This window comes from Panicum virgatum, chromosome 5N (assembly GCF_016808335.1).
Source record: "Panicum virgatum strain AP13 chromosome 5N, P.virgatum_v5, whole genome shotgun sequence".
NCBI classification, from domain to species: Eukaryota; Viridiplantae; Streptophyta; class Magnoliopsida; order Poales; family Poaceae; genus Panicum; species Panicum virgatum.
Window position 1 is genome coordinate 12,747,735 of NC_053149.1, and position 72,089 is coordinate 12,819,823.

At 46.7% G+C, this 72,089-nt stretch overlaps 3 protein-coding genes across 3 annotated transcripts; 2 read left to right on the forward strand and 1 right to left on the reverse strand.

The window, feature by feature from the left end:
• The first annotated feature begins 6,248 nt into the window (after positions 1-6,248).
• On the forward strand, positions 6,249-7,650 carry LOC120676520. Its single transcript, XM_039957846.1, has 3 exons — positions 6,249-6,755; positions 6,861-6,936; positions 7,027-7,650. The coding sequence occupies exons 1-3, from the start codon at positions 6,504-6,506 to the stop codon at positions 7,470-7,472; spliced, it is 774 nt and encodes a 257-aa protein (XP_039813780.1). The 5' UTR covers positions 6,249-6,503; the 3' UTR covers positions 7,473-7,650.
• A 13,863-nt stretch (positions 7,651-21,513) lies between these two features.
• LOC120676544 (heavy metal-associated isoprenylated plant protein 2-like) lies at positions 21,514-22,521 on the forward strand. Its single transcript, XM_039957873.1, has 3 exons — positions 21,514-21,596; positions 21,691-21,766; positions 21,862-22,521. The coding sequence occupies exons 1-3, from the start codon at positions 21,588-21,590 to the stop codon at positions 22,275-22,277; spliced, it is 501 nt and encodes a 166-aa protein (XP_039813807.1). The 5' UTR covers positions 21,514-21,587; the 3' UTR covers positions 22,278-22,521.
• Positions 22,522-22,826: 305 nt separating this feature from the next.
• On the reverse strand, positions 22,827-24,396 carry LOC120676499 (probable transcription factor At3g04930). The gene has a single exon (XM_039957818.1). It carries the CDS (start codon positions 24,295-24,297, stop codon positions 23,071-23,073), a length of 1,227 nt encoding a protein of 408 aa, XP_039813752.1. The 5' UTR covers positions 24,298-24,396; the 3' UTR covers positions 22,827-23,070.
• Positions 24,397-72,089: the final 47,693 nt, after the last annotated feature.

Here is a 72,089-nt window from a genome sequence, read left to right on the forward strand (position 1 = left end):
TATGGTCCATAAATTTGGCTCAATCCAATTAAGCCAGCTTAGTATATATATTGTGAACCCTTGTGAAACCCTAACCCTATACCCCTCGCTCTCTCCACTCAGTTCCTAGCCGCCGCCGCACCTGCGACCGCGAGCCGCGACTGTGACGCCCCCTCGGCCTGCGCCCCTCGCCTCGCGTCACAGGTCGCCGCCTCCGCCTGCGGCCTGTCGCCCCTCTCCTCTCCCAACTCTGGCGACCCCTCGGCCCCTCCCCTCCCAAACTCCGGCGCCACAAAGCCCCAGGCGCAGGCGCGCGGCGCAGGTCGCAGGCTCGCGGCCTCGCACCTCGCCTGCAGCTGCAGCTCCAACTCCAGCTCACCTGCTTGTCGGGTATGCTTTCGGGTGCGGGTTACCCGTCGGGTATGAAATACCCGCCGGGTACGGGTATGGAAGTATTTTCTTACCTGTGTGCGGGTACGGGTAACCCGACGGGTAAAATTTAGTCCTGGCGGGTACAGGTATGGGTAGCTACTACCCATCGGATACATACCCGTTGCCATCTTAAGATCGGCCTGTTGTTGCTGAAGGAGAATGCAACCATCCAGTTCAGTAGCTAGGGCTATGAGCCTATGACTATTCGGTTAGAGCGTAAGCAGTGATGCTTTCGACTACTGAACGATGCGAAACTCAACCCCTTTGCCTCACTTGATTGTGGATTGTGTAAGGATCACCGGGGTGTCCGACCCTAGAGGGGGAGGGGGTGAATAGGGTCGCTAATCGTTTTTTAACCTAGGGCTCAATCTAATTGCATAAGATAAACCTAACACGCCCTACACATGCTAGTTATGACTAAAGTTTATCTATGTTACCCTCTACTTACCCCAAAAGACTTGCAACCTATAGCCAATCCTAATCAAACTAACTAGGAAAGTAAAGGTAAGCAAGAAAGAGTAAATGCGGAAATGTAATGCGGTAAGTAAAGCGGTAAGGGAGAGGATATGCAAACTCCCGTGAAGACACCAAGACACACGATTTAATGTGGTTCGGTTAGGACACCAAAGTCCCTCCCTACGTCCACGGGCACTTGTCCAACACGAACAAGTGTGATGCCGAGTCTCTTCACTCGATCACCGTCTTGCCACGCCTCCAAGGCTCCCGACAAGTAAAGGCTAAGTGACGCCAAGTCACAAAGACGAGGTCACCGCCACCGTCTATCTCGAAGCGTCACCACGGCACCATCTTCACTATCGGAGCTTCTCACCAAGAGGGGTCTGCTTCCCCGCACAAAGTGTCGTTGCCTCTCCACACCAAGTAGGAGGGTCACACGACGAGTACAAGTGTTTGCTTGCCACAGCAAGACTTCTCTCAAGGGAGCTCTCGCAAGAACTAATCCCTAATCAAGCACTAAGCACTCTAACAAGTGTGCTTAAGCCTATATGATGTACAATGAAGCTCTATGGTGGTTGGAGATGATCTTTGGCTCTTGTATACTTCCTTGGTCTCCAGCAACCTCAAATGACCCGGCCTTGGGGGTATATATAGGCAGCCCAAGCAAATATAGCCATTGGAGAAAAGCTGCCAGAAAAAACACTTAACGCCGGTTAATCCGACATACCTCCAAAGCCATCGTCGGTTTAACCGGTGATACTAAAACTGCCTGCCTCAAAAACTAGCCGTTACATGTACAGGCAATCAAGCGATGCTACGTCGGTTTAACCGGTGAATGTAGTTGCCATTTGAACTCTAAAAACCAACTCTCTGGACAACTGCACCGACGTTCACCAAGACCCAATCGTCGGTTCATCCGGCGTATAGAATTTCCTCTGTCTTCATCTGTCAATGCACCGACGTATACAAATTTCCTAACGTCGGTTCAACCGGTGAAACCAAACTTCCAGACGTGCTCCAAGTCAATGCACCGACGAGTGTAAAATACCCAACGCCGGTTAATCCGGTGCCAAACCCTAGCTCGCAGGCCTTCTCTGTGATTGCACCGGTGAGTTCATTTTGCCCTACGTCGGTTTAACCGATGATAGCAAAATGCCTCAATCCTTATTCCTTGGACCGAAGAGCTTTCAGGGCACTGCCCTGAGACCTGCGAGGGGCGGCTCCCCCTCGACCCCCGTCCGCTAACCGGGTAGCGGAACCCCCGTAGGGGTGGCCCTTCGGGTCTAGCTACGCCTATCTTCTCTTTGTCATCACTTGAACCTAATAGCCTGAGAATAGTTTTCTTAACAATCATATTAGTCCAAGTGTTGTGTTGTCTATATCAATGAACAAAACATTATATTGAAATATGACATGAGAGGCCATTTTCGCTACAGATTGAACAAACGTTTCATTTGCTATTACACTTGATTTGTTTATCACATAATAAAAGCAATAAAAGCGAACGCACACCAGGAGTGCTTTTCTGGTATGGACAAGTACAGTCTACATCCTCGAATTATCACAGTAGTCCAATATTCAACATTCAAATACAAAACCGGATAACGGAGGTTGTCCAACTATCGAAACCGAGAAAATTTTGCTCTAAAGGTGGTTTCAAAGGTGGTTTTTTATTTTTAAATCAAATTTATTAAAAAATTATAAGTAATTCATTTTAAATTAAAAAAATATGAAACTAGTAGAAATCGTTTTTTAATATAACCTATCTATTGGCACTCTACTTTTCAGTTATTTGAATCCAATTTTTTATTCCTACTATTTATTTGCTTGTAATTATGCCTATTATTTTAAATTAAGTACGATTAAAAAAGATCAATAATATATAGGTTACATTTTAGAAAAATTTCAGTACCCTTTTCATTTTTTTATTTAAAATAAAATAGTTTTAGTTTTTAGATCTAATTAGACTATTTTAAAATACAAACCACCTTTGAAACCATCATAAGAGCCAAACTTAACTGGTTTCAATAGTTGGATGGTCCTTGTTATCCGGCTTTATAGTTGAAAGTTGAAAATTGAACTTTTGTGACATGTATGCATGCAGGAGAGTAGGAAAAATAAAATCTTTTCCGGAACAGTTGACCAAGAGGTTGCTATATGTCTCACTTTTGCCACATCCAACGTCCCACATGTGCAAATCGTTAGTGACATGACAAACTATTACCTAGGGCAGTTATTGGTAGAAGCTCCAGCTGCATGCCAGCCTGCCCAGAATGAAACAAAATCACATGTTATTGTTACTGATATTTTCTAACATATATACAAGCTTTTGGTATCTTTCATACCCAGTTTTATCATGCATTTGGTTTTGGGACTGTGAGATGCATTGGAACCATCCCTATTTTGTGGTATTTTTCATTGACTCACACACGCCACCCCACCCCAACCCAGACCCAAACGCACGCAGAGACCAACACCCAAAAAAAATTATACACCATTTCAAGAACAACAACATCTCCAGAATCAAGTGGCCAAGCGAAGTAATTCCTAAGTGTTCTACTAGGGAAGGTTTTGCAGAGGATCATGATTCTGGCTACTGAAATATTTTGTGGAGTGTTGGGCAAGTTCAAACTTACAAAAATTTGCCAGTAGTTATGGTGCCTATAATTCGTTGACATTTTTAACAAAACGGTTCAATTTCCTCATGGCATACTACTTTACATGTATTGGGGTTTTTTAGAAATTTTCAAAACTTTCAGTTTTTTTTTGCGTGTGGTCCACCGAGGAGAGGGTTTTCATGGAATATTTTCCTTTCAAGAAACAGTAGGATACTCCATAAATAAATCGTTTAAGAAACCATTAAAAACTTGTGAGCAAAGGACTCTTCGCCAGGCTGGATGCTTGTGTTAGAAAACAAAATGATTGGTTTAACGGTTTACCCAGTCTATCATTGCATTGCGTTGACATTTCCTACTTGCAGAAATTACTAGTGCAATCAACTACAGAAAAGCAGTATAATTAGGACTGCATCTTTTCAAGTCTCCATTCTACGTTATTGTAATACTCCTGAAAATAATGAAGAGTGGGCTAATCAAGTGACCTCGATCTAAATCATCTTGCTAGTCAATCATATGACTAATTCCTACCCAATGTTACATTTGGCGCTCAAGTTGACTTCTTGGTTGCCGCTGTTTCCCAAAGCTTCCAACAAGGTCTCCTACATTCTTCCTCTGTTTCAGACTTGCTCAACACAGAATGTCTAAGGCAGTAACGTTGTTTATGCCTCTGCCAAAGAAAATTAAAGGCATAATTCTTAGTTAAGTAACTTGATTAATCATGCCCATGACCAATTACTGCTAGCTTATTGTTTGCTTCTCTTGAAGGTATGCAGAATAAAGTGACCAGAGCTGATCTCAGAGGCAGGAAATGCTGGACTACTGCTATATTTTGAACTGTCATCGTGCTAGAACGAAAGAGAGAATTTTAAACACCCAGCGCCACTCCCTTGATCCATTGCGTGTTCTGATAATTTATTTCACTTCGCCTGAATATTGATTTTATTCATGCAAACACCGCAGCTGTTGCCATCAGCACAGAATCGTCCGTTTTCAAGATTCTTTTATAGAGTGAACGACAAGAATGCTATGCGTCACTTTTGCCACATTCCACAAGAAAAATCATTGTGTAGATTTAGATGTTCAAATTAACGCGGTTGCCAGTGAATTTCACCATCTTTCAATCATTGATGCTGGGCAAGGGTTTGCTTAGGTAAATCACATAAAAGGTTTGCCTATGTGATAGGGCAGGGGTGTGCTTGGGTGGATCTTATTTCTTATGTTCCACTTGATGCAACCTTTAGGTTGTGTAGAGTTACCAAAAACTTATGTCAACCTCCCTTCAAAAAAAACTTATGCCAAACTCTTTTTGGGATTTCACTGAGTTATCCTGCAAGAGAAATCCTAACGAAAAAAATGTCAGTTTGGTTGTCTGGAAAAAAAATTATAAAAGATGCTTATGATAAAACTCTAGGATCAACACAGTGCATAAATCGAGTAGGATTTCTTTTCTTTTCTTTACATCAAGTGCAAAAGACTCTAGATCTATTGCATAAGCGGTATATGAAGGAACACAGTGAGAGAGTAGAGAGAGAGACCATCACCACCAGCGTTTGAGCTCGATCCGGCGGCCATCTCTGGTTCGTTGATGACGATCTGCTCTAAGGCAGCGACGAGCGGCACAGTGGTGTCGTGAGCGTGACATCGAAGTCGAGGGCGATGGCAACGACGCCGATGGATCAGCGTCGATGGAGGCGGCGGTGAAGCTTCCCGCTGCTCCAGCGCACCCTCTAGATCGGCTAGGGTTTAGAATGTGGGAGAGGGTACTGGCGGCGCGACTATCTTGGGTCTCAGTGCCCCGGCCCCTTCACCCCTCTTTATTTAGTGCTGTGCAGTGCACTTTTGAGTTCGGGTTGCAATCGATTCTCTCTGTTCTTTTCGATTTGCATCGTGTTCTTTATTTTCCTTTGATTTCTTTCGATTCACAGACGAATCCAACTTTCCCGATCTCGATCTACACGTGTGTAGGCGACTGATACCATTGATAAAACTCTAGGATCAACACATTGCATAAATCGAGTAGGATTTCTTTTCTTTTCTTTACATCAAGTGCAAAAGACTCTTGATCTATTGCATAAGCGGTATATGAAGGAACGCAGTGAGAGAGTAGAGAGAGACCATCACCACCAGCATTTGAGCTCGATCCGGCGGCCATCTCTGGTTCGCTGATGACGATCTGCTCTAAGGCAGCGACGAGCGGCGCAGTGGTGTCGTGAGCGTGACGTCGAAGTCGAGGGCGATGGCAACGACGCCGATGAATCAGCGTCGATGGAGGTGGCGGTGAAGCTTCCCGCTGCTCCAGCGCACCCTCTAGATCGGCTAGGGTTTAGAATGTGGGAGAGGGTACTGGCGGCGCGACGAACTTGGGTCTCAGTGCCCCGGCCCCTTCACCCCTCTTTATTTAGCGCTGTGCAGCGGGGGCCCACCAACCATTAAGGTTGGGCGCCCCCGATCAGGGCGCAAATCAAGGTCCTAATAGACCGTTGGGTCTATTAGGAAAGAGATCAATCCATTAGCTTACAGTTACCTCTTCAAAGTAAGAATTTATTTTTTTTCATTTTTTGAAATAAAAAGTATGGAGAGTAAATAAAGAGTATAACAAATCGTGACAAAGTGAACAAATACATAAATCATTTTCTCGTTTTCCAAAGTGCGCTTTCAGGGAAGGTGTTGTGATCAGGATCCCTTAAATTAGTAAGAAACTCGGGGACCCCCAGTTTCTGATTACTGAATGTCCGTTGGGGGTGTTGGGCGAATTCAAACTAAAACAAACCCTTGGCTGACATTTCCACGAACGAACCAACAAACAACCAGTAGGCGGACCCGGTTTGATGAGACAAGCCATATACAGCTAGTGCCCCTCAATTACTCCCTAAATCCCAACTAGCATGTGTACCAGCAAAAGGCCGGCCAATCCTCATGAGCTAAGTCAGTGACATCTCAGAGCTCGGAATTGACTAAGCAGTGCAGCTGACAGTTGCAACCTCCTACACTCAGAAACAGGGTTATGATAATCCCAGCATGGCAGGTTTGTTATCTTTGTTGAGCGCAAGTGTGTGCATATTCCTACGACCAGATCCCAGCCAATGGCGAGTCGGCAGTTGCTGCTGCCTTGCCGAGTTGACTTCCAGAGCTGCCGCCTATATGTACAGCTTAGAATTGGACAGAGATTCTGCAGAACATTCGGTTCCAGCAGCAGTGTCTCCTCCTCCCGACACGCAGAATCTGCTGTCCAATCCAACCCAGGGGTGCCATCAGCTGACAATGTCGAAGGTTGGTGATCATGCCTTTTTCTTGTTCAGGTTATCTCTGAATTCCTTCCCATCCATGAACCATTTGTGCTGAATGCTTGTGTTGTCAATCAATTACTCATTGCAGAAGATAGTGATCAAAGCCGACCTCGTTGGCCAAAAATGCAAGAGTAAGATCCTGGCAGCTGTTTCCAAGCTCCAAGGTACCGATCTTTCTATCCATCAAACAATGCTGCCTGTTCAACAGAGTATGAAGGCTGATACATTGATACCGTGTGTGGCCAACCATCCAGGGATCAAGTCCTTGGACATCGACGCCGAGAAGTGCACGCTGACGGTGGTGGGCACCGTGGACCCGGTGTGCGTCGCGCTGAGGCTCAAGAAGAAGTGCTTCGCGGCGTCCATCGTCAGCGTGGAGGACGACAAGCCCAAGGACAAGGACAAGGACCCCTGCAAGGAGGCGTGCGAGAAGCTCTGCAAGGCCAAGTGCGAGAAGATCACCTGCTGCAAGGAGTGCAAGGAGAAGTGCGAGAAGGAGTGCAAGGACAAGTGCGAGAAGGCCTGCGAGGCGTGGCTCGGCAAGGGTTGCTGCTCCTGCGGCGGCTGCAAGCCGAGGAGCCCCGGCTTCTACTGCAACCCCGTGCCCCGCTACCCCTCCCACTACGGGTGCCCCAGCAGCTACCCCTACTACGCCTGCTACGAGGAGAGGTCACCTGATGGAGCGTGCACCATCCAGTAGGTTCGGCGAGTTCTGCAAACCGTTCACCGGTGGAGACATGATGGTCTCCAGGAGTTGTGTCTTGCTTGCTTTGTCGCGTTGGTGGATCTTTGCTCTGTGGTTTTAGTTTTTGTTCATTGTTTTGCCCATTGTACTATGTGTATGGTTTGAGACTTTGGATGGTTCTTTCTCACTGAAGATGGAGTATATGCATATTGGCATTAGTATGCTGCATTCCTGTTGTGGCCTGGTTGTTTTAGGCAGTATGTACATTGTACAGATAGTCATGGCGTTGAGGTTTCTTCTATCACGGATTCGGTTGTACTGGGTCGTCTAGTTAGATTTTCGGGGCTGTTCAGGATCCTATCTTTTCTTGCTTTTTTTTTCTCCTTGGGTCGTTGTTGGTCTGTATTTCTTACGGTACAAGCATCCGTTGTAGTCACGCCGTTGTAATTCGCCTCCTCTTAAGAAAAAACGTGCTCAAACACGGTCGCGAAGAGAGTGTTTTTCTCTTTTCTCTCTAAATTAAAGATAATACATCACAAGATTTGGCTCATTTTTGGCTCCACAACTGGTGTGGAAATTGTGTTGGCCGCAGAGAATGACTCGAAAATGCTAACAACATTTTCGTTTCTGGTTTTAAAAAATGTAGATTTTATGATCAAGAAAAAAGAGAGGAGCGGAGATAATACACCACACAGTGCAAACCAAACAGAAACCTTGTATCAGGACTACAATTCAATGAGCACATATAAAATAAATCAATTCATAACCAACCAACGTGAGAAGAAGGGCAGTTATAAGAAGAAACTCTCTAGGCCCACAAAAGACAAGGTAAGGTGCTTTGTTAAAACGGGTCAATGCAAAATATACCAAAAGTCACCAAGGATAATTGAATCTAAGCACTAACTATCACCAACTGTAAACAGCATAATTGACGCCGTGGGTGGGACTCTGGATCATGGACCTGTTAATTGTCCTGCTCTAGCTCGAGAGTGAACAACGTGTTCATAAATACTACTGTTTTTTGAACGGCGCCCGGGGGGGGGGGGGTTCGGGGGTCGGTCTACGTGAGAAGGTAAAGAGAATGAGGTAGAGACTAGAGACTAGAGAATACAATTCGCAAGCCATTCACGCCAGGCTTGCACTTCCAGTCGTAGCTTCTTGTAGGGGGAGCACCAAACATCAATATCCTTGAGAACCCTCCGTAGGATGTCCACCGGCGAGGAGTACTGACGTTCAAAAATCAGTCCATTTCGAGCCTTCCAGATATGCCAGAGGATCAAAAGTAATATGTCGACTTTGACCGCTTTTGGGAGGGCGACTGCCAATTCACCTTCCCAGGGACGTCGAAACGTATCGCCAAGGATGGGGACATGTAATCGCCCCAGGTACCTATGGCAGCGCTGCACCCAACAAATATGTGCTCATCAGTTTCAAGCACCCCATGGCAGCGCTCACATTCAGGGCTTTGGTATTTCGATGAAAAAGGTGGGCACGGGTGTTCAGTCGACCATGGAAGAGGAGCCAAGCAAAGAATTTTATTTTGGAAGGGATCTTGATCGCCCAAATTTGTGCCACATCCGCAACAGGAGCAGAACCGTGGAGAGCTAAGTATGCCCCTCGAGAGGATAAGGGCTCTCTCTTGTTGGTTGCGAGGAGACGAACATCCGCTCTTTCATGAGGAGCGACGTGAGCAAGACAGTCGGAGAGCATCAAGAACTCCTCGTTCGCCGCACGCGTAAGCCATGATTGAAGGAGGGGACGCAAACCCGAAGCCAACACCGAACGCACGCTAACGGCGTGCTGAATGCAGTGCCAGTAGAGCGCCAGAAAGGTTTCAGCCAAAGTAGTGTTGAAGATCCAGTGATCATGCCAGAAGGACGTGTGACTTCCTATTGGTGATATGCCCAAGAGCCCATCATCACAATACGGTTTAAAGATCCAAGAGGATATTGATCCAAGAGGGATTAGGGTTACAAATGGGCATATGAGATAAAAGCCCATTAATACGCCCTATATATACGAGGGAGGGGCTAGGGGGCGAGACCCCTGTGAGCCGCGCCACCTCCTAGCCGCCGCCCCTCCCTCTCTCTCTCGGCCGCCGCCCATGCCGTGCGTGCGGTGCTAGCACACCAACGCCCGGCGTTTCATCCCCGTACGTGTGGACTCCGTGGAGGTGCTGCTGCGACTGCTGCGCTGATCGGCTGCTGGGATCAAGTACGAGGAGCTCGGTTCGTGGGACGTGATCGACTACTTCCTCTACATCGACGCGCGACTTATTCCGCTGCGCTGCGCGTCTAGTGGTAACGATCTATGATCTTCTACTCGCAAGCATCTTGGGTATATGTGGTAGTGATGCTAGCGTAGCCTACCTGTTTACCTACAGTGGTACCAGAGCCATCTTGTGTAGTTTTTGGTCTGGATCATTAGCATATATGTGATATGTTGTTGTAGTAGATTGGATCTATTATTTTTGCACGGTTTGATTAGATCAATTGGTCATAAGGGGTTAAAACTGGAGCGAGTTGATTGCGCGGCATGTGACAAAAGATTAGTTCATGTTCTTTCTCTGTTATGCATACGACATGTCCCTACCGGCTGGAATCACCATCACGGACTAACTGTGTGCATAGTCAGCAGATTGAACCAACAGATCGAGATCATGTGTAGATGCAGTCTCTCAAGTGCAAAGTTTGCACGGTCAATGTGATTGACCTAGTGAAAATTGATGCATTATGAATGGCTCGGATTTGAGGTGATGCGATCACTCTGATGAGATATTCATAGGGATTCCATAGATGCTATCTGTGTAATTCCGTGAGGTTTTCAGGGCGCTGCCCTGAGACCCGCGGGGGGCGGCTCCCCCCTCAACCCCCCGCCCGCTGACCGCCGTTGCTTTCTCGCTATAGCGGCTTCCTAAGCGCTACTTTGGTAGAACATGTCGTACGCCTAACTTATTTTTGCAGGATGTGATGTGAATGGTATGGCCTCAATGTCATGTGATGATGTATGTGATGATTTGTGCGGCCTGCGTGTCACAAGTTAACACAACCGGGTTGAGGTTGCACCATTATTGTATAACGACCTGCGTGTCGACTTGTGATGTTTGAATCCTCATGTAATTATTTCACTAGCTATTAGATGTAGTAGCTTAGTATCTTTTCATGGAGGCTTCAATCATGATGGTGATGATGATCACCACAAGACAGGATGGATGGCAATGGAGGTCACCTTGGAGCCATGGCGATGGAGCCCATTGTGATGCAAGAGGCCATACTATTCACAATATAATATGATTATATGCCTGTGATGTTTATTTTCCTATCATACTATTCTTTCATGCTTTTACATATGGTGGATGCTTTAAACATGATAGAATAGCTTCCCTCAGAAAAGGTTGAGTTTTTTTATGCCTTTTACCAATAGCTGCACCTATAAATTTTGATCGTTGTGTGGTAGGTTTACCAAAGTAGAGTACCCTCAGCTATCACTTTTGTATAGGGTGGATGTCGGACATTTACAAGCATAGTATTGGTTTACTCAGCAAAGCTATCAAAACAGTTTTGGGCTTTAAGGCATAGGGTTGGGGCCGGGGCTTTGGATGCCACCCAACAAACAAGAGTCACATAGAGATGTGATTAGCAATTTGTTGCTTACCTGTATCACTATTTTTCTAGCCGTGATGCTAAAGCTCACTAGGATTTTAGTGATTATGGATCTTGAACCACTATATGTCATTAGAGGGAAGATGACTTTGATATAGTAGGTTGTCTTTTGTTAAATCAGTTAATGAAAGTCTTTACATAAACTTAGTGCTGAAATCTTGCTTTACTTTAATGTTGTAGATCATGTCTGCCAGTAACAATTCCGCTTTCAATTTGTGTTCTGTTCTTGAGAAAGAAAAGTTGAATGGAACAAACTTTATTGATTGGTACCGCAACCTGAGAATTGTTCTCAGGCAAGAGAAAAAGGAGTATGTTCTTAAGCAGCCATATCCTGATGATCTCCCTGACAATGCAACTGCTGCTGATCGCAGAGCTTATGAGAAGCACTGCAATGACTCACTTGATGTCAGCTGTCTGATGCTCGCCACCATGTCCCCTGATCTGTAGAAGTAGTATGAGCATGCGGATGCTCACACCATGATCGAGGGGCTGCGTGGGATGTTTCAGAACCAAGCCAGGACTGAGAGGTTCAATATCTCAAAGTCCTTGTTTGCGTGCAAGCTGCCAGAAGGTAGCCCAGTCAGTCCTCATGGGATCAAAATGATTGGTTACATTGAGACTTTGGACAGACTTGATTCTGAACTTCACCAAGACTTGGCTACTGATGTTGTTCTCCAGTCGCTCCCGGCGAGCTATGAGCCTTTTATCATGAACTTTCAGATGAATGGCTTGGGTAAAACATTGAGTGAGTTGCATGGGATGCTAAAGACAGCAGAGAAGAGCATTAAGAAGAATCCCAATCATGTGATGATGATTCAGAAGGGGAACAAAAAGAGGAAGCGTTGGACGCCTCCTAATCCCAAAGGTAAAGGTAAGGAAAAGAGTTCCAGTGGTGAGTCCTCGGGCTCTAAGCTAAAGCCAGCACCTAAGGCCAAATCTGGCCCTACTTCTGAGGATGAATGCTTCCACTGTCATGAAAAGGGACATTGGTCTAGGAACTGCAAGAAGTACTTGGAAGAAAAGAAGAAGAAGAAGGGAAGTGAGACTTCCACTTCAGGTATAAATGTTATAGAAATTAATATTGCATTATCTTCCAGTGAATCATGGGTATTTGATACTGGATCGATGATTCATACTTGCAAATCGTTGCAGGGTCTAAGTGAGACTAGAAGATTTGCAAGAGGCGAGTTGGGAGTTTGTGTCGGCAATGGCGCAAAGGTTGCGGTGTTGGCGGTCGGCACCTACCACTTGTCTCTACCCTTCGGATTAGTTTTGGAATTAAATAATTGTTATTGCATTCCTGCTTTGAGCAAGAACATTATTTCTTCTTCATGTTTGGAAGAAGTTGATGATTTTAAGATTGTAATAGAGAACAAATGTTGTTCTATTTTTTGCAATGGTATTTTTTATGCTCATTGTCCATTGGTGAATGGATTATATGTTCTTGATCTTGAGGATAAATCTGTCTGTAATATTAATACTAAGAGGCTTAGATCAAATGATTTGAATCCCACTTTTATTTGGCATTGTCGCTTAGGTCATATAAATGAGAAGCGCATTGAACAACTCCATGAAGATGGATTGTTAAGCTCATTTGATTTTGAATCATTTGACACATGTGAGTCTTGTTTGCTTGTAAAGATGACCAAAGCGCCTTTCACTGGTCATAGTGAGAGGGCGAGTGACTTGTTGGGACTTGTACACACCGATGTATGTGGACCAATGAGCTCAATAGCCAGAGGTGGTTTTCAGTACTTCATTACTTTCACTAATGACTTTAGTAGATATGGCTATATCTACTTAATGAGGCACAAGTCTGAATCGTTTGAAAAGTTCAAAGAATTTCAGAATGAAGTACAAAATCAATTAGGCAAGACAATTAAATTTATGCGATCTGATCGTGGAGGAGAATATTTGAGCCTTGAATTTGGTGATCATTTGAATCAATGTGGAATTATTCCGCAGCTAACTCTGCCCGGAACGCCTCAATGGAATGGGGTATCCGAACGGAGGAACCGAACCTTGTTGGACATGGTTAGGTCCCTGATGAGCCAAGCTGATCTTTCATTGTCATTTTAGGGTTATGCTCTTGAAACTGCTGCGTTCACACTGAATAGGGTTCCAAGTAAGTCTGTTGAGAAGACACCATATGAGATATGGACTGGGAAACGTCCCGTATTATCTTTTCTCAAAGTTTGGGGATGTGAGGCTTATGCCAAACGTTTGATGTCAGATAATCTCACTCCAAATTCAGACAAATACTTCTTTGTGGGGTATCCTAGGGAAACCAAAGGATATTATTTTTACAATAAGGCGGAAGGCAAAGTGTTTGTCTCTCGCAATGGTGTTTTCTTAGAAAAGGAGTTTCTCTCAAAAGGATTTAGTGGGAGCAAGGTGCAACTTGAAGAAATTCAGGAAACACCCGAAACTGTTTCAGCACCCACTGAAGATCCACGGGATGTGCAAGATGTTGCACAACCCGTAGTTGAGGCACCAGCCCCACGAAGGTCTATAAGGGCACATCGCGCTACTGACAAGCTCAACCTCCTTATTACGGAGGAGCGCCACGTATTATTGATTGAAAATGATGAGCCCTTGACCTACAAAGAAGCAATGATGGGACCCGACCCCGACAAATGGCTTGAAGCCATGGAATCCGAGTTAAAATCCATGCATGATAATCAAGTTTGGAACTTGGTCGATAAAATTGACAGTGTAAGACCTGTCGACTGTAAGTGGATTTTTAAGAAAAATTAGATATGGATGGAAATGTTCACATCTATAAGGCACGATTGGTGGCGAAAGGTTTCCGACAAATTCAAGGTGTTGACTATGAGGAAACATTTTCGCCCGTCGCAATGCTAAAGTCTGTTCGGATTCTCCTAGCAATTGCCGCATATTATGACTATGAGATATGGCAAATGGATGTCAAAACCGCTTTCCTTAATGGACATCTAAGTGAGGATGTGTATATGACACAGCCTGAAGGTTTTGTCGATCCTAAAAATGCTGGGAAAATATGTAAGCTTCAGAGGTCCATCTATGGATTGAAGCAAGCATCTCGGAGTTGGAATATTCGTTTTGATGAAGTAGTCAAAGGGTTTGGCTTCATCAAGAATGAAGATGAGCCTTGTGTTTACAAAAAGTCTAGTGGGAGCGCACTTGTGTTTCTGGTCCTATATGTGGATGATCGGAAATGATATTCCAATGCTTGAAGCCGTTAAAACCTCATTGAAAAAGAGTTTTTCGATGAAGGATTTAGGAGAGGCGGCTTATATTCTGGGTATTAGGATCTATAGAGATAGATCAAAAAGGCTAATTGGATTAAGCCAAGACACGTACATTGACAAGATATTGAATCGGTTCAATATGCAAGATTCCAAGAAAGGTTTCTTGCCAATGTCACATGGCATTACTCTAAGCAAGAGTCAGTGTGCTACGACACCTGATGAGCAAAAGAGGACGAGTACGATTCCTTATGCTTCAGCCATAGGGTCGATCATGTATGCTATGCTTTGCACGCGCCCAGATGTTTCCTTTGCTCTAAGTGTTACGAGCAGTTATCAGTCAGATTTCGGTGAAGCTCACTGGACAATTGTAAAGAGTATCCTTAAGTACTTGAGAAGAACTAAGGATATGTTCCTAATATTTGAAGGCGAAGATGAGCTCCTTGTAAAGTGTTACACCGATGCTAGTTTTCAAATAGACAAAGATGACTCCAAATCGCAATCCGGTTTTGTTTTCTGCCTCAATGGTGGGGCAGTGAGCTGGAAAAGTTCCAAGCAAGATACGGTGGCTGATTCAATGACAGAGGCCGAGTATATTGCAGCTTCCGAAGCTGCAAAAGAAGCTGTTTGGATCAAAAAGTTTGTTTCTGACTTGTGTGTTGTTCCTAGTGCGTCCAGTCCAGTGGACCTCTATTGTGATAATAGTGGTGCCGTTGCACTGGCAAAGGAGCCTAGAACAATTAAGAAGTCCAGACATATACTGCGGAAGTATCACCTCATCTGTAACTTTGTTGAGAGAGGTGATGTGAAGGTTTGCAAGGTGCACACGGATTCAAACGTTGCTGATCCGTTGACGAAGCCTCTCCCACAACCAAAGCATGAGGCGCACATGAGATCTATGGGTATTAGATACTTACATCAGTGATTCTAGTGTGCATCGGAGATTTTTGTGTCATGAGTATGTTTATGTAATGATAAATAATTGTTATTTGTTCCATGGATGATTATTTTTTTACATTGATTATCAAGTATGTGACTTGTTCGTGAAACTCTTTGTTGACAATGATATGATTCTAAATTATCCCTAGTTTATGTCGTTGTGTGGGACAACAACGACGTTGAGACTAGCACATGCATTAATTGATGATCATATTTCACGGATCATGGATATGGAGATATCGGATTAATGATGTGGACACATGTTGGTGAACATGGTGTTGGATTGACCCACTCCAAGACAATGTTGGGATTGTTATTTTGTATGTGCCATCAATTGTTCTTGAGTGTTATACCTACTGGATCCTTAGACCTGAGATCGCCATTGTTTCTCACTGTGTGTAGTGGTGCATCTTGGGGCTGCTAAACGCTACTCCGTGACTGGGTAGTTACAAAAGTAGCTTACAGGTGTGTTATGAAAGATGAAATTTGCCCCTCCTAGATAACGGGAGAGATATCTCTAGCCCCTCGAGATAGTTGGATTTGAAAGTGCATGGCCATGCCAAAGTGATTAAAGAGTTAATCATGATGACTAAAGGTTAGTTATGAATAGAATCCACTATTAGATCGAGAGAATGGTCGAGCTATCACAAAAGTGGCACGCATCTCGCTTTGAGCTTGACTGGTATCGTGTGGCAAACGGATCGGTGTATGAGTATATCTAAGGTTCGGCCGATATGATATTTATGTGTATTTGTGAGTCACTATGCCCTGCTAGGTGCCGCTATTGACTTGTGATTCGGAAATGATTTCCGATCACGACCACCTACACATGAATCTAACGGGTCACACACTTAAGGGGTTTGGAATGTTGGAAAGCTTGCCTGTATGATTGTCTCTAGTGCAAGTGGGAGATTGTTGGTGATATGCCCAAGAGCCCATCATCACAATACGGTTTAAAGGCCCAAGAGGATATTGATCCAAGATGGATTAGAATTACTAATGGGCCTATGAGATAGAAGCACATTAGTACGCCCTATATATACGAGGGAGGGGCTAGGGGGGCGAGACCCCTGTGAGCCACGCCACCTCCTAGCCGCCGCCCCTCCCTCTCTCTCTCGGCCGCCGCCCATGCCGTGCATGCGGTGCTAGCACACCGACGCCCGGCGTTTCATCCCCGTACGTGTGGACTCCGTGGAGGCGCTGCTGCGACTGCTGCGCTGATCGGCTGCTGGGATCAAGTACGAGGAGCTCGGTTCGTGGGACGTGATCGACTACTTCCTCTACATCGACGCGCGACTTCTTCCGCTGCGTTGCGCGTCTAGTGGTAACGATCTATGATCTTCTACTCGCAAGCATCTTAGGTATATGTGGTAGTGATGCTAGCATAGCCTACCCGTTTACCTACACTTCCATCGCCAAGCATGACAGTCGTTAGAGAGCGGTATCTCGGGAGCTCCTCTTTCACAAGCATAGTCAGGTAAGAGCCGGGGATTCCAGTGAAGTGAGGCCTAGCTTGGGACAGAAACCAAGTTTTCCACGGCAGCAGGCCAGGCTCATGAATTTTGTGAACGAATTTCATAAGAAGGCAGTGGTTTATATCCTCCAAGTTCTTAACACCCAGCCCACCATCTTCTCGCTTCTGGCATACTCGCTCCCAAGCAACCAGGCAGTTTGCACCGTGACATTTTTCTTCTTTGGTACAAAGGAAAGCTCGTCGTTTAGCATCGAGCAGTTCTCGCACACCTTTCAGTAACAGGATAGAGGACATGTAGTAGATGGGCAGACTCCCAAGGACAGCATTAACCAGGACAAGGCGCCCCCCTGAGCTCAGCAGGCGCGCCTTCCAACCAGACAGATATTTGTCAAAGGAGGTGATGAGGGGTTGGAAATCAGATGGCTTGAGTTTTTTTTTTGGGGGGGGGGACAGAGGGAGGCCAAGCAGCGGCGGAGGCAGCGGTGGGGCGGGAGGGGCTCAAGCCCCCCTACCGCTGTAATCTCCATGAAGCCCCCCTAAGCCCCTCCTACAAATTTGAGAAGGAAGAAGAAGGAGGGGAGGGGCTAGAGGAGGAAGAAGGGGAAGCAGCCCCTCCTGCCTTGATTCCTGGCTCCGCCACTGAGGCCAAGATAGGTTTGATGGAAAGTAGAGAGTGCACAACCTAGGACATTTGCCATTGCAGAGGCAGTCGCATCATCGACATTCATAGGGACAAAGGTAGATTTGTGGTAGTTAATGGTGAGGCCAGTTGCCAGGGGGAAATCATCAAGAATGTTCTTGAGCACATGCATGGAGGAAACATCGCCTCTAGTGAGAATCAATGTGTCATCTGCATACTGAAGCACAGGGCAAGGAAGTAAGGCATCTACTGGGTGAAAGAGCTCGCCGTTCATGGAGGCATGCCGAATGAGCTTTTGAAGGACGTCAGCGACGATAATGAACAAGTACGGGGAAAGGGGGTCCCCTTGCCGAAGCCCGCGGCGACATGTCATCCATCGGCCAGGCACTCCATTCAACAGAATTCAGATTTTGCCGCTAGTAAGAATATTAGAGACCCAACCCCTCCAGCGTTCATCGAAACCACGAGCATGTAGAATAGCATCAAGACTTGGCCAATCCACCGAGTCAAAAAGCTTTCTTGAAATCTAATTTAAGAACTGCAGTAGGGACTTTCCGTTTGTAACAACAACTCAAAAGGTCAGCTGCATAGACAAAATTCTCAGCAATGCTTCTCCCATGAATAAAACCAGTCTGATCATCGTCCACAATCATCGGGATGAAAGGTTTAATTCTATTCACCATCACCTTTGAGAAGAGCTTCATGGGGCAGTTCTGCAGCGAGATAGGACGGAACTCGTCTGCGGTCCGAACGCCCTCCTTTTTTAGGTATGAGGACTAAGAGGGCGCGGTTCAGACCATCCAAGTCCAGAGTGCCATCATAGAAATCATTAAAGAGTTGTTGAACGTCCAGGCAAATGGAAGGCAAAAACTTTCTGTAAAAAGAGGGACCGGAACCATCCGGTCCTGGACTCGCTCGGGTGTCCATTGCAAACAGAGCTTCAATGATTTCCGAAGAGGAGAAAGTGGCAGAGAGTGCAGGCGAGTTGACATCCATTTGTCGGTAGAGGTCAAGCAGATTGAAACGTCATTCAGTACTGCACGCACGGTCAAGCAAATCTGAATAAAAGTTGTAGAGAATGGTGCTCTTTGCATCATGAGAAGAGGTAACTAAACCATCAATTTCCAGGCACGCGATAGTGTTTTGTTGGCGTCTGCCGGATGCCACAGCATGGAAAAAGCGTGAATTTTCATCCCATTGCAAGGCAACGCGAAGGTTGAAATGTTGGTGCCATTCAAGGTTCTCGGAGTAAATAGACCACAGACCTTGTACAACGAGCAGCCGGAGCGCCGCTTCATTTGCCTGAAGAAGAAGCACCTCTTCAAGCAGGTCCAGGGCATTGATCAGGATTTTAATGTCCTGATGTCGCTGGTTCAGGAGAGTTGGCGACGAGACTAGGATCTACAAACACTGCGGCAGTGTTTTAAGTGTGTAATGAACATGTCCCATTTAGGCTATTTCGAGTGATTTTGGTGATCGAGTGACAATATAATCAATGTGACTAACGAGTTTTGCAAGATCATATTTGTAGGATTCTTTAGATCCCTTAAATAGAGGCCAAATCATATCCGAGACGTCCAATGCACTGTCGAGACGTCCAATGCACCGACGAGACGTCCAATTCACCGACGAGATGTCCAAACCCGTACTGACACTTTAGTCGCAATGAAAAATCAGAGAAGAAATCAGAAAAACTCAGTGAGACCGGATAATCTGACGCTCATAAGAGAGTAGCGTCGGACTAACCGACACCCCCACCGTCGGACTATCCGACGCCTTTGGTCTGCTCAATTCTGAAAGGTTCTGGGTTCTGAGTTCAAGTGCGACCGGATGATCCGACGCAAGCAAGGACCCCGTCGGACTAATGGTCGGATCAACGTCCAGAGAGCTTGTCAAGGGCGCAGCAGAAAAGCCTTCAGCACCGGATAATCCGACGCCACGTTGGACGAAATCGTCGGAGTAATGACATCAGCATTACAGGCGCAGAAGGAGCAAAGTCTTCAGGATCGGATGATCCGACGCCCCGTCAGAGTATTGCATCGGACCATCCGATGCCTTCTACATCAGCAGTTAGAAGACCCAACGGCTACCCAAGGACACAGAGTGGTCGGATGATCCGACGCCCTTGGTCAGAGCACCGTCAGATTATTCGACGCCTTACGCAGAAAAAGGATTAACGGCTCTAAACGGCTAGTTCAACTTGGAGGGCTATATATCTGGTTCCCCCGGTTATTTCAAGTTTGCTGGAGTTTAGAGAAGTCCCACACACATTCAAAAACACCTCCAAGCCAACCCAAGTGATTAGTGATCAAATCTTTAGGTTTAGCATATCCTTGTAAGTGAGAGTGTTAGGATATCTCAAGTTTGAGTGTGATAGCAATGTTGTGTGCCTTGTGTGCTGTGCTTGAGAGCTGCTCAAGCTTGTACTCGGTGTGGTGGCCATTCTTGGAGTCTTGGTGACTCGCCGGCAACGTTTTCGACTCTCCGGCTTGGTGTGGAGCGGCGACGACATTTTTGTGCAGGGGACGTGGAGACCCATCCTTCTTGGTGAAGCTCCTTAGTAGAACCCGGAGCCAAAGTGACCGTGATTGTGTTCACAGAAGAGACTTGATGGTCGAGAAGTAATACTCTTTGTGAATGCTTCAACAACGTGGATGTAAGTGTGCCTTTGTGGCTAACCGAACCACGAGATAAATCCTCACGTCAAAGAGCTCTCATCCCTTCTTTAAGCTTCCGCATTTATTTATTACAATCATTGTATGCCTTTACTTTCATATAATAGTATCTTGATAGGATTGGCTATATGTTGCATAACTCTTTTGGGATAAGATTTTTATACTAGTTTAACCATAGTTGCACATCTATATAGCATGATATAATTTATGTTTTGTGCAAAATAGTTGGAGCTTGAGGTTAAGGTTTTTAATTTGTCTAATTCACTTCCTCCCCCTCTTAGACTACGTGCACCCGATTCCTTTCAAAGTGTCGCACAAAAGATTTGGCCGTGGAGCCAAAGGCGGGCCGCGGGCTGGCCAGGCTGACCAGGATCCACCTTCATAAATACTACTATAGTTTTTAAATACTTTTGATTGTTTGTATGCTCCAAAATTTAGTTTTGAAACCACGGTATCCCAAGATCATATATATACTCGTTTTCTGGCGGTTCTAAAAGAACCCAATCGACGTCGTCTCCATCTCTCCTCGTCCTCGTCCTACGTCAACCGGCCTCCTCCATGGAGAAAATTAAGCTCTAATGCTCCATACACGAACAAAAGCCTTACTAGTACTTTAGTGATACTACGACTGCCTGTGAACCGCGCCGGCCTTTTTTCTGCAAACAAGTCCATCTAGTAAACGTCCATACGGACCATACCAAACAGAGACAAATTGAGCAAGCAAAGATGAAGCTCGAATACCACCTGTTCCCAAGTATTCTGCTGGGGGAGGTGTTGTCATCATCCGGATCACTTACTTTAGTGAGCCGAGACAATCATACGTGCATGCAACTTCCTGGTCGTCACCCACCGAAGACGCTTGCTGATGATCGAATTCAAAACTAAAACAAACTTGTGGTCGGCTGGTGTTTCCACGGCGAGAACAAACCAACAACCCGGTTTGATGTGGCAACCATATACAATCCCAATCCCTAACTAACATGGTGTACCGTACCACCAGCTAGGGATGAAAATGGGTACCTAATGGTGTTTTTTTGGGTCAGCTAATTAATTATGATGGTATACCACTCTAGTTAATTTCTCCTCCCAAATTATTTATGCATAATGTCATTCTAGTTTATTTTATCAACTTTTTGAGCCAACCCGATAACCCAAAAATTATCTAATTTACACCCCTACCACCAGCCGAACCCCACTAAAGTCAGTGACATCTTCAGAGTTCAGAGCCAGGATGGATGGTGCAACCTCCAGCATTCAGAAACAGTGTCACCGGTCGTGATGATTCGTCGAGGAGAGGAAAGGTGTCAGTATATTCCTAGGACCGAGGTCCCAGGTCCCAGCCAATGGGGCATCGGCAAATGCTGCCTTGCCGAGTTGACTTCCAGAGCAGCAGCCACCTTATTTGAAGAGCTTGGGATTGGGGAAGGATTCTCACATCATTCAGTTCCAGCAGCAGAGTCCCCTTCTCCGGACACTCAAAGCCTGCGTCTACCCAGGGCTATCATCAGCTCAAATGTCGAAGGTGCCTGACCATCATTTCTGTTTCTGAATCTCTGATCACGAACCATCTGGTCTGACGGGTGTTGTGATGTCCAATTCTCCATCACTCCTTGCAGAAGATAGTGATCAAAGCTGACCTCGTCGGCAAAGCATGCATGAGCGACATCCTGTCAGTGGTCGCCACGCTCCAAGGTATATCTAATTTCTCCATCCGTCTCTCCAGCAGTAACGCCTCATGCCTTTGTGAGTGACAAAAGAGTCTTGGCCATGTCCGTGCCCTGCTCCAGGGATCAAGTCGATGGAGATCGACGCCGACAAGTGCACGCTGACGGTGGTCGGCGCCGTCGACCCGGTGCGCATCGCGCAGAAGCTCAAGAAGAAGTGCTTCGCGGCGACCATCATCAGCGTGGCGGACGACAAGCCCAAGCCGCCGGAGCCGAAGAAGGACCCCTGCAAGGAGGCCTGCGAGAAGCTCTGCAAGGAGAGGTGCGACAAGATCGCCTGCTGCAAGGAGTGCAAGGAAAAGTGCGAGAAGGCGTGCAAGGAGAGGTGCGAGAGGCGCTGCAAGGCGTGGCTCGAGGGGGGCTCCTGCTCCTGCGGCCGCTGCTGCAGGACGAGCCCGGGCTTCTGCTACACGCCCGGCTACCCCTACTGCGGCTGCGGGCGCGGCTGCGGTGGCTGGCCAGGGCCCTTCGGCTGCTAGGAAGGGAGGTAGTAGCCGGGAGGAGAATGCATCATCATCATCACCATCATCAGTGTGGGTTATTCTGGAGTCCAGTATGCTGCTATGGCTCGTCCATGTTACTATTTCATCATGTACCTTTGTGCATTTTCACTGCATTGGTTCTCTTTTTTACTATGCGCATGTGGTTTGAGACTCTGGATGATTAGGTCAGTATCTTGCAATGTTGTTTGTGGATTTGCTGTGTACCTGTAAAATACTAATGTGTCAGTCTCTATGGGGTAATTCTATTCTTCAGATGTCAATTCTTCAGTGTGGATTAATGATTGATTCAATAGTTAGAGGCTACCGTCTTCCAAAACATAAATGATTCTTGGATTCTTCTCTTGCTTGTGCTCACTGCTCACTAAATAACGTACAAGTGTGACACTAACAGCTTGTCAGGACTACTTAATATAAAATGGTAAAAAGGGAAACAAACTTCCCAGTTCAAAGATAACAAGGTTAGCGACTTATCATGGCAACTTTTCACTGCATTCTATTCTATTCTATCAAATGTGAGAATAAACATGTCTGACAATGATGTGGTGCGTAGCAGGTAAATAATTCATCATCGTTCCATCTACAAATTAATCAATGTTTCCAGCCTCTATTCTTATGACAACTACAAGCACCTAACTTAAAATCAAGTACCATTAGAATATATTTATAATGAGCAACTCTATCTTTGATAAACAAGCTCTCTGTTCCTGAGAAAATAATGCAATCTACGGGGGATAATCCGGCGAGAACAACTATGGAAGAAGATAGCCATTCAACCTTCGGATGACCTGAGCTCTTGTAGAGCAGCTGTCACATGCTCCCGAACAAGCTCAATCCTCTTGAGATAAACCTCAAGCTCCAGAATCTGCTGCTGCTTCCATTTCTCATCACCGGGCATACCAGGGTTGGGGCCGGCAGCCCCGGAACCAGGGCCAAGAATGTCAAAGCCACCAATGCCGCCAAATCCCATGCCAAACCCCAATCCGAGTCCAGCCTGCCCAGCAATAGCGACGGAGCTGATGAACTCCCTCAGCAATGGTGTGAGGACAGTCCGGACAACCTCCTCGGTGCCGCCACCGCCATTAGCTGGCATGGACGAAGGTGTCGCCGCCACCGGTGAGACAATTGGCACTTGCGCCGGATGCGGCGGTGCAAATGCCGGCGCCAAATTCACGACGGAGACAACGAGCGGCTCCTGAACCACGTCGTTCAACATCAGCGCCGACGTGGAAGGCAATGCTGGCGCCTCCAGCTCTTGCGCCGTCCTCCTCCGCACGCGGCGGCCTCCCCTGCCCCTCGGCGTGGGCGCGGACGCGCTCCCGCCGCCGCCGCCGCCATTCTCCATCGCGTTAGGCAATGCGGCGGCGGCGGGGTTGATGTCGTCCTCGTCGGAGACGTCGCCGGCGGCGGCGGCGCCCTCGCCGCGCCTGAACGCGGGGCGCCAGATGTGGCGCGCGACGTCGTAGATGGCGCCCTCGTGCGCGCTCCGGAACGCGAACGCGGCGCCCTGCGCCGCGACGCGGGCGGCGCAGACGCGGTACTTCTTCTTGAGGCGGCGCAGCTTCTCGATGAGCTGGCTCTTGGTGAAGTCGAAGGAGAGGCGGCGGCGGATCTCCTCGTAGAAGGGCCCCGTGTCGTACTGGTGCGACGCGAACGTGGTGCCCCGGCGCGCCGTGAAGTCGAGGAAGCCGCGCAGGATGAGGAGCTCCTCCTCGTCCGTCCACAGCCGCTGGAACAGCCGCCGGGAGTCCTCCGCGGAGCCCGCGCCCGCGCCCTGCGCCTGAGGCGGCGGCGGAACCGCGCCGGTGGGCTCGGGGGCGGTGGCGGTGGCGGTGGCGGCGTCGGGAGGCGGGGCCGAGGTCGCGTCGGTGAGGGGTGGAGGGTCCCGGTGGTTGGCGAGATCGGAGTTGGACGCGTCGGTGTCCGTGCCCTCGTCGTCGTCGCCGGCCGAGGAGGAGGCCGCGGCGGCGAGGGGGTGGTGGTCGGCGGCCTCGGCCATGGCTGGGTCGGGCTCGGTTTGGGGTCGGGATTGGATGGGGGAGAGGGGGGGCTTGGTTGGAATCGGTTGCCGGATAGGACTGGGTCCGGCTGGGACGAGGCGTCGCCCGCCGCCGCCGGGGCTGCGGTTCTGGCTCGCTCCCTTTCGCTGGCAGGTGGGGTCCGATCTGCTCGTGGGGACCGCTCGTCATGGCCTCATAACGCCCGGAGACAGGTGCGAGCCCGGCGTCCGGGGGCGCCGTCGAGTGATGTGGTTGTGGTGGATAAATTGCGTGCACGCATGGTGGGCCCGGGAAGATCCGGTCCCACATGTAAGTCTGTAGTGTGAATGATTGATCATGAATGCGATTAATTCTTGGACATCTTGGAAGTTGGAACTTGGGCCATGTTTGGATGTGTAGTGAAAATGTTTTGATGAGAGAGAAACGATGTTTTGATCACTAATTAGGAGTATTAAATACAGTCTAATTACAAAATTACCTCCACAACTATAGTACTGTAGCAGTTGCTCTAGCTAATGAGGCCTTTGACCGCACGATCGGAGGATGATTGAGCGTGGTTACTGTAGCATCACTGTAGCCAATCATGATGGAACTTGGCTCATTAGATTCGTCTCGAAAAGTTACACCCATTCTTAAAAAGGTTTTGCAAATAGACTTCATTTAATAATGCATGCGGGCATTCGTCTTTTAGTGCAAAAATTTTTATGGATTCATCCAAACACGGCCTTGGAACAGATCGTCGCCACAGAATGGCCGTCTGGCAGAAGTGCAGAACAGCACAATGGAAATCCCGCGGCATTCATAAAATCCCCCATGGTGTTCATCTTGAACAGAATACTCCCCAACCTCGGGCTCCAAACAAAAACGAATCTTGATAAGGAAGGGGCATACAAAACAATGTAATTCCCATGTATCAACTTTTAGTTTTAATTTGTCATTCAGTGTCTCCTAGAGTTTTTCTAAATTTCACTCTCTAGGGAGGATGGGGGAGGGAGCCTCTGAGAGCGCCCCTGGCGCTCTGGCCGACGACTCCGCCACCACCGCCACCATCCCCGGCTCCGGTGATCCACCCTCCTTCCCTCACCTAAGCTCTCCCCTCCCTCCTCTCCTCCCCTTCCCACCTCCCTGCCACCCACCTTTGAGCCCATCGGTGCGACTGTCCCTCTCCCCTACCGTCAGTCCCGACGTCCTCATCGTCGGGCTTTTCCACCCCCGGGCTTTGCCGGCTTGCTCGAAAACCCCCCGCAGCCCATCCGTGCCTGCTTCTGGGAGTCTTTCCGGCAACTCCGGCTTCATCTCTTAGGCTCACCGCACCGCCGGGCGTCGTCGCTTCAATGGAACCCCGCCTCCAGGTGTGTCCTACTCCGACTTCATCCTTTTGCACTTCTACCAGTTGGTCGTCCCCGCGGTGCCGTGCTCTCCTGCATCCCTTGATTGTACCTTATGGGTCAGACCTGAGCCTGGCTTTGGCTCTCCCTCGAGGATTCAAGTAGCCAACGCTCTCAACTTTCACTTCTCCCGTCCTTCATTTCGTTTCACAGTTCCATGTCCCAGTCCTGGGGTGTTCTCCGCCTGCACCGCCAGCCAGAACACGGCTGCTTTCATCGCCTCGTGCGGTCAATGCAGAGTTGGGTCGGTCTCCCTTCTCCTCTTCTCCACATTCGCTTCCGCCATGGCTGTTAGGCCTGCTTCTGGAGAGCGGGACAGTGACGTCACGGTCGCGATTCAAAATCCCGAAAGCGCGGAGGTACCTGGGCCTCATTTCGAACCTAGGCCTCATGCCGACGGCCCACCCTCTACCCCTCGTCCGGCATTCAATTGCCTCCCACCCTCTTGTCAGGCGCGCCGCTCTCCGCCATTGCTGCCGCTGTGCCAAATCCGCAGGAGATCTGGGATCCTCGCGCCCTACCCTGACTCTCCCCTGCTACTAACTGGCTGCCCTCCTGTGAAGCATTCATCCCTCAAGGATGTGCAGTCACCTCCCAGGGATGTGTAGTCACCTCGCGCGCCGAACGGAGGTCCATCTCCGCGCGCGCCGAATGGATGTCACTCCGGTCAGGCCTGCGCCTCTACGCAGCTCACCGGCGACTCTAATCTGACCTCCCATCCTTGTGCAGCGCGACCATACCTTGCGGCTCTGCTCACCCCCGCCGCGCCTATAAAATCCCCCACTGGCAGCCATCTTCGTCGTGCCCGTTCGCTGCCTTCTCTCCACCACCAGTGCTTCCGGTGTCTCGCCACCGATCACCTGGTCGACGCCTGCAGGGACCCTGTCAGGTGCCGCTTGTGTCTTCGCTACGGCCACCGTTGAGCAACGTGCTCAATTGCGGGCCCGGCAGCGCTATAGGCGCGGACCACTAGGCGGGCGGCGCGCCCGCCGAGCAACAACTCCGACACCCCGCCACGGCCACGCGCTCCGTCCCCGCTCAGTGCACTCTAGGCTAGGGCCTCGGAGATCAGGAGGTCACCGACGATCGACGGCCGGGCTTCTGGCGTGGGCGGCCTCTTCCACACTCCCCCCTCTCAGCTCGGCTCCCGCTCCGATGCTGATCTCCGGGGGCGACGTCGCATTCCAGCCGTCAGGTTTGCCGATGTCGCCTCTTCTCATGGCTCCGCCACCCTTCACCACCGCCAGCCCGGTGTTTGGCGTTCCGCCACCCCCCCCCCCCCCCCCCGCTGCTGCTGCTCCACCCTCTGGCGATCACTTTGCCGCCGGAGACGACTTTGCCGAGGTCCACATGCCCCACGTGGACTTGGGGCCAAGTCGCTGCCTTGCTTACGCCTTCGTCGAGCCTGGGTGCGCTGACCCCGGGCTCTTCATCCGCACCGCTCTGGAGCACCGTGGCGGCGACCCTCCCATCCGGCTGGCTCCCTTCTCCCATGGGGCTATGATGGTGGTCTTCCGACATCAGCTCTTCCGGGAGGAGACCCTGCGTCGCGGTCCGCTCTGCCTCGGCGGCCACGTTCTACGTCTGGTGCGCCACGAGGACGCCGACTTCAGGTTCGTCTGCCGCTACCGCCGACTTGCGATGCTCGCGACGACCAACTCCCCCCCTCCCCGAGTTCTAGACTCGTGAGCACATCACCCGTGCCTTCCAAGTCTACGGGCCAGTGTGCAGCATCGACAAGGAGCGCTTGAAGGTAGTGGCGGATCACCTCAATAGCGAGCCGTGCGGCACCGACATCGCCGTCTTCTCTGCTGTTCGGGTCCTGATGCTCCTGGAAAATGAGCACGTCGTGAAGCCTTCCCTGGTGGTCCGCGGGCTTTGCGGCTCGCTTGCCGGGATCGCCAAGGTCCGGGTCGTGCGGGTCTGGGTGCGCCCGGACGGCGCCCCGCTCCCCGTCGATGACGAGTTCTCCGACTGGGGTGACGACGATGACGGCGATCACTCCCCTGACGACGATGACTCCAGGTGGAGCTTCTTCCTGTCTGGGGCCACCCCCCTGGGCCTCCTGGGCCTCCGTGGTTCTTCAGCACAACACGGTCTGGGGGTGGGGGCTCCCCCGCGAGCGCTTTTTTCTTTTTTATATTAAAAAAAATCAAAATTTCAAAAATACATGTCCGTTTTGAAAAATTTCAAAAATACCCCCCGGTCGCTCAAGTAACGGGCGACAGGACCCTAATGTAATTTTTTTTTTGGAATTTACAAAGAGGTCCCTGGCCGGGGGAAGGGGGCCTGTCGCCCCCCCAGGGGCGACAGGGGTCTCCCACCCTATATAAGCCCTGGCCTCCATTCCCTTCTCATTTGAGCCTAAAAATTCAGAAAAAAAAGAGAGGGGTGAGGAGAAGAAAAGCTGCGAAGCTCTGCCGAATTCCGCACTTGTGATCTACTGGTAACTTCCGTATGAATCCGTTGATATTGTATAACAATTTAATTTAATTAGCGGATTAGCTGAATTAGATTTGGTGCTTTAGAACACTCGTTTAGTATTACAATTTCAGTACTATTACAGACTTGTTTTTAAATTAATTATGAATTAGAATAGAATTATGACAGTACCTTATTGATATTGCAGCATAAAGCAATAGAATTATGACAGTACCTATATTTTCACGCATCGATTTGTTATACGATAGGTGCATTATTGAAATCATTGTTCGTCATTTGGCGCACCATACTATAGCGCCAATGTCTTCGTCAGGATCATCCTACATTCCGTTGAGCAAGTGTGAAGCCACCGTACCCAAAGGAATTGATGTGCCAATGTGCTTCTGCGGTTCGTTATGCAAGTTCATGCAATCTGAGGTTTTAGAAGATGACTACGGCATGAGGTTCTTTATGTGTGAGAACTACGAATATGATCCACCTAAGCAATACGGCAAAGACTGGGCCAAGGTAGCAGGACAACAAACGCTATTTTTCTTTGTGACCTAACATTGAGTTATGATTCTAACTTTTGTTGGACAAAGTCTCCTCCACCTCTTTGTGATTTTATGCAGTGGTTCGACACCGTTTAGTCGTAGCAGGCAAAGGACTTTGTGGAACAACAAGCAAGGTGGGCTGCAGAACGTTGGCGCCGAATGAAGCACGAGGAACAGCAAGAGGAGAAGCGCAAGAAAGAGCAAGAAGAGATCCGCAAGAGGATGGAGGAGGTGGATCGTAAGGTGGCGACAGAACGTGAAGCTGACAGGGAGAGAAAGCGAGAGAGGGCACGCTGTGCGAAGGAAGCCGGGCCCGAAGCAATTAGGAAGGGCAAATATCCTCGGTGCACTCAGTAGAGTAGTACCATGTAATCCCGGCATTTTACATTCCATAAGGCATGGTAGGTTTAGATGCAACAAGAAATTACATTGTCGCGTGCACATGCCACTGCAATTAGTTGTTTATGTTTTCAGTTGAGAGATTGACTCTGTGTGTTGTAACTTTTACCATTAATTTGCAGTTGTAGCCGGGAATCTATGAAATCTTTGAACTTGTCCTTAATATTTTCGGAGCTTTTCATGTCACTAGAATACTAAAAAGCACACATTTAATTAATATAATGATAAGAAATAAGGACTAAGAAATGCATTACATAATGTGAACCATCAAGTTTACATCATAATACAATGGTAATGAAACACACATCACACATGCAGTGGCATGGCAGAACCCGTTGCAAACTACGGTAAACAGATTCTGGACTAACCTAACATGTCTTAGGTAATTTAAAAAAACACAACAAACACAACGATGCAACATGTCACTAGCACTAGGGTAGTCCTAGTAGCCGTACCCCCACGTAGCAAACTGCGTTGAGCCTTCTCCGCAGTATCCACCCATTGCAGGTGGTGCAGGCGGTGGTGCCGGAGGCGCAGGACCCTTCTTCTTGTGACAAGGGCAGTTGCAATAAGGAATAGTGCATGGTTCATCCTGTGAACCGACAGCATTGCTGGTATCATCATCTTTGTCATCTTTGTTACCCTCGCTCACTTTCTCATAATGGTTCACCTTGCATTCCAGATCAAAGATCTTTATCTAGAGGTACTCGATGAACTCCTGAACTGAATCAATTGGTGCAGGATCGACCCACCTAGTAAAATCACAGTTTCCTGGAGCATCGAAAGACTGCAAAACAAATTTCATGTAAGATGTCTCATTGAAGATAAAGAAATGAAACAACCGAGTATTACCCATGTGTGTGGACATTTAAAGAAACGCCGACCGCCATCCATCCCGTCGGTGCACATATGCACTAAGCAGTCCTCACCATGTCTGCATTTTGGCCACGGTTCTCTACGGTTATCATATTGTCGAAGAGGAGTTTCATTGGTAAATTCACTCTTGTGCTGTGGCGGAAACTCAAACACTGGTTCCGGAAAGGAATCAGGTCCAAGAGGCCCCTCCCATATTATGGGGGTCTCCCTTTCTTCCCCCTTTTCCTTTCCCAAAACCGTAGTAATTCTTCCCGCTAGACCCACCTCCAGACATTGGGTATACAATGAGCTTTGGCGTTTGAGTGCTGCTGGGAGTTCACAAACTTCGGAGTATTTATAGGCGCACAAAGGTCTAATACCCGGAGTGTGAAGTGTAAATGCACATGAAAAGCCTACATGACAACACAGTGAAGAGGCTAGCTGACCTAACACTGAAAAGGCTAGATTCGATTCTCGAACTGACTACTCGAGGCATCTCTGTGCATGTAGAGCATCTAAGTGCATGCAGACTCACAGCACTGCATTGCTGCCGCTCGGTCGACCGCGCCTAGATGCCGCCTTCCCCACTACACGTCACAGACCTTCGCTGTAGAATGACAGGTCCGTCGTCCTCGCCAGAGAGACTGCTTTGAAGGTGAGCTGGTATGGTTGCCGTGTTGTCACATCTTTTTGAAATGGTGAAAGGGCACTGCTATTGGGTTGTCGTCTTTTGTCACATATGTCTGGGCAAACAATGCGACATGTGGGAAACCCGTGATCGCCGTGTTGAGCAGTGGCAACATGTGATCTCGTACTCGCAGCTAGATACACTATGGTCCCTATTTTGAGCTATTCGAGCGTGTCACGAAGTTTACACTGTATGCGGTAGTCGTCATCATCGTCGGCGGGATCTCGGCCGCTAACTCCTACCGCACCTAACTTGTCCTTCATTAAATCACGGAAAAAATTCGTAAGAACTTCCCTTATTTCACGAGCATTATGGAACCCACAAACATAACAAGTTCACATCAATAGTATCTATAGAAACAAATGACAAGTAAACTACCACAATCATAAACATCAGATACAAATAAGCGGTCAACAGCTATCTCATTACAAATAAACATCAGAGATACAAACATTGGATATATCTAACCACCCCTAGGGCGTCGGACCCTCTTAGCCCTCTGCTGGGTACGGACATGGCCCTCGGAGTAGGTGTGACAATCCGGAGACCTCACCTGTCGCTCAAGACGCAAAAGGGGCTGCAGTGTCTGCTGCTGAGAGATCCCAAGTGGTGCTCCTCCTAGATGTGAATACCCCAAGACATCGGGGTCACCGTGCGCGCCAGGTGAGTCTGGAGTCAAGCTGTCGAGTTCGTCTAAGGTGAAGCCCTCGTTATCTGGAACAAACGTACACGAAACAAACCCTGCGTAACATATAAACGTAAACCAACATATGTTGCATGGTAAATTAGTGAGTGTATTGAGAGAGTGTTTTGTACCAGGTCGAAAGGAGGAAGAAGAAGGTCCGGCGCCCGCATCGGGGTAGAATCCTACGCATAAAATGCGGATGTTAGCGTATGCTCGTGTCTTTCGTCATGACATGTAGAAACCGAAATACGAAACATAAACAAACCTGTGTAGGCCGGTATCTGTGGCCCCGGTACCATCCCTGGATACGGTCCGCCAACTGGTGGTGCCCCTCTAAACATTCCAGTATGGCCGAATGCAGTAGCTGGATCGTATCCTGTTTGTGATATTAGTAAATATGTAGCAACACTTGATCTAATTTTAAAGAGATATCTACGTTACCTGGAGTTGTGTAGTACTGCGACGTCGGCCCGTGCACGGTCGCCGGACACGGGAACGACGACAAGGCCTGGGATGACCTGTGGCTATCTTCGTACTGCACACGGCTTCCCAAGTTGTGCACTACTTGACGCAACTGGTCACACTGCCTCGACCATGCCTCTGTCTGCTCAAACTGGGTCATTGGGGATCCGGCACGTACCCTCGTCAGGTAAGTCGAGCAGTCCGTTTCCATCATGTTGCAAAGGCAAAACTGCATCCATTCAGTAAAGGAACAGTTAGAAATACATGACTTATCTTATGAATATTAATATATATATGCAAATATGGTCAAGAGACTCACCGCGCTAGCTAGTGCCTCCACGTGGTGCCGGGCATAGCCATCCTGAGGCCTCGACTGGTGTGGCTGCGGGTGAGTGTCAACATAAACCAGACGTGCCCGAGTCCGGGGTAAGTACCAGGTGAGGTAAGCCCTAAAGGAGCTGTCTGTGTGTGGTCCTGTTGGATGGACCAAGTGCTCGTCTGCTTCTTCCCATTGGTCCACCCATGGCTGCATCTTGGTGAGCCAATCATCAGAGCATGGCAAGCCACTCCTTGACAACCTACAAAAGTGGACCATTAAGAATCGTTAGATTCGACACGAATGTATGAGCCAAGTTCATTCATAATTACATGTGGTCCTGGTGACTGACACGTTCCAACGCGGTGGGCACCAGAAACTCCTGGCGCTGCCCAAACTGTCTCCTGACTCTCCAGGGGCAATATGCCTCAACCGCGATGTCGTAAACCAGGACGGCTGTAGTAAGCCACATGCTCGCATTCGCGGAGCAGTGCGAAGACAGGCCTGCTGGTGCACGGGTAGCCACAGCCTCTGGGCTGTAAGGCTCCCAGACAATGTCCTCGGGCATCAGCATGTCGAGCTCCGAAACAAACTCAGGATATGCGCGTCTAACCTGCGCATGCACCCAGGACCTCTGCAGTCTGAATAAGTAAAATTAAAAGTGCGCTAATGCATCATGTAACAATGAATAACAAAATTAGATTTGTTGTGAATGTACCTGACGCCAGATCCAGAGAGTTCCCATAGTGGCCCTGTCGTCCTCCTCGTCGCCGTACATGGCCCCGTGGTAAGGCTCGTGGCTGACGATGGGCCGACCAACGGCTAGCCTCTCATACGACCAAAGTTGTAGCAGTAGTGGGCACCCCGCCAGGATAGCGTTCCCATGTGTCTTCATGCAGCCATCGCAGAGTCCACGGTAAGTGGCTGCAAGTACCGCCTCACCCCAGCTATTGGCCGGTACGTCCTCGTCCCCATCCGCAATCTCCCGTGCATACGGAAGGAGAATCCTATCGACCGAGTTGCCACGAGTGTTGTTGAACATGATGTAACCAAACAACCAAAGTAGGTACGCCTCCAGCGATCTAGTCATACTGTACTCGTCGGCATCCGCAGCCAACAGGACAGGTTGCATAAACAATTAAGATTAATAGTTTCAACTGACAATGCAACATGTGAATTGTAACAATTAAACTTAAATATGCAATGAATACGTACTATAAACTGTAGGAACCAGGTCTTCGAAGGACCTACTTTTTGCGGGTGCGGGTTGATCGGACCTGCTTCTTCCACGCGGTCAACCAGGGCAAAATAGGCCTCCAGGTCATCCTTCCACGAGGCCGCCACCACACGCGGACCTACAGCCTCCCCGACGATAGGGAGGCCGAGGAGGTGGGCCACGTCCTGCAGCGTAGGAGTCATCCCCCCACACAGGAGGTGGAACGTGTGTGTCTCCGGCCTCCATCTGTCAACGAGCGCCGTCAGGAGGGATCGGTCGAGCTGAATAGGCCCACCCTCGACAAGACGGCCCAGAGTCAGTAGACCGGCCTCACATAACCTGCAATAAACAAAATTGTCGAAACAAAGAAATACTGACGAATACATAAGTGATAAACAATAATATTTCATTACATACCTGTCAACCCAATTGTGGTGTATAGAGATCGCCTCCTCGGGTGGACGAGGACGTAGCACCTCTAGGGCTCGGTGCTCAATTGCTGCAAAGTTAGAACTGTGGCTCGAGTCGATAACTGGGTCTAGCAAGGAGTCCATCTCTATACCCGCATTCAAAAATATATGAGAACACATGTACATATATGTTTCATACAAACTGGACGCGTAATATTTATACGTTACAGATAGGTTCGATACAAACTCCACGCACGATTACTACATATTACAGATAGGTTCGATACAAACTCCACGCACGATATTTATACATTACAGATATGTTCCATACAAACTGGACGCACGATTACTACATATTACAGATATGTTCGATACAAACTCCACGCACGATATTTATACATTATAGATATGTTCCATACAAACTGGACGCACGATTACTACATATTACAGATATGTTCGATACAATTGTGGATCATGACACCGAGTGCCTTCCACGAGCAATTCTCACCGATGGTCGTCTGAACGTAGGAGGTGCTCCATCTCTGGGATTTCCGGAAGGACCGACGTCAGTAGCATCGTGAAGTGCATTCTGAGGACACTTCTTGTAGTGTGACCCAATGCTCCACATTGGCTGCAACGCTTTTGTGCCTTGCTTTCTTCGGACTCGTCCATACCATTCTGAATACGACGTGTCTGATGGCGGCCTTTGCCTTTCTTAGTGGCTGGATCAGGAATAAACATCTTATTCTCATTATCCTGAATGAAAGGTCCCACTATTCCAATCCCGTATACCTCATGTCCCCAGGTGGATACAACTGCTTCCTTGCTGAAGTAAGGGGAAACAAATACTCCTGGCTGCAACCCAGATTCTGCTCATGCCGCAATGAGATGCGAGCATGGCAAATGCAATAACTTAGGCTTTGTTGACACTCCTTAGAGCGCCAATTTACGTACCGCAAGCGCACGGATCGTGTAGTTTTTCCCTTAGAGTATTCCCCAAGGTTTATCAATCCACGGAACAAGTGTATTACTATGCTTAACTAAGCACTAATGACGTTGGTAAAAGATCTATATTGAGTGATTGAGTGTGAAATAGATCTAATCTAACCAATCTAATCTAATCTAGACTAGTGAGCAATGATAGGTGTGTGCACAAAGTATGAAGAGCATTTGTCCATAGGGTCTAGGATCACTAGAGATGTAATCGCCAAGCAACGAAGAACAGATCTAATCTACCAAAGGTGTGTTCCAAGATCAAAACCTTTCCCTCCCGCATACTGTCACTACACGAGGATAATCGGTAACGAATCAACAAGAACACGATAGTTGACGTAATCTAAGTAGACCATGCAAGTGCAAAGCAAACCCAAAGCCAAGTCGCGAACTATTAGGCATCAAAGCATCATCAACAAGAATCGCGATAGATCACTCCCATAAAGGATTCGGCAATTACAACTCATGATCTCCTTACAACCCCATGAACAAACGAGGACTTTACCCCATGAAGCTAGGCGAAGCGTAGTCGATCATGGTGACGAAATCTCCGGCAAGGGATGGATCCCTTGCTGTCCTCCAACTTGCAGCGGCGCCGAGGGATGATGAGGCCTCCGGTGTCGCCTTTCTCTTGTGTCTAACTCGAATGGATTTCTGAAACTCGTCTCTCGATGCTCTCTTCCGAATCTCTCTGCGATCCCCCTGCGATCCTCCTTTTTGACGGCGGCTTCGGGGTATATATAGGCGGTTCTGGTCGGCGGTTTTTGTAAAATATAGATTAGGGTTGACGCATACTTCGCGCTGAAGAATACTGAGGCCGATTGGGCCCCGGAATGGGCTGGGCCGGCCGGCTCAGAGGGCCCCAGGCCAGCCGGCCTGGGCCCTTTCTGGCCCCTTTCGGTCCCATCTTTCGTGTGCGGCCTCTTCTCCTTATTCCTCATCTTGGCCCAGTTGTGACCATGCGTCAAAACATCTCCGAAAATGTCCAATTTCCTGCCAAAACACAACATGCTCCAAAATCCAGGACAAAATCAAAAACGGTCAAGTTCGGGTGCCAAGTGGCGGGTTAGTACATGAATCATCCCGAAGAATTTATCAAAACCACTCCTAATCATATAATAAAATGGGTACTTATGGAGCGCCATCAGGCTTCATGCAGGAGAAGAAGGCTTTACCATCAACTGTAATCAAACTCTCCTGTACCACCCTATCTCTACAGATATCACGACCAGTTCTATCCTTGCATAGAACCTCAAATCTATGCTCCATTGTACCTGTCGATATGATGCGGTGCAGTTTTGCCTTTTCAATCTTCTCTTGCATATATTGTGTCACTCTTGTGCAAAACTGAATTTGGGGGTTGCTAATGTTTGTGCTTGCAGCCATATAACGCTCTCTGAAATACTTCATGCACCCATACATGATGAACTCAACAATTCCCACAAGAGAAAAGACACGACAAGAACGCATAACCATATTGAAACACTCTGTATGGTTCGTTGTCTGAATACCATACCTATTCCGTTGGTATCATAAAGGAATGACCATTTTCTCCTTAGGTGCACCTCGAATCCAGTATGAAAATGGCTTCTCAATTGAATCCCTAGCCTCTACAGCCTGACTCGTGCTTGTTCCTGATGCCCTTACCTTCACTAGCTCTGCAGTCAACTGATCAAGCATCTGCCATAATGCATTGAATTTTCTCTGTTGATTTTGGGTGCACAACCTCTTAAACATGTTCTTAACATCCTTGTTCTTGAAGTGGTCATAGAAGTTTGCACCCATATGCCTAATGCACCACCTGTTTTGGACATCGGGCCATAATGGAGGCGTTGTCGCAGTTCCACGTCGCAATTTCAGTATTGATTGCAGCAGACCTGCATGCCTATCACTAATAAGGCACACATCTGGACGTGCAGCAACAACATGAACCTTCACTCGTTCAAGGAACCAATACCAACAGTTTAAGTTCTCATTCTCAACAAATACAAATGCGAGCGGAACTATTTGGTTGTTGCAATCTACCCCGATTACGGTGAGTATTTGACCTTTATACCTTCCAGACAGAAATGTACCATCAATGCAGATCACCGGAAGACAACACTGAAATGCTCTAACACAGGCACCTAGGTAAAAGAAGGCTCGTTGCAGAATGCTTTGCCCCCAGTCACGGCTGGTACGAGGTATGTGTCATAAAAGCTTCTAGGATTTCTAGCAGCAACCTGGGATAACATACGAGGTAGGTTATCATATGATGCCTCGTATGTGCCGAACCGCATCTCGAACACCCTTTGTTTAGCCCATCATGCCTTCAAATAACTAATGGTGTACTGGTAAGTCTGCTCAATGTGTCGAACAATCATTTTTGGCTCATAATTTAGGTTGTCCATAATCAACCCATATATTTGCTTTGCAACAAAGTCGCATGATATATTGCGATGTGAGGGAAGAACTTCTGACAGCAAACAAGTGTGCTCTGTCACAATGGAACATTTCCAGTTCGACTTCCATTTTCCCTTGAAGCATGTACTCGTCATGGACATCCATCATTCACACACTTCACCTCATATTCTTTACTGCCAGACTTTACGACTCTAAATTCTCATTTCAATGATATTGCCAATAGTCTCACAACATCTTTTACGGCTTCAATGTTTGAATATGTTGCACCTTGCACTACCTCATTCCCTCTATACTCCCACTCCTGATTTCGTACGTCCTCTGCGACATGATTGTCAAAACCATGCTCCTTCCACTCTTTTGGCAATGAGTACTGCTCGTCATCAGATGAGTCCTCATATTCTTCCATCTCTATTGTGGTTTGGTCTTCTACCTCCATCTCGTCCACAATGCTATGTATCCTCTCTCCCTCATTAGTAAGGCCCTATGGTCCGATGTTTTGGTTCTCTATCTCTTCTGACTCATCTTGCTCAACATAGTAGGTCTCTCTTCGAATACTCGGAGTTGCTTGATCTGCACCATGTTGGATTTCATTTTGTGTCTTCTCCCGGATTTGAACAAGAATGGCCAGTGGCCACCCACGCTCTAGAGCTGCTTGCATGTACTTCTGTCAGTCATCAGTGCTGTGTATCATCATCAATTCCCATAAATCACTTTCTACCTCCCAATTAACAAGAGACTGGACGGTCATCACATGTGTCAACGGATCAACACGGAACCCACGCTGCAGCCACTTACATATGGAACCAAAACTCATTTCCAGAGGTTTATCTATGGCGCTAGATATGCACTTAAAGACAAAAAGGTCTACTCCATTTGGCCCATACAAAACATTGTAGTCACCATAAAATACTTGAAACTGCATCTTGCTCGACATATCTGTATATCACAGAATACTTATCGAGTTATACTCTTTACTTCACTATCTTATTCAATAATCCATAAAAACTAAGTATCGATTTCAACTACAACATAAAAGTATTCATAACTACGTGATGACACTAAAATTCTATACTGCATATGCGAAATTCTATTCTAAATCGTAATTAATTTATAAACACGTCTTTAATAGTACTAATTGTAATAATAAACGCGTAGTACTAATTTTCAAAACTAATTTACTACTACGTAACTAAAGTATCATTAAACTCCTACTTAAATGGTTATACTATAGCACTAATTAAATTAAATTACTCTACAATACCAATGGAAAAATATATAAGTTAAATGTACTAACCTGCAGATCACAAGTGCGGAATCCGGCAGGGCTTCGCCGCTTCCCTTCTCCTCACCCCTCTCTTTTTTTCTGAATTTTTGATGGAATTTTTGGGCTCAAATGAGGAGGGAATGGGGTTAGAATGCTTATATAGGGGTGAGACCCGGTCGCCCGATTGAGGGGCGACAGGCTCCCCTGTCGCGCCTGTGGATGGGGCCCACCGGTTGCCCGAGGAGGGGCGACAGGCCCCCCTGTCGCCTATGGGGAGGGGGGCGACAGGCCCTCTTGCACCCGCGCGCCCCCGGTCAGGGACCTCGTTATAAATTTGAAGAAAAAAAATACATTTAGACCCTGTCGCCCCCATAGGGCGACCGGGGTATATTTTTGAAATTTTTCAAAATAGACATATATTTTTGAAATTTTGATTTTTTTTAAATATAAAAAAGAAAAAAACGCGCCCCCGCGACCAGAGCTGGTGGGCCTACACCGGACTCTGGTGGTCCTCCGTCGACGGCCTGCAGCACCCTGGGTCCGCCGCTGTACCCAACTGTTCCTCTTTGGTCCTTTGCGACTAGTGGTCTCACGGTGCTTGGTCGCGCCCTCTCTCTTGCTGGCGTTCCACAGGTGGTGATCAGAGAGCTCCTTGTGCCGGTGTCGCCTCCGTCCCAGTCCCCCGCTCTCAGGCTTGGTGCTGGGGCTAGGGCCATACGGCGCTCACCCTCCTGCTCCCCTTCCCTCGAGGACCTGCTGGCCGAGGAAGAGCACGAAGTCAGCGTGCGCCGTCGTCGTGCGCGCCGCAAGCGCGCCCAGGACCCGCCGTCACAGCCTCCGCCTCGCCGCCAAAGAAGACCCGTTCTACGTCAACGCCACCTCCAAGGCAATGCGCGTCAAGGCCGTTCAGCTGGATCTCGCGCGTGCCTCCGCGCGCATGAAGGAGGCGCTGGCGCGCTCTGGCATGCTCGAGCGATCGCCGCCTGCCCGGATCTCCACCAGCAAGCTGTGCTGCCTTGGGCGTGCGTGCGGTCTCCCTGACATCTCCGATGACGTGGAGGAGGTGGTGGCCTCAACCTGATGCTGCTTCGCTACTTGCTACTACTATGTGTCTACCCCACTAGGGGGTGTGTCCTTGCCCGGCATGATCTTGTTCTTCATGCTTGGGCTGCTCTCCCTCTGCGGATAGAGCAGTACCGGCCTGATGCTTTGCTCGGCCTCCCAGCGCTAGGTCATGAGCGTATGGTGATGTGTTGTGTTTTTCTTCTTTTGCAGTTGTTGTTGTCCCGGGTCTGCAGCTCCCGGCGTTTGTGGCAAGCTGCCGTTGTGTTGTTGGGGTCCCGGCCAGGGCGTGGCCGGCGTAGTCTGTACGCTCCTTGTTTGCACTGTGAACTCTGTTATGTGTTGTTTTCGTCTTGTGGTGCTCCTCTTGTTCCTGATGCATAAGAACCTTGCCTTCTGCTCGTGGAACGTGCGTGGCCTTGGGCATGCCACTAGACGCGATGAAGTTCTTGCTGAACTCATCTCTGTATGCCCCACATTTGCTGCGCTCCAGGAAACCAAGCTGACTTCTGCCTCTGAACACAAGACGGCTAGCTTCCTCCCAAGCCGCTTGTGACAATGCGTAGTTCGTGACTCGTGTGGTGCCTCTGGCAGCCTCCTCACCGCCTGGGACGAGAGCACTTGCTGCCTGGTTCACTCCAGCAGCCGCCCGTACTCCCTCACTAGCCGATTCTCGCTCCGGACGGACTCATCTGAATTTACGCTTACGAATATTTATGCTCCTGCGAACCATGGTGAAAAACAGGCCTTCTTCTCCGAACTCGGCGCTGTTGCTCGCACTGTCACTGGCCCATGGGTTCTAATCGATGATTTCAACTTAACGCGTGTGCCTGAGGATAAGAACAACGACAACTTTAACTTCAGCGAAGCTTTGCGTTTCAGTGATCTCATCAACGAGCTTTGCCTCATTGAGTTCCCCCTCACGGATCGAGCATACACCTGGAGCAACAAGAGGGACGACCCAACCCTGGTGCGGCTCGACCGGTGCTTTGTGAAGACTGAGTGGGATGGAGTTTTCCCCAATACGGTCCTATCCTCTTTGACTCGCTTTTGTTCCGATCATGTCCCGTTGCTTCTGAAAGTGAGTACCCAAACCCCACGGAGCACTTGCTTCCGGTTTGAGAATTCATGGCTTCTTAACCCTAACTTCCGTGCGGTGATCCATGGAATTCTCTCGCGCTCTTATTCTGGCGACGTTGGCAAGAACTTTGTACAGATGCTTAAACACTACCGTGGCGCCTGCCGCTCCTGGGCGAAGCGACTTCTCCCCCTATCTCAACGGGAAAACGACACCAAAATTTTGATTGATGCTCTGGACCTTCTCGAGGAGCAGCAAAAACTGAACTCCAACGAACAAGAGCTGCGACGCGTTGCCATTCAAAGTTTGAACAATGTTCAGGCCGAGAAACTTGCCTACTGGCGCCAATGCTTCAACGTTCGTTTGGCAGTGGAATGGGACGAGAATTCGCGCTTCTTCCATGCTGCTGCTTCCGGGAGACATCGCTGCAACTGCATCGCTGTTCTGGACAGCGAGGATGGCCCCATCACCTCTCATGGTGGGAAAAGCACGATCTTCCACAACTTCTATTTGAATCTTCTCGGCCGAAGCCATGATATGTCCTGGCACTTTGATTTGCAGGACCTCTACCCTCAGCTCGACCTTGCTTCCTGGGACCTGTCGGCTCCTTTCACCGCTAGTGAGATCACTACTGCGCTCTTTTCCATGGATATGCACGCGAGTCCTAGTCCTGATGGTTTCGGTCCTTCATTCTACAAGAACTTTTGGACGCTCCTTCGTGATGATGTGCTTCAGCTTTTTCATGGTCTCCACTCTGGCCAGCTAGACCTCGACGGCCTCAACCGTGCTCTACTCATCCTGCTCCCCAAGAAAGAAGGCGCTCGAACTGCTGACGCATTCCGCCCCATTTCACTGCAGAACTGCCCCATGAAAATGTTCACCAAGGTTCTGGTCAACAGGCTCAAACCCGCGATCCCCATCATCGTTGATGCTGACCAAACTGGGTTCGTTCACGGCCGGAACATCGCAGAGAACTTTGTCTACGCTGCCGATCTGCTGAGTTGCTGCCACAAGCGCAAAGTGCGCGTCGCGGTCCTTAAGCTAGATTTTAAGAAGGCATTTGATTCGGTGGAATGGTCTAGCCTTGACAAGATCCTTGCGGCTCGCGTCTTTGATGCTCGCTGGCGCTATTGGGTCTCCGCGATCCTCACCAGTGGGAAGACTGCTGTGATGCTCAACGGCGTTCCTGGGCGTTGGATCGTGGAAGCGATCGGGTGCTCTAGCCTAAGAGGGGGAGGGGGTGAATTAGGCACTAATAAAAATTTTGACCTATGGCTCCAACTAGTTTGCACAAAACTTAAACTAAAACATGCTATCTAGATGTGCAACTAGGTTGTTCTAGTGTGAAACCCCTATCCCAAAAGAGTTTAGCAACATATAGCCTTTCCTATGAAGAAACTATTCTATGAAAGTAAAGGCACACAAATTGCTAGTATGAAATGCGGAAGCTTAAAGAGCGGGATATGAGATAGCAAACTCTTGACGCGGGTGTTTATCCCGTGGTTCAGTTAGCCACAAAGGCACACCTACATCCACGTTGTTGTAGCACTCACTAAGAGTATTGCTACTCGGCCACCAAGTCTCTTTCGTGAACACAATCACGGTCACCTTGGCCCTGGGTTCCACTAAGGAGCTTCTCCACAAAGGATGGGGGTCTCCACGTCCCCCGCACAAAGTGTCGTCGCCGCTCCACACCAAGTCGGAGGGTCGATGATGTTGCCGGCGAGCTTCACGCTTCAAGGTGCCGGCGCACCAAGCTCTTGTTTTGGTTCACTAGAGAACCACGGCTCAAAGGCTCGAAGCCTTGCAATCTCACTCACTAAGAGCTAATCCTTTACACAACACTCTCAAAGTGTGCTAAGGGCTAAGGATATGATCTTGATGCTTTTGTATGGCTTAGAGATGTTCTTGGGTGTGTGTAGGATGTCCAGCAACTCCAGCAATCTTCAAATGGCCGGGGTGAGGCGTATATATAGGCCACCAAGTCTTGTAGCCGTTGCTCCAACGGTCAGCAAAATTCTGCGTATCACCGGAAGAACCGATGCCTTTGGCTGAGGTAGCGTCGGTTCTTCCGGTCACTCATAACCCGAAGTAGCCGTTGAACTCCTGACAGCTGATGCAGTGATCACCGGTTGAACCGATGCTTTGTACCGATGCATCACCGGTTCATCCGGTGCTTAAGAATCTTCTCCTGGGCGCTGACGTCATTGCACCGACGTAATACTCCGATGCACCGTCAGTTGAACCGGTGCTGAAGAAACTTCTTCTGGGCACTTGACATCGTCTCTGGTACACAGTACGCCCAATACACCGATGCCCTTTCTTGGACCGTCGGTTCAACCGGTGCCTACAGGCTGACTTGGCTTCGATTTCCTCCTGCACCAGAATTCCATAGCGTCGGTTCTTTCGACTACCATCGGATGCACCGATGCCCTTGGCGTCGGTTCTTCCGGTGCTACTGACTGAAGAACTTACAGGGCGCTGCCTTGAGACCCGCGAGGGGCGGCTCCCCCTCGACCCCCGTCCGCTAGCGGAACCCCCGTAGGGGCGGCCCTTCGGGCCTTGCTACGCCTATCTTCTCTTTCTCTTTGTCATCATTTGAACCTAAAACCCTGAGAATGGTCATCTTAACAATCATATTAGTCCAAGTGTTGTGTTGTTATTCGATCACCAAAATCACTTGAAAATGACATAAATAGTGCCATGTTCCTTACAGATCGCTTGTCGGCGCGGTCTCCGTCAGGGCGATCCGCTCTCGCCATACCGTTTCATCATCGTCGCAGATGTCCTCCAACGCCTCATCCGTCGCGCTGCCACCAGTGGGGATCTTGTGCACCCTATTGACCCCAACTTGCCATGCCCGGTCCTTCAGTACGCAGACGACACACTCATTCTGACCAGAGGTGACGCTACTTCCATCGCTGCTCTCAAGCGAATTCTGGATGACTTCTCTCGCGCGACCGGCCTTGCCATCAACTTCCACAAGTCCACTTTCGTGCCAATGAATGTGGACGCTGCCTCTGCTGCTGAGATGGCCGATATCTTAGGCTGCGGCATCTCTTCCTTCCCACAAACGTACTTGGGCCTCCCCCTATCACCACACAAGCTCAGGTGTACAGATTACTTGCCCTTGCTCAACTCCTTTGATCGCTACTTAGCAGGATGGAAAGCTCGCTTGCTGAGTACTGGTGGCCGCATGATTTTGGTCAATGCGGTTTTGAGCAGCTTGCCTATCTACTACATGTCTTCTATCCTCTTGCCGAAGTATGTCAGGGACTATATTGATGCTAGACGCCGTGCTTTCCTTTGGACTGGGGAGGAAAAGTGCCACGGCTCTAGCTGCTTGGTGGCTTGGGAGGACGTCTGCAGAAACAAAGAACATGGTGGCCTCGGCCTCAGGAACCTAGAGGACATGGTGGCCTCGGCCTGTTGCTGAAATTTGTTCACAAGCTGCACGATGACAGCTCGCCCCCTGGAAATGATGGTTCCTATCACATTCTGTTTTGGGCCGTGGATCCACTCATGACTCCTACCTGGGTAAGCTGGATGCTATCGAGCTTGATCGGTACCGAGGGTTGACTACCGTTCGTATTGGCAATGGTGCTCATACTTCCTTTAGGCATAATCGCTGGCTTCTCGGATGCCCCCTGCGAGAGACTTTCCCGGCACTCTACTCCCATGTTCTCACCCAGGATATCCTTGTTCGAGATGCGCTGGTTCCTGATCTCCGACACCACCTGCGCGATCGGCTCACAAACGCCGCCAGTGCCGAGCTTGAAACTCTCCAGGGTTGCCTTCAGCACTTCTCCCTCAATGAACGTCAAGATGTCCGTCTTCTTAACACCGCATCTCGTGCTCCTTTTTCTACCCGTGCAGCCTACCAGGCCATCCAAGGTATGACTCCTCCGGGCGACGCCATGAAAATCTGGGAGACTCGGCTGCCCAAGAAAGTTATGTTCTTTGGTTGGCTTCTGGAACGTGGACGCCTTAACACGCGAGCGTACCTCCATCACAGAAACATCAGGTCCCTTGAGGAATCTTGGTGCGTTCACTGTCCAGGTGAGCTCGAGACGGACATTCACATCTTCTCCGGCTGTCCCAAAGCCCAGTCGATCTGGGCAACACTTGGTGTCTCCGTCCCGGATGCACCTTGGTGCACCGTCCGTGGGATATTGGAGCGCACATCCCCCTCCCCGATGCAGTTCGAGTGGATTTCTTCTTGCTGACCCTTTGGCATGTATGGAAAGCTATGAACGCTGTGATCTTTGAACAAGCCGACTACTCCCCCTGGACGTTCTTAATTGCGTGGCCAATGACCTCGACCATTGGTCATGCAGATACAAGAAACACTTTGCGGCGATTCTAGAGTGGCGGGCATGGCTCGCCTTCCGCATCTCTCCCGATTCCTTCCCAAACCCTCCCTTGTAATTCACTCCTGGTATGCCGGAAGACAATCTTTGTAAAAACAGTTTTTTTCTAATGGTAGGTGGGGATCCCCCGATATTGCTCGAAAAAAAATTCACTCTCTAAATCATCATTTGGAGAGTCATGTATATAAAAATCGCTCTCTATACATATTCACTCTCCAATAACTTTTCTATATCTTGTTTACACTCTAGAGAGCCATTTTCGCTATCTATCTTTAGCTATCAAGAAATCCGGAATAGATAATGGCTATATTTAGATAACCACTTAGAGAAGCTCTTGTAGGCTCTGTTTCCATCAAAATCTTTATTTCTAACAATTAGGATGAATATAGAGAATCTCTTGGAGTTGCTCAAAATCGTAAGCCGAAACTATTCTTTGAAAAAAAAAGATATTTTGTTTTAGAAACGATATGTGGAATACTACTTAAAGTCTACTACACGCCATTCTTGTCGCATGGGTTTCTTTCCTTTCTTGTTTGAGAAAAAGGAATGGAAGCGTGGCAAAGCTATAAACAGAGCTGAAAAGGCGTCGTCGTCTTGTCTCGCTAATGATAGTGATGGATCTCATAGGATGGTGCCATGTTATTAGGTGACAGTCACTTATTAGAGGGTAACAGCCATTGTAATGAGTGATGTACAACGAGACTGGTCATTGTAAAGCGCTATCGATTTCTTCTGGAGTTTATCTTCCTCCAAGAATAAACAAACCCTCGACACCATGAGGTAGTTTTTTTTTCTTGCGAAGATTGCATTCGTTTCATAAAGAAATGACAAAATCTTGACGTTACCAGCGGTTCAACCCAACATGCACCTAAAGTTAGCAAATCTTCACTACTCAAACCATCTTAGTGTTCAGTTTGGCTATTTTGTAACAGTGAGTTAACAGGGGTTCCTCCATCTCGGGATCGAATCATAAAAATTATTGTTTACTTGTCTTGCTTTGTCTTTGCTATCTCGAAAAATCAATTATCCATTTACACACAATAACATGCCAAATTAGGGTATAAATTTGATTTTTTGGGCAAAAAAGTTTGACTAACCCAACAAAGAATTAGCGATAACAGAAACTGAACGTGATGGGCTGTACAGCATGTACCCTCTATTAGTGGGCTGATCTGAGCTGTTCGGACCGAAGAAGTTAAGCATGAGCACATATGATAGGAGGCCCCAGCGATAATGTTCACCGACATGCACGTAGGTGTGACGCGACCCATTGCAAAAGGCCCAGCTACGGTGGGTGGGTGGGGGTGGGGGGAGGTGGGGGAGCGGGGTGGCAAGATCGCCATTGGCTAGGGGTGGTTCAAGCGATGGTTAGGGTTAGGGTTTCAGATTTTCAAAGGTGGGAATTCCATGGCCAGCCTCTATTCACAGGGGAGTTGGCGGCTTCAGCAGCTCGGTGGTGGTAACGATTCGGCTGGCGGCGGATTCTTATACATCTTTTGGACATGGAGACTTTTGGAAGGTTTTTTCTTCCTCACCTTCTAGTGTTTAAGATTCATGCAAGCAATCTCATCAGTTAGATCCCCGTATATCTATCACATTCCTCGACCCTAGCACAATCTACCACAGCCGCCTATCACCGCTGTCACACTGCTCGCCGTCGCGGTAGGTCATCATTGGCGTTGCGCCACCGCGACCGACCTATGCTGCCGTCAAGCTCGTGCCAAGCGGTCCTGCGGGGCCACCACTCCACGCACGCCACCTCTTGCTCCAGCCCTCATGCCGCAGCATGAGAAGAAGACGCTATTTTTTTATATGTCTAGGCAAATATAATCGAGAACCGAGAACCGAAACCGAACCAACCCGAAACTGAGAATTTCGGGTCCTCTTCGGTTTCTGGTTCTTAGGAACCGAAGTACTCGGTTCGGTTCCGATTCCTAAGTCGGTTAACTGAGGAACCGAACCATTATACATTCAACCCATCAACCTATTAGTTTGTAGTCTGTTATGAGTGTGAATCACTGAATTGTTTGTGATTGTTGCTTGTTTTACTTTGAATTTGAGAGAATCATAATAATTATATCTTGTGCTGTTGTTTATGCTGAATTGTCCCTGTTGATTGCATGAAAAAAGGCAAAATGTTGACAAACTTTGCTATTGAATGAGCTATTTTTTTTGTGCATCTTGGAAGTTCGGTTCCATCGGTTATGACCGTAACTGAACCGAAACCGAAGTTCCTCGGTTTCTAGTCCTGAAAAGAACCGATCGGTTCCTGTTTTGCAGAAAACAGAAACCGAACTTCTCCAAGAACCGAGGATCGGTTCGGTTCTAACCGAACGCCCATGCCTAATTTTTTAATAAATATTGATTTTTAAAAAAATTGAAAACATATGAAAGTAATGGCTCAACAATTTTTAAATAAGAAACAACATTTCATTTTTCAAAAAATTTTAGTTCAATTTTTTTTGGAAGAACATCATTTTAGTAAAATGTTGGTCAATATTTTTCAGTAAAATGTTGGATGGGCCATCATGAGTTGGGTTTTGGTGGGCTTTGTAGATGTGTTGCTGAAACATCTTTCACCAGCTATATAAGGGCCCCGTCGCCTTCCCATCTTGATGGCTCGAAGCAGCGCCGGAGAGAGGGAAAGAGAAGCCCTTGCCTCTCCCTCTCCCTCTCCCTCTCCCTCTCCCTCGAGTCCCCAGCGTCGCCGCCGATGCTCCGGAACTGCACCGCCTCGACCTCGAATCCACGCTGGTCTAGGTAACTTTCAAGGCCGCGGTTCTCCGCCTCCGCGCCTGCCTCCTCTTCCCCCACGATATGTGACATACGTCGATATGACCCTACTCCTGCTGGCGCTGCTACTGGAGCCATGTGTGCGCGGTCGATGTGTTTGCTCACTTCAGCTTTGGCTCTTGTCCGCGCAGATGGAGAGGGTGATCAACGATGACGCCGTCGAAGAGAAGGGCGAGCGCGCCCGGATGGTGAGGCTTCTAAGGTCCCACACCCCCAGGTCAAACCCCCCCCCCCCCCGCCCGCGCCTATATCTATGATCCGCCAATTATGTTTTTTTTCCGTTTCTGGTGCGTCTCCCCTTCTGATTAGTGGCAACCAGTTGCAGTGGTGTAGCATATTTTTCGGATCTGTTAAGTTGCTGCGGCCAGGCGCATTGCTGCTGCACATGTGCTTCAGTGTAACTTTTCAGCTTGTTCAATTAGTTCTGTAGATGCACGTCTCTCAAGTGCAGCTAAACCAGTTAATAACTAATACTGTTTTATTGTCCCAAGTTTTTATGGTGTGCTCTGTGCTGGTATATCAGACAGAACTGTTGGAATATTCGGTGGTTAGAAACGCCGATAAGAAAGGAAAACGGGAAAAAGGAGAAGAAGTCCAAAAGAAACCCGTTAAGTGTTGCAGAACCACCTGAATTATCCCGGCTTAAGTGCGCTGGCCATCACCATAAAGGCAACACCGACTCAAACACACTTCAAACGGAACAATTCTTGGTCTGTCGGGTAACGTCCCGATACAACCACCGGATCTCGGATCGAACAAGCATACCCCGCACGAAGGCGAGTCCAGAGATATTACAACCATACATTTTACAACACAGGCATAGTAGTTATTACAACAAGTTCAAAGCATTATTATAGGTCCAAACTCAATAAAATGTTATACAAGCCATAAGTTTAAAGTTCAGAGTTTAAGCAGCGGAAAGAAAACGCGATGGCTACAACACGTCGCAAAAAGGATATCAAGCTAGCCCAAGCAAGATATCACTCGTCGGGGTCATTGCCGGCGAAAGACGGATCCCACTCTACGGACCAGCCAGGGGGCAAAGAGCAGGGCCAAGTCAGACTAGCGATCTGGTCCTCAAAACTCATTCCTGAAAAAGGATTCAACAGCAAGGCTGAGTATACTAATACTCAGCAAGATTTACCCGTCAACGGATATACTTAGTCCACTTAGGTAGACTATGCAGAGTTTTGTGAGACTCTGGTTTTTCTTTTGCTGAAAAACAATAAAGAGTAGGTCCTTCTTTCACATTTTAGCTTTCAACATTCTAGTTGATTAACCATTCTATGTAAGCAACTAATTCTAATCAACCATGGTAGAACTATAGTCAAACATCAAGTTTGATCAAGATAACATTACTCTTGTTACTCTGTGTGGCAAAGGGATCAAGCAGTCTCAATATCCGCGAGAGACGGACGATTCGAATCGGATTTCCAACCTTGCAAGGTAAACCTAACACACACGTTTGGAACGCCGTTAGGTCGTTCCCAAACAACCGTTAACTTTTCATTCCGGCTCGTGGATATGGTCACTCTCCCCGACTACAGGGCACCAACTTCCTCCCTGCACCCGTGGTGTTGCGCAACATAAATATAAATAAAAACCTATCTCTAAGAGAGAGTGAAATGTATATCCACTCACCAGTCCGATCAGCTACTAGGCTTACCGCGTACCATATTTACGGCATGTGGCTAGTACTTTCAAACACTTAACCACCGCTACCACACACCGCAACCTTAACAGATTTCATCAACACAGACGGGTCTCACCCAAGGTCATGATATCGAACATGACCCCGTCCGTCGTCCTTATAGTGATTGCAGAAAGTAAACAAGCAACTCCTATATTGCTCGCGAGTGACAGGCAATCACTCGACTTTTACCGGTTCTATTAGCATAGCAATTACTCGAACTCAAGTCTAGTCTTCAGTACATAGGTTTCTAGGATCATGCATCTTGGGTTTCAATTCAAATCCTAAGAGCTGTAAATGCACAAGTAAGTAGTATAAAAAGTGCATAATTTGAAATACTGGGTTTATGTCCGGGGCTTGCCTTCGCGGTAGTCGCTAGCTAAATCAGCCTTGGGCTCTTCCGGACTTTGGTTCGGATCTTCAGTCAGTATAGCAGTGTTCACTTGAGCTTCTTGATCACCTCCTTCGGACTCCGGGATCAGCTCGCACGTCCCGTCTGTTAGAACAGTCGTATCTATATGTGATGCAAGAAACGTATTACAACATACACACTTCACGATACAGTTGTAGTCTAACAACTAGCAACAAAACTTAGTATATGGGCAATCGTTTATAGAGTAGTTCTAATCTTAACTTGACTTCATAAAAATGAAGTGGTGGTAGTTTTTAAAAGCGAAAAGAAAAGCATGAAAGACATTGATTATTTTAAAACATAAGGTAAGAATAGATTCTGTAGCTAGAAAATTTATTGAAGGTAGTACATCTAATCAGCAGCTTGCGGTAAAAAGCTTAGCTAAAAACAATAAGGCATGATTACCTGAAAAATACTCAAAATAGATTATGTTTAAACAAAGATGAATTTCTACAGAACAAACTACTATACCTATGAAGCTCAAAATTTCTCAGAACATGTATTATATGCTTATGAACATTTTATAAATTTTTCAGAATTTAACTAGGCATAAAACAGCAGTAATATTTTTGACAAAATTAAACCATATATGGTAAAACTAATTAGCACAGAAAGTTGTATAGTGTTTCTGGATATCAAATTTTACAGAAATGAATATATGACCAATATAGAGCTTCACAAATGTTCTTAGATTTTTCTAACCAAGGAAACTATTTACCATAATGAAAGCCTTCTTATCAAGAATTAAATCAAAGATATAGTTAAATAGGTCAAACATTTCTCAAACTTTTGCAACGGCAAGGTTTTAGTGACATGAACGTATGGAAAAAGTTTCACACTTAGAACTTTAATATTTTTACCACAACAAATACTTTAGTAACACTAGGAGATTTAGGAATCTTGAAACTTTTACCTAGTTAAACATGTCAAAAAGAGTTCAAATTTTTACCAGGTACTAGTAACACAGCAAGACACATTCTAGCCAAAAATCACAGAAAGTTACTGAGTACAACTCCTAGAACAAACAAAGCCTATTTATTCTTTCCTTTTTATTGGATTAAAATACAGACCAAAACTGAAGATGTGTATGTAACAAAAGTTATAGGACTTGTAACATGGATTCGAAAACATTTGGATTTGTATTTTTCTGATTTTTCAACGAATTTCTAGGCATTTTCAAAATTTCAGCCTAGAAACAAAAGGAAAAGGACTGAACTCTTGCAGCTAGGCCCCTAGAAAGAAAACAAGACTCGCAAAGAGGCCCTTGGCCGGAGTCAAAGCAGAGGGGGGGGGGTTGACCGGCCGATTCCGGTGGCTCTGGTCATCGGCGGCGAGGGTGGAGGAGTTGTGGAGCTTCCGGGCGCCAAGCGCTACCTGCTAATGGGTCTGGGTCGAGGAGGAGGCGGCCGGAAGGAGGTCGTCGACGGCGAGCAGCGGCGGTTCGGAGTACGGGATCGGCGGCGAGGGTGCTCCGGCGGTCGATAGGCGACAAGAAGCTATTGGCGGGGTCTGCGTGGGCAGAGCGGGTCTGGAGAGGCGGGTCGACGGTGAGCTCGAGCTCGCCGGTGTTCGGGTGAACAGCGGCGGTGTTCTGGGGTGTTTGGGTGGGGAGCTGGAGAGGATGTGAGGGAAACGCATTGCAGGAATGCTCCTGGTGCTGAGGCGCGCGAGAGATGGGGAAGCCGGGCTCTATCCCGAGCTCGCCACGGCGGCGGCGAGGTGGCGACCGCGGAGCTCGACGGGGTAGCGTGGCGAGGGGAGGAGAGGTCCAGCGCGGTTGGGAGTGGGACCAGAGGGTCGCGGGAGTGCCGCGTGGGGCGGTGGAGCAGCAGGAGGTGGCCTGCGGCCCTCCACGGTGGCGGGTGGCGCCGCTCTGCGCGGCGGCAAAGGAAGCAGGGAGGGAGGCAGGTGGAAGACGACTGTTGGACTTCTTTGTAATTTCTGAAAAATCCAGGGGTCCCACTATAAAACAAAAATAACTCCTAAACTAGGGCTCAAATGAAAAAGTGACAACCATGAAAGTTGTTCAACTTTTCAAGATCTACAACTTTGGTGTTGTGCAAAAATTGATTTGACCAAAGGTTAAAGAGTTATTTTGAAAACATAGGAAGGATTTTAAATTTAAAGGACTTTTGTCTTTTCCAAGGCAAATTCACCTCAAATTTAGACTGAAATGTAAAATTTCCTGCCATGTAATGATTACACTGAATTTTGCAAATAAACCCTCCGTAAAAGCAACATTTACCCCTCTTATTCAAATTAAATTATGGAAAGGACCTTGCATCAATTCATATTTACACAAATAACCTTATATTTTTTTAATTTAGACCCTTATGCAAGCAATTTAAGCACATGATGAACAAAATAAATACAGTTCTACTGTGTAGACACCTAGGGTGTCACAGCCTTCCCCCTAAAAGGAATCTCGCCCGAGATTACATGAAGAATATAAGGACGAAAAGATTTGGTACCTGGATTGGTTCTAAGAAAGTCGGGAAAAAATTCTTTGGAGATAAGTTTCAGTCTCCCAAGTCGGGAACATTTGGTGATTCCACTAGATTTTGTACATTTTAACTTTCTCCTTTCTGGTACTTCTTTCTTTGGCATCAAGAATTCTAATTGGATAGTCAGCATAAGATATATCGGGTTCAAATTCGATATCTTGTGGTTTAATAATCTCAGTGGGCACTTTGATGCACTTTTTGAGTTGAGAGATATGGAAAACATCATGAATGGCGGCCAACTGAGAAGGAAGACGGATTCGATAAGCAACTGGACCACAAATTTCGATGATTTCAAATGGTCCGATGTATCAGGGTGCCAATTTCCCTTTTATGCCAAAAGCGTTGAACACCTGTTGTAGGAGATACTCGCAGATATACGAAATCCCCTACCTTGAACTGTAATGATTCTCTTCTTTTATCTGCATAACTTTTTTGTCTTGATTGGGTTACTTTAAGATTATTCTGGATAACTTTGACTTTCTCTTCTGCCTCAATGACTAGATCTGGCCCAAAGACTTTGCGTTCTCCGGCTTGGGACCAACTAAAAAAAGTTCGACACCTTCGACCGTATAACGCTTCAAATGGTGCCATTTGCAAACTGGATTGGTAACTGTTATTATATGAGAACTCTGCCAGTGCTAGGCACTTATCCCAGTTCTTGTCATATTGAATAGCACATGCCCTCAACATATCTTCAAGGATTTGATTGATTCGTTTAGTTTGCCCATCTGTTTGTGGGTGATAGGCGGAACTACGAATCAATTTGGTTCCAAGGGATTCTTGCAATTGTTCCCAGAAACGTGCAATGAACTACGCCCCGCGATCAGAATTTATCGTCTTTGGAACTCCATGCAGACGGACAATCTGGTCGAGATAAATCTCTGCATACTTCTTGGCAGGATAAGTTATATTCACAGGAATAAAATGAGCGGTCTTGGTAAGTCTATCAACGATTACCCAAATAGAATCATGCTTCTGAGAAGTGTTGGGTAAACCAACGATAAAATCCATACTGATGTCCTCCCATTTCCAGGATGGAATGGGTAAAGGTTGGAGAGTACCAGCTACTTTCAAATGACTAGCCTTAACTCTTTGACAGACATCACACTCAGAAACATATTTGGCGATCTCTCTTTTCATTCTAGTCCACCAGAAATTCTGTTTAAGATCCTGGTACATCTTGGTACTACCGGGATGAATAGAAAACTTCGATAGATGTGCCTCATCAAGGATTTGTTTTCTAAGCTAGTGATTCTTGGGTATAAACAGACGAAATTCAAACCACAAAACTCCTTTATGATCCACACGAAAACATTTGTACTTTGCTTCTCCCTGGGTTAGCTTTTTCTTGATGATTTTGATACCTTCATCATGTAATTGTGCCATGATGATGCTATCATGAAGTGTAGGCTTGACAGCTATATGGTTCAGACTTCCTTGAGGTACCATTTCTAGGTTTAGTTTCATCATTTCCTGGCATAGAGTTTCGTTGAATGGCTCTACAGATAGACAATGGCATTGTGATTTGCGGCTGAGTGCATCCGCAACCACATTAGCCTTTCCTGGATGATAGTGCACTTCTAGATCATAGTCCTTTATCAATTCTAGCCAGCGTCTCTATCTCATGTTGAGATTAGCTTGGGTGAAGATATACTTGAGGCTCTTATGGTCAGTGTAAATTTTACAATGAGTTCCCATAAGATGATGTCTCCAGAGCTTAAGAAAATGTATAATAGCTGCTAACTCCAGATCATGTATTGGATAATTCTTCTCATGATTCCGAAGAGCTCTTGATGCATACGCGATCACCCGGTTGTTTTGCATAAGTACACAACCAAGTCCCGTACCAGAAGCATCACAATAGACATCAAAAGGTTTGGTAATGTCCGGTGTAACCAGCACTGGAGCAGTAGTTAGTCACGCTTTGAGGGTTTGAAAGGCTTCTTCACATTTATCATCCCAAGCAAATTTCACTCCTTTCTTTAATAACTCTGTCATAGGCTTGGCTATTCTGGAGAAATCTGAAATGAATCGACAATAGTATCCAGCTAAACCGAGAAAACTGTGAATCTGATGGACTGAAGTAGGAGGTTCCCAATCCATCACTTCTTGCACTTTAGTTGGATCAACCGATATACCTTCACTGGAGATAGTATGACCCAAAAATTTCACACTATCTAGCCAAAATTCACACTTGATGAATTTAGCATAAAGGTGATGATCTCGTAATTGCTAAAAAACGATGTGTAAATGCTGAGCATGATCTTCTACATTCTTGGAGTAGATCAAAATGTCGTCGATGAACACCACGATGAATTTATCAAGCTCCGGCATGAAGATTGAATTCATCAGGTACATAAAGTATGCCGGGGCATTGGTAAGACCAAAAGACATAACCAGATACTCATAGAGTCCATATCTGGTCGAGAAAGCTATTTTCGGAATGTCACAAGGCTTGATCTTTATTTGATGGTAGCCAGAACGAAGATCGATCTTAGAGAAAATCTTGGCTCCAGCTAACTGATCAAACAGGATATCAATGCGGGAAAGAGTATACTTGTTTTTGATAGTGACCGCATTGAGTGGTCGATAATCAACACATAGCCTCAAATTGTTGTCCTTTTTCTTCACAAATAGGGCTGGACATCCCCATGGTGAAGCACTTGGATGAATAAAACCCTTGTCAAGAAGGTCTTGAAGTTGGATTTTCAATTCTGCCAACTCATTTGGAGGCATACGGTACGACCTCTTAGAAATAGGGGCGGTACCGGGTTGAAGCTCGATAACGAATTCGATATCTCTATCAGGGGGCATTCCAGGCAAATCATCTGGAAATACATCCGCATACTCACACTCAATAGGAATATCTTCAAATTTAACTTCTTTTATGGCATAGGCACAAGAGTTGAGGCACTCTTGTTGTGACAGATAGAGTATGGTGGCTCCTTGATAAGGTAAATCTATCTCGATAGCTCTGGAAGAGATATCTAACAGTACTTTATTTTTAGTCATCCAATCCATGCCCAAAATAACATCCATGCTTTCTAAGTTCAACAAGATCAAATCTGTCTTTATCAATTTGCTACCCAACTTAATTGGCACATGTCTAATGATTTGATTGGAAGCTATCTTCCCACCAGGGATTGCTATCATGCAAGACCTCTTGGTATGACAAAAATCCAATCCTAACCTTGCTCCAAATTTGGCACTTACAAAGCTATGAGTTGCACCAGAATCAAATAATATGACTGCGGGTTTATTGTGGATAGAGAAAATACCCGACATGACTGGTGCTCCTTCGGGAAGCCCTGCAAGAGTAGTGAAATTAATTCGCCCCTGTCGGACTTGCACCATTTGCTTCTTGCCCTTGCCCTTGTTATTCTGGTTAGAGTTCTGCCCTGGAGCAGACTTCTTGGGTTGCGGGCAATTCTTGGCAAAATGGGAAGTACTGCCGCAATTGAAACATCGATTGTCACCGTTCCCGCGATTGAACTGTGGGGCATTTGGCCTTGGGCCAAACTGCTGCGGCTGCTGAAAGATCGGAGATCTGAATCCTCCCTATTGATGCGGTAGCCTAAAAACAAACTTGCCCATTGAGGCATTTCTCTGTGGAGCTCTTGGTGGAGTATTCTGCACCAAGCGATACCTCGGTGGCTGAGCACTCGAGGGTCCTGTTGGTGCCTTTCGCTTCTTCTCGGCGCGGTGCGCGGCGATACAATCTTCTTGAGTAATGGCCATATTGACTAGCTCATTATAAGTATATGGCTGAACAAGGTTCAGGCATTCCTTGAGCTTGGTATTGAGGCCACGACGAAAACGGTCGCGCTTCTTGGCGTCAGTATCCGCATGATGGCCCGCGTACTGGCACAAATGATTGAAGGCTTGTGCATACTGAAGAACAGTGCGGGTCCCTTGATTCAAAGCCAAGAATTCATTCAACTTCCTCTCAATCAGTCCCTCGGGAATATGATGTGTCCTAAAGGCATTCCGGAATTCCTCCCAAGAGATAACATGTCAAGCAGGCTGCATAGCACAATAGTGATCCCACCAAATGCGAGCGGTGCCACGAAGCTGCTGGGCGGCGAAATGAGCCTTGTTCGCATCAGCACAAGGTACTGCTAGCAAGGCAAACTTGGACTCAATAGTACGGAGCCAAGCATCGGTGTCCAACGGTTCATCAGTCCGGCTGAACAGCGGAGGTTGGGTACCAAAGAATTCCTGGTAACCCGCTGGTAGCTCATCACGTCCTCCACGCTGCTGTTGGCGTGGCGGATTCTGCTGCCCTTGCACCAGCTGACGAAGCAATTCGGTTTGCATGGCCATTAGCTCGGCCAGATTTGGTGGTGGTGGCGGTGGCTGCTGAGATCCACTGCCAGTTTCACGGCCGAAGCCTTCGGGCGTTCCACGAATATGACCAACCATCTGTAATTATGGAAGACATCCATTAGATACATTATCTTTGCTCCCAAAATCAATGGTATGTACAATGATCATATATTGAACAGCAAAACAAAATCAATAGAATTTAACAAAATTCGGTATAACACAATATGTATATCACATATTTGCTCAACCCACATAGCTCAAAATTGGTCAGCTATTAAATAACTTCGTACTCTACCATTTCGGTATTCAACTCCCGAAGCAAAACGGTAGGAAAATAACCCAAAAATTCACTTTGCGTCGTTCTCTGCTACGCTGTTTTTCAACAGGGATCATGGTAGTGTTTTGACTATAAATATAGCTACACAGATCCAAATAGGCTAAAATTTGGTGAACACCCAGGTTACGAAATTTGCAACAATTTTGGTATTCATCAAACAGCCTAAAACAATGCACATATGAAGAGATAAGAAAAATCAGCAAGCAGAAAGGTCGTGATTTCCAAACTGGTAGTCACTGCTTATATTACACCCAAGGTAGTCTTTATATTACAAACCTAGTATCACACTTTCTTACCACATATGCTACAACAAGTGGTACTCCTTCCTAGGGCTATTTTACAACATTTCATCCCCTATTTACATATACTACAACAAGCAAGATCACATGCTATCTAGGACAATCCTAAGATGCCTAGAAGTCGTCGAGGTTGCCCAAAGAGGAAGCACTGCCGGAGGAAGAGTCTTCCGGCTGAGGGTTAGGCTCGGCAGGCGCGTGCTCGGAATCTATCTTTGAAACTTCCTCAATCTCCTCTGGGTCTTCTTCTTCTGCTGCAGGCTCAGCTGGGACAACTGGGGGTATTGGCTGCTCATGGAGCATACCAATATGGTCTGTAGCATCACCCAGCTCCATTTGGAGCTCGTGAACTTGCTCCTGAAGAAAAGCAATCACCGTGTTGCGCTGCACTATTTCAGCACCATGCTCCATAACCTGAAGCTCGTACTGTGCAATGGCGTTATCTCTCCCAGCAACAGCCTCATTAAGCCCCTGAATCTGAGTGTCTCTCAAGCTAAGACCTCGCTGAAAAGTCTGGGCCAAGTCCATCACCTGATCCATATGCCTCTGCTGAAGAGCCTGATAGTGGTACTGTGCATTCATATACCTAATTACCGCCTGGATAGTCTCATCAGCCACATCTCTAACTAAATGACCAAAGTGGGTGGTCCTGAAGAGTCACTCTGCGCTGCCAGCATTGACTGCCGGAAACAAGCCAATAGGATAAGCGGCCACTTCATTCGGATGGTGCTCACAGAAGGTGGTAATGGCTTTGAGAGCTGCTGTCTCAAAAGCGTCCACAAGGCGATATCCAACCACCTCAATCTCAATAGGCGGCCAATCCAAAGTAGGGTGCTGAAGAATGGTCATGGTGACACTGCACTTCTGAACTCCATCCTCAGAAAACTGTCGTCCCTTGTACTGGGGTGGTTCTGGGTAGTGGAAAATACGAAGCGTATCCCACAAAATTCTCGGAAAGCCCTCCCAGTACAGGCAATCGATATGAGCATATCCATCATCATCCCAGAAGACACTCGAAAGGTCCGCCATCTGAATAAAAAAGATTCAAATGTGAGTTATATGATTATCTCAAGACTTCTCAAATAAAGCTTTTAAGAAGACTGCGGAAAAATGTGATTCTGATTCAAAAGATTATATGGTTTCACAAGACTTAGGAAGTAAACAAACCACAATTGGTACTGGTTCATCTTTTGAGATTCTTTGGAACGAAAAGGTCATTAGGTCATCAAAATGGGGCTAAGGATGAAAGCATGACTCAAATCCACCTTTTACATCCAAGAAAGTCTAGGTGTTTCAACAAACATGCTCCTAATACCAAGTGTTAACTCAACTTATTGCTTAGGCATACTAAACATATTCATGATGATCCATGCTAGAAATTCCTTAAAATGGCTCATGCAACAAATTCAAATCCTAGGAATCAAATCAAACATCATCAAACTATGCATGCACGATCTATTCGTCCTCACAAGATAAACAATTGCCAACTACTGTTGGGCTTACGCGGTTAGTACGATGGCATAACATAGATACGTCTCTCCCTATAATATCTAGTCGATAAATTCTAACCGTTCTTAACTTATCGAATCACGGTTAGTGTACCTGCAGAAGATTGACAGAACATATATATACATTGAACCTTTCATGCCAGCACTCATGAAAGTGTTCCCATACATTACCGCTCACTATAGAAGCGGCATCCATGCGTCCAACACAGCATGGACAGTGCTCATACGCTACCGGGGCAATGTACTCACGGGATACTTTTACTCCCAATATAATCGACCGATGCTCAATATATTGGCAGTAGCTCAAGTAGGCCACTGCTTGAGCACAGCGTTCGGTTCGCATCGCCGACGGGAAGGTCAGACTCCCTCAGCTGACTGAGTATACTTTACTCCCAATATAGTCAACTAATAGTTGGTATATTGGTAGCACCTCAAGTAAGCCACTGCTTGAGGGCAGCGTTCGGCTCGCATCACCGACAGGAAGGTCAGACTCCCTCAGCTGACTGAGGATCCTTACCTTCTTACCTTAGCGTAGGTGCGTCGTTACAGAATTTAAAAGATTGATTGTGCACAAATATAAGGTTTGACAGAAATGTAAAGTGCTGGAAGTCAGATATAAATAAACCATAAGTAGATAGCCACCTAGTAACTCCCATAAATTTCCCTAGGGCTTTACATTCTATGCACAATCCTTAACGTAACCAACGTAGTTTTATAAATACTTTGTTGGTCCAATTTTATACGGAAATCGATTTTTAAGGATCCAACACCTCTGGTGTACACTTGTAGCTCTGATACCTGCTGTGGCAGAACCACCTGAATTATCCCGGCTCAAGTGCGCTGGCCATCACCATAAAGGCAACACCGACTCAAACACACTTCAAACGGAACAATTCTTGGTCTGTCGGGTAACGTCCCGATACAACCACCGGATCTCGGATCGAACAAGCATACTCCGCACGAAGGCGAGTCCAGAGATATTACAACCATACATTTTACAACACAGGCATAGTAGTTATTACAACAAGTTCAAAGCATTATTACAGGTCCAAACTCAGTAAAATGTTATACAAGCCATAAGTTTAAAGTTCAGAGTTTAAGCAGCGGAAAGAAAACACGACGGCTACAAGACGTCGCAAAAAGGATATCAAGCTAGCCCAAGCAAGATATCACTCGTCGGGGTCATTGCCGGCGAAAGACGGATCCCACTCTACGGACCAGCCAGGGGGCAAAGAGCAGGGCCAAGTCAGACTAGCGATCTGGTCCTCAAAACTCATTCCTGAAAAAGGATTCAACAGCAAGGCTGAGTATACTAATACTCAGCAAGATTTACCCGTCAACGGATATACTTAGTCCACTTAGGTAGACTATGCAGAGTTTTGTGAGACTCTGGTTTTTCTTTTGCTGAAAAACAATAAAGAGTAGGTCCTTCTTTCACATTTTAGCTTTCAACATTCTAGTTGATTAACCATTCTATGTAAGCAACTAATTCTAATCAACCATGGTAGAACTATAGTCAAACATCAAGTTTGATCAAGATAACATTACTCATGTTACTCTGTGTGGCAAAGGGATCAAGCAGTCTCAATATCCGCGAGAGACGGACGATTCGAATCGGATTTTCTCAGATTTTTCTAACTAAGGAAACTATTTACCATAATTAAAGCCTTCTTATCAAGCATTAAATAAAAGATATAGTTAAACAGGTCAAAAATTTCTCAAACTTTTGCAAAAGCAAGGTTTTAGTGACATGTACATCTGGAAACATTTTCGCATTCAGAACTTTAATAGTTTTACCAGAACAAATACTTTAGTAACACTAGGAGTTTTGAAACTTTGACCTAGTTAAACATGTCAAAAAGGGTTAAAATATTTACCAGGCACTAGTAACACTGCAAGACACATTCTAGCCAAAAATCAGAAAAAGTTACTGAGTACAACTTCTAGAACAAACAAAGCCTATTTATTCTTCCCTTTTTCTTGGATTACAATACAGACCAAAACTGAAGATATGTATGTAACAAAAGTTGTAGGCCTTGTAACATGGATTCCAAAACATTTGGATTTGTATTTTTCTGATTTTTCTTCGAATTTCTAGGCAATTTCAAAATTCAGCCTAGAAACAAAAGGAAAAGGACTAAACTCTTGCAGCTAGGTACCTAGAAAGAAAAGAAGACTCGCAAAGAGGCCCTTGGCCGGAGTCAGAGCAGAGGAGGGTTGACCGGCCGATTCTGGCGGATCTGGTCATCGGCGGCGAGGGTGGAGGAGCTGTGGAGCTTCTGGGCGCCAAGCGCTACCTGCTGATGGGTTTGGGTCGAGGAGGAGGCAGCCGGAAGGAGGTCGTCGACGGCGAGCAGCGGCGGTTCGGAGTACAAGATCGGCGGCGAGGGTGCTCCGGTGGTCGATAGGCGACAAGAAGCGGTCGGCGAGCTGCGTGAGAGCGAGGCAAAGCTGTTGGCGGGGTCTGCGTGGGCGGAGCGGGTCTGGAGAGGCGAGTCGACGGTGAGCTCGAGCTCGCCGGTGTTCGGGTGGACGGCGGCGGTGTTCTGGGGTGTTTGGGTGGGGAGCTGGAGAGGATGTGAGGGAAACGCGTTGCAGGAATGCTCCTGGTGCTGAGGCGCGCGAGAGATGGGGAAGCCGGGCTCTATCCCGAGCTCGCCACGGCGGCAGCGAGGTGGCGACCGTGGAGCTCGACGGGGTAGGGTGGCGAGGGGAGGAGAGGTCCAGTTTGTTGGGAGTGGGACCAGAGGGTCGCGGGAGTGCCGCGTGGGGCGGTGGAGCAGCAGGAGGTGGACTGCGGCCCTCCATGGCGGCGGGTGGCGCCGCTCCGCGCGGCGGCAAAGGAAGCAGGGAGGGAGGCAGGTGGAAGACGACTGTTGGACTTCTTTGTAATTTCTGAAAAATCCAAGGGTCCCACTGTAAAACAAAAATAACTCCTAAACTAGGGCTCAAATGAAAAAGTGACAACCATGAAAGTTGTTCAACTTTTCAAGATCTACTACTTTGGTGTTGTGCAAAAATTGATTTGACCAAAGGTTAAAGAATTATTTTGAAAACATAGGAAGGATTTTAAATTTAAAGGACTTTTGTCTTTTCCAAGGCAAATTCACCTCAAATTTAGACTGAAATGTAAAATTTTCTGCCATGTAATGATTACACTAAATTTTGCAAATAAATCCTCCACAAAAGCAACATTTACCCCTCTTATTCAAATTAAATTATAGAAAGTACCTTGCATCAATTCAAATTTACACAAATAATCTTATATTTTTTTTAAATTAGACCCTTATGCAAGCAATTTAAGCACATGATGCACAAAATAAATACAATTCTACTGTGCAGACACTTAGGGTGTCACATTAAGCGCCCTGATCTGGAGCCAACCAGCCTTTGGTTGTGACCCCAGGTCACCCAGCGCCATATAAAATAGGGGGTGGGGGCCGGCTCCTTTGACAGTAGTGAAAACCTAGTCAGAGGCCTAATCCTACACCCTACAGCCGCCCGATGTACGGCGGCATTGGAGTCACTTGAAGGTCGCCGCCGCCCCGCTTTCGTCCTTCCCTCGCAGAGAGGACAGTGTCGCTGGAGGCCAGAAGGACGCCGGTACCCGCCGCGGACTTCTACGACTCCGGCGAGTATGACAACGTCGACTCCGGCAAGCACTACTGCGCCGACGACTACGCCAACCGAGATGTCCAGCGTGTCGACGACGAACCCGATGCCACTTCTCAGTGGTCTAGATCTAACTCTCTCATGTTTTACTTAAGGGTCATGCTTACTTGAGTAGATGTAGATCCCATATGAGTATAAGTTTTAAGTTCTAAGCATGTTTAGATCCAACATTTGGTATCAGTCGCCTAAACATCTACTCTGTGAGCCATTAGAACCCTAGATCTAGATCCAGTTTTAGGTCTTGGTTGGTTTTCTCTCTCGGTTCAAGTTTTAGTTCATGTTTCAAGTAGATCTATAAGTTCTATGTGTAGCTCAGTACTAGATCCGAGAAATAAGGAGGTGAAATGAATAAACATTAGATCCATAAGTTCCCACCCCCAGAAACCCCAAAACCTGTCAGATCCATAAGTTCCGCCATAAGATACACGCAGAAGACATTGCATAAGATCCATGGGGCTCTGAGCCACCACGGTGCGCATAAACAAAAAAAAGCGGCTCGAAGGCCGGCCATGAGCAGGCCGCGCGGGGCTAAGCCACTCCCGCAGCGCCAAAAGAAACAAAAAAATGGCTCGAAGGCCGACCACACACGCGCCATGAGAGCGGCATGACACCGGCCACCGCAGGAGCAGACCGGCTCCATGGCCGCCGCTAAGGCCACCGGAACCGGTGCTGCCACCGCGGCAGCTTCGGTCACGCCTAAGCATCGCATCAGTGGAGCCCCATGCTTTCCAAGTCGAGCGGCGCGGTTTCGGACCGCCGAATGAGCTGCTCTGGCGGGTCGCGCAACGCGCGCGTGTGCAGCACAAGGGCCGCGGCTGCGGAGCTCCGGCCGTAGCGGCTCAGGCCGGCGGCGGCGCCATGAGTCCGGCCACCCAGAGAGAGGGCGCCGGAGGGTCAGTGGAGAGAGAGAAAGGGAAAGAAAGGAAATGAGCTAGGGTTTGGCGATGATTCCCGGCCATCGACTTATATACCAGCAATTTTCACTCATGGCCGTCCGATCTAGGGTTACACGATCCGACGGCACAGAATCAAGCAACAGGGGGTGGGGGTGGGGGGGAGCCCGACCTGGGCCATTTCGGCAGCCCACCCATTGGCTGATGGGCCGCCGGCTCAGGCAGGGTGGGGGCGCGGCGCGGCGCGGCAGGGCCAGTTGGCCGGCCCGCCCGTCGGTTTTTGGGCTATAAGCCCAGTAAGCTTTAGGCCCTTATGTTTTTTTTGTATTTCATTCTGTTTATTCATTTCTAAATTACTTTTTCAGTGTATTTTAAATTCTAAATTCATATGAGCTCCGAATGAATTTAATTTTGAGCATGTTTACACTGAAAATGATGAGAAATTTTATGAGTTATTGTTCTGAGTAAAGGAAACCAACGTGAATTTTATTCAGAATTGTCTAAATTTATTTTGAGCATTTATTTAATTTCTAACCAACATTGTTATTAAATAATTGCCATGAGAATTAAGTTTAATTTAAGTTCATTTTGCTTCTGCCCAATGGTGATACAAAATTAAGTTTCCGCTGCGTTCATTACACTAAGTTTATTTTGTTTCTGCCCAACGGTGATGCAAAATATTATTCATGAATTAAATAAGTGTTTAATTTGTTTCTGCCCAACGGTGATGCAAATTACTTTGTTTATGTTTTAATTTGGCCAACGCTGATTAATTCAGTTATTTATGTTGTCATTACTGATTAAATTCTTATTTATTTGTTCATACTCAGATCCCACTCCCGCCAACATCATAGCTTATGTCAATGGTGTGGAGAAGCTGTCTGGTGATAACTTCGCCAGATGGAGCCTTGAGATCCATCTCATTCTGATGATGATGGATAAGGACCACTCCATGAGAGACATAGCTCTTGTAGCACCAGTTGCACAAGGGACTGATGATACATCCCTTGCTGAGCGCACTGCTGCTTATGAGAAGGAGAAAGAGTGTTGGGAGCGCTCCGACAGAGTGACGCTCATGGTCATGGACTTGACCATCAGCCCCACAATCAGGGGAGCGCTTGAGAAGGAGCCTAAGAATGCTAAGAGTTTCATGACTAACATTGAGACGTACTTTAAGGGCTCTGCAAAGGCCGCATCCAGTACTCTCTTGTCTCAGCTCATGAATACTAAGTACAACGGGCAAGGCAATGTCAGAGAGCACATTATGGGGATGGTCAACATGAGGGATAAGCTTCAGGAGCTCGATTGCCCCCTTAATGATGCTACATTGTTTCACCATGTTATGATCTCACTCCCACTAGCCTTTGAGACCTTCAAGGTAAACTACAATGGTAGTGATCAGAAGTGGGGCATAACCACTCTCGTGTCTAAGTGTGCACAAGAGGAAGAAAGGCTTCGCGCTCAGAACCCTGATTTCATCAACCACGTTAGACAAGGTGGTCGAAGAAACAACAACAATAGGGTCTCTCGTTCCAAGAAAGATAAGAAGGGTAAGAAACCCTATGATGGTCCAAAGCAAGATGGCTCCTCCTCCTCTAAGACATTCAAGTGCTACCACTGTGGCAAAGAAGGCCACATCACTAAGGACTGTGAGGAGCTTAAGAAATGGTGCATTAAGAAAGGTAATGACGACATTATTTCTTTAGTCGATGAGTCCTTTTTAAGGATAGATTCGGATGTTTATTCGAATGTCAGATTTTTGGTCATTTTTCTTCGATTATGGACAAATAAGATATAGAATTTACTATGTAAATTCATAGCCTTGTATTTAACATTGATCTTTTAAAGATTCATAAAAACTAAACCTCCAATTTATCATATATATTCTCAAATAATAGATATAAAAATTCGAATACGGATCGGATAAGGATTCGAATCTTTTTTCACATTTTTAATTGTAGGGAGCAAATAATATATAAAAAATCTATACAAAATTTTATTCTTATGTGTACTAATATGCTTGATAATATAAAAAATGATTAGCATAAAATTTTAAGCATATCTATTTTAAAATATCAAATTTGTTCTAAGAATTCGGATGTCTAGATCCATCCTTAGTCCTTTTATGCATATTTTCCCATAAGTACTTGGTGGATTGACTCAGGTGCCACTGTTCATGTTACTAATTCCCCACAGGGATTGTCTGGCGTGCGGACTATAAGAAGGGGGACCCGAAGTCTCAGGGTCGCGAATGGAGTTGAAGCAGAAGTGGAGGCCATTGGGACTCTTCAGTTGGAGCTTCACGGCGGCTTCACACTTCGCCTATTAGATGTCCTTTATGTTCCGTCCATTCAGAGAAACTTAATTTTTGTTTCTAAGTTAGATCAAGATGGATTTTTGTGCACGTTTGGGAACAATAGATGCGTAATAAGATGTGATGGTGACTTAATTTGTTATGCGCCTTTGCATGATGAGCTTTATTTATTGTCCTTAAGTAATATCTCTGTGATGAATGTAAGCGATGTCAACCATAAGCACAAGAGAAGTAATGAGACTTTGTCGAAATTATGGCACTCACGTTTAGGCCATATTTCGAAGGGGAGAATGGAGTGTCTCATTAAAGAAGAGATACTCCCAAAATTAGACTTCTCTGACTTAGATCAATGCGTTGATTGTATTAAGGGAAAATTTGCAAAACAAATTAAAAAGGATGGAGCTAAGCGCAGTTCAGAATTATTAGAATTAATTCACATTGATATCTGCAAGCCATTTAATGTAAGATCAGTGGATGGATTTAGTTACTTCATTACATTCACTGATGATTTCTCCCGTTATGGTTATATTTACCCTATAAGAGAAAAGTTTGAAGCACTTGATAAGTTTAAAATCTTCAAAGCTAAAGTAGAAAATCAGCATGAATTGAAGATTAAAGTGGTAAGATCAGACAGAGGGGGCGAATATTATGGGAGACATGCCATATATGGACAAATCTCCGGTCCCTTTGCTAAGTTCCTTCAAGAAAATGGAATAGTAGCTCAGTATTTCACTCCTGGCGAACCTCAGCAAAATGGTGTTGCTGAGAGAAGAAACCGCACCCTAATGAACATGGTGCGCAGTATGCTCAGCAACTCTACCTTGCCAGTGAGTCTGTGGATGGAAGCGCTAAAGACTGCCGCACACATAAGTAATCGTGTTCCTAGTAAATCAGTCCCTAAGACTCCTTATGAACTTTGGACTAGTAGGAAACCCAGCATTAATTATATGCATGTCTGGAGTTGTGCAGCAGAGGCGAAATTATTTAACCCATCTCTTGGAAAATTAGATCCTAAGATAGAAAGCTGCTGGTTCATTGGTTATCCGAAAAAATCAAAGGGATATAAATTTTATTGTCTTAAGGGAACCACTAAGTTTGTTGAGACAAGGCATGCTGTCTTTTTAGAGGAAAATGGATGCGCTGAGCCTAGGCAAATTAATCTTGAGGAAATGCGGACTCATGACCCCACTCCGATGACTCAAAATTATTATGTGCCTATGACTCAATTTACAACAGCACCTCAGGTAGCTGTTCCTCCAGCTGAGAGAACACCTGCCGTTAGTGAGCATGAGAATGTGCTTGTAAATAATGAGCATCAAAATCAAATTGTGGCAGAACCTGTTGAGCAACCACAGGATCAGACTGCTAATGGGACACAGGAGGCACAGCAAGAGCACATAGCTAAGCCTGTTCCTATAGCAGAACCACAACATCTAAGAAGATCAACACGAGAAAGGAAATCAACTATCTCAGAAGATTTCATGTACATGAGTGAAGGACATGATATGGGAAAAGTTGATGATCCTAACTCGTTTAAGGAAGCAATGAGTAGTGAACACTCCCACAAGTGGATTGAGGCCATGGAAGAAGAGTTGAAATCCATGAGCGCAAATAAGATATGGGACTTAGTAGAAATTCCTGAAGGAGCTAAGAAAGTAGGCTATAAGTGGGTCTACAAAACTAAGTATGACTCCAAAGGGAAAATCGAATGGTTCAAAGCAAGACTTGTGGCTAAGGGATTCACACAGAGAGAAGGAATCGATTATACAGAAACCTTCTCGCATGTCTCAAAGAAAGACTCGTTCAGGATCGTTATGGCTCTAGTAGCTCATTTCGATCTCGAGTTACATCAGATGGACGTCAAGACTGCGTTCCTTAATGGTGATTTGTATGAGAATGTATACATGGCGCAACCGGAAGCTTTCGTTATGGAAGGCAAAGAACAGTTAGGATGCAAACTAAAGAAATCCATTTTTGGATTAAAACAGGCGGCCAGACAATGGTACCGTAAGTTTGATGAAGTAATTAAGAAATCAGGCTTCGTCGAAAATGTAGTGGACAACTGCATATATATTAAGATCAAGGGGAGCTCTTTTATTATCCTCGTACTTTACATGGATGACATCCTATTAGCTAGCAGTGATAAGAACTTGTTGTATGAGACAAAAGGATTTCTCTCATCGAACTTTGACATGAAGAATCTTGGTGATGCCTCTTATGTTCTAGGCATTGAGATACACCGAGACAGGTCCAAGGGTGCATTAGGACTATCTCAAATGGCTTATATCGAGAAAGTCCTAAAAAAGATATAATATGCACAACTGTTCAGGCACAGCTGCTCTAGTTGTTAAGGGTGATAAGTTTGGGCAATTTCAAAGTCCCTGGAATCAACTAGAAATTGATCAAATGAGAACGATTCCATATGCTTCAACTGTCGGAAATTTTATGTATGCACAAGTGTGCACACGCCCTGACTTAACATTTATTACCGGGATGCTTGGCAGATTTCAGTCCAATCCAGGAATGGACCACTGGAAGGCGGTTAAGAAAGTTCTGCGTTATTTGCAGAGCACTAAGGAATACATGCTCACATATAAGAAAAGTGAGAATTTAGAAGTTGTTGGCTATTCTGACGCCGACTTTGCAGGTTGTGTTGACACTAAGAAGTCGACATCAAGTTATGTCTTCATGCTTGCAAATGGAGCAATTTCATGGAAAAGCTCTAAGCAATCGCTTACAGCAGCATCTACGAGATGCAAGCTGAGTTCGTGGCATGTTATGAGGCCGTTAGGCAAGCTGTGTAGCTTAAGGGTTTTATTCCCGGACTAAGAGTGGTAGACAGCATAAGCAAACCACTAAGATTATACTGCGATAATAAAGCCGCAGTTTTCTATGCTAACAACAACAAATCGAGTGGCGCTGCCAAGCACATAGATGTTAAGTATTTTGTTGTAAAGGATAGAATCCAAGATCATACTATTGAGTTGGAGCATATAAGTACTAAGGAAATGCTCGCGGATCCATTAACAAAAGGCTTACCTCCCAATAATTTTCATGAGCTTATTGCCGGCATGGGATTAACGGATAGCCTGTGATCTTGGAACAAGAAGGTCATGAGACAACCATCTCCCGTTAGGATGAGTAGTTTGTGTATTGTGGATAACTGTGTAACAATGGAATTAATTCACTATTGTGATACACTGTCTCTTTACATACTCTACTTTAAGTATGGCTTTAGTTATCGGCCTTTAGACCAAAGGGGAGAATGTTGGAATATTCGGTGGTCAGAAACACCGATAAGAAAGGAAAATGGGAAAAGGAGAAGAAGTCCAAAAGAAACCTGTGGTTGTGACCCCAGGTCACCCAGCGCCATATAAAATAGGGTGTGGGGGCCGGCTCCTTTGACAGTAGTGAAAACCTAGTGTCGCTGGAGTCACCTGAAGGTCGCTGCCGCCCCGCTTTCGTCCTCCTCTCGCAGAGAGGACAGTGTCGCTGGAGGCCAGAAGGACGTCGGTACCCGCCGCGGACTTCTACGACTCTGGCGAGTACGACAACGTCGACTCCGGCAAGCACTACTGCGCCGACGACTACGCCAACCGAGATGGCCAGCGCGTCGACGATGAACCCGATGCCACTTCTCGCTGGTCTAGATCTAACTCTCTCATGTTTTACTTAAGGGTTGTACTTACTTGAGTAGATGTAGATCCCGTATGAGTATAAGTTTTAAGTTCTAAGCATGTTTAGATCCAACAAGAACAGGAATGCATTAATCTGATTTGCACTCTCTGAGGCTAGAACTATGTTTACATTTCTCTTATGTCATCTCCTTGTAGGCAGCTTTTATCGGAGCCATGGCAGTTGCGGTTTGGTCAAGACCACATTGGGACCAAAAGGAATGGTATGCTCCCAAAATCTTTCACATTTAGATGAATGACACAGAAATCTTGAACTTTAGATGAATGATAGCAGTCATTCACTTTTTTTGAGGTATCTTGTCTTTTACCCAAATGCTAACAAGTCATCCATTTTATGTCCAGGGTAAGATCTTGCAATCAACTGGCAGAGCCCGGAGCGTTACTGTTACAAATGATGGGGCTACCATTTTGAAGTCGCTTCACATTGACAATCCTGCCGCGAAGGTCCTTGTTGGTATCCTTTCATTTGAATATTGAAAAAGAAAGGAGGTGGAATTTTTTTCCTTGATTTATGGTTAAAAGAGAAACCTGAAAGAAGATATTTTTTGGTGTTAAACTGTTAATCTTGCAACTGTGGAAGTAAATTACAGATGAAATTTGTATAGTTTCTCCCGATCTAGCAAGGTATTGTTCTTCATATTTACTTGCGTCATTTGATCTGCCTGTTGTATATATCTCGTTGTGGTGCAAAAAAAGCCTTGTTCCTTAATGAGTTCTAGACATATCGAAAGTTCAAATGATGAAATTGGTGATGGAACAACTTCTGTCGTTGTTTTGGCTGGAGAGCTTTGAGGGAGGCAGAGAAGTTGGTTAACATGAAGATTCATCCCATGACTTATTGCAGGTAATTATTATTTTTTGAGGGATAACATGCGTTCAAGCAAAGGTTTTGATTAAACACGATTAATTTGACATGCCATTACAAAATGGAAAAGCCTGATTACTTGAACAATGCCTTCATCAATGCTGTGGTAAATATCAAATCATTCAGACATAAGGATTGAAAGTTGGTTCAATCAGTAAATATATACCAGATTTAAAATTTGAGGTGCAGTTCACTCAGTTTATATATTACTTTTAGACTCCCAAGTAGGCTTGTACCCAAGTGAAAAGAAACATTTGCAAGATAGTGCAATGTTGTCATGATAGACTTCTTTGTTTACATTTCCGTGCAATCATCCTAACAGTATCTGGTTTGCCTGGTATATGTGATATGTCTATACTCTAGACAATTGTCTGCAAAGCCGAGGTATTATTGAGGTTCCTTATCTATATTTGTTACTTCTTCCTTAAACATTAGGTTTCAGAATGGCTGTTGACTGCGCTAGAAATGCTTTGCTACAAAGGACCATGGACAATAAAGAAAATACAAGTGAATTGTTTTCTCACTCGTGGTTATGTAACTGCATATCAAATTGCATTTCTGTATTAAGACTATCATTCTACAGACCGGGCGTTTCCGTATTAAGACTATCATTCTACAGGCCGGGCGAAGGATCTCTGGCCGATACGCATTGTCTCACGGTGGTTGGTTCTGATGGCGCGGTGGCCGCCCGCTCGGCCACTGCATCCTCTGCAGGTCTCTCTCTCTCTCTCTCTCTCTCTCTCTCTCTCTCTCTCTCCATGGCCGGGCGAAGGATCTCTAGCCGGGCCGCGTCGGTCTCGCGGCGGTTGGTTTCGACGGCGCCGTGGTCGCCCGCTCGGCTACTGCATCCTCGCCACCTGCGGCCGTCCGATCTGATATTCGTGCGGTCAGAGATGCTGATCACGAAGGCCGGTCGGTACTCTGGCTCTGCGACCGTCAGCTCCGACAACACGCAGAGCGGAGCCTGTGGAGCTCCACGGCCGTCGTCAGTGGGCGGAGCTCGCCGGGTTAGCAGGAGGCAAGTGCTATTTGGGCCTTGGACTGCTAGCCCACGGTATTGGCCCAATTTCACTTATTTTCGTTGCTTGCTGGCCCATGGTATTGGCCCAATTTCGTTGCTTTCATGGTTCGAGCAGGCCTAGGTTTGAGTCGTTTCTTAGTTTTTTTCCAATCTGTCCGGCAATTCCTCTCCGGCGTTCCTCTCCGGCGATTCCAAATCTCTTCTCTCCCTCGGCGTACCACTCCGCCAATTCCCAATCGCTTCTCCAGTGCCTGCCTCACCGTCGATCACGCCACTCTACTGCCTCTCCCCTCATGCACACCATACCTCTTCCATCAGGGAAATGGTGTTAGGGTTTAAGGGTAGCCCACTTTGCCAAGCAAAGTTAGAATGTGCAGCTTCCTCAGTTTTGCCAAATTCAGTTCTCCTGGTCTGCAACGGCGTGGGAATTGGGGGAATATTTGATTAGAAGCAACGGGGAGGCAATTAGTGAGAACATGTATTATGAGCAACGGGGTGGTAATTAGGGGGATCATCTAAGAGCAGCCAGCAACAGACCAGCAAACTGATACAAATCAATATAAATTCTCAGGACATTCATAGTTGCAGATGCATATACATAAAGCAAACAACTCAGGTTGGTTGGATATTAATGGTTCTAATACCTTGTGAAGTTCATAGATTCTTGTTTTTCACTTATCTACGTCACTGTCATCTTCTTTACCGAGAATATTGCCATGTCTATTTCTGGGATACAACAAAATCAAATCAGTAAGTCATAGTGTCCATGATAATTTCCCAATGACTACACATATACCCTCTAGTGTTGTTTGATAGTCCATTTCATTACCTCAAGAAAATTCACTACCTTCTAGTGTTTAGTAAACAACAAAAGCAGATAGCTCATATGATAGGTCAATTT

Excerpts from the sequence above, each read along its gene's own strand:
- LOC120676499 (XM_039957818.1), bottom strand. The coding sequence starts at position 24,297 with ATGGCCGAGGCCGCCGACCACCACCCCCTCGCCGCCGCGGCCTCCTCC.
- LOC120676544 (XM_039957873.1), top strand. Across the intron at positions 21,767-21,861 it reads AGTGGTCGCCACGCTCCAAG|GGATCAAGTCGATGGAGATC; the intron begins GTATATCTAATT and ends GCCCTGCTCCAG.
- LOC120676520 (XM_039957846.1), top strand. The coding sequence starts at position 6,504 with ATGGCAGGTTTGTTATCTTTGTTGAGCGCAAGTGTGTGCATATTCCTA. Across the intron at positions 6,756-6,860 it reads ATCAGCTGACAATGTCGAAG|AAGATAGTGATCAAAGCCGA; the intron begins GTTGGTGATCAT and ends TACTCATTGCAG. Across the intron at positions 6,937-7,026 it reads AGCTGTTTCCAAGCTCCAAG|GGATCAAGTCCTTGGACATC; the intron begins GTACCGATCTTT and ends CCAACCATCCAG.